The sequence below is a fragment of the Heterocephalus glaber genome, unplaced genomic scaffold (assembly GCF_053883595.1).
Source record: "Heterocephalus glaber isolate CG9 unplaced genomic scaffold, H.glaber_assembly_v1.0 deba00000676, whole genome shotgun sequence".
Taxonomy (NCBI): Eukaryota; Metazoa; Chordata; class Mammalia; order Rodentia; family Bathyergidae; genus Heterocephalus; species Heterocephalus glaber.
In genome coordinates, this window is record NW_028258156.1 from 29,413,712 (window position 1) to 29,485,800 (window position 72,089).

Consider the following 72,089-nt stretch of genomic DNA (forward strand, 5'->3'; position numbering starts at 1 on the left):
TGCAAGCACAGTGGAAATCAGTATGGAGATCCCTCAAAGAGCTAGGACTGGAAGTCCCATTTGACCCTGCTATTCCCCTGCTGGGTATCTTCCCCAGAGAATTAAAAGAATCGTACCACAGTGATATATGTACACCCATGATCATAGCCGCACAATTTGTAATAGCTAAAACTTGGAAACAGCCCAAATGCCTATCAACTGGAGAATGGATAAAGAAAATGTGTTTTTTTTTAAATAAAATGGAGTACTACTCAGCCATAAAAATGAGAAATTAGAGACATTTATAGCTAAATGGATGCACATTGAAGCAATACTCTTAAGTGAAAGAAATAGGACAACATGTGTAAATACCGAATAGTTTCTCTAGTGTGAGAAACTGAAAGTGTAAATAAGGACTACAATGTATAATAGATAATATGAAATAGGAAGAAAAGGGGCAAAGCGGAATGGGAAGTGGGAGGAGTAGGGGAAAAGATAGAAGGGAATGGAATTAATATGAGAAAATGAAAAAATGGAAACAAAATCTTTGTAAATAGGGAGGGATGGAGGGGTTGAAGGGAGGGCAGGGGAAGGGGGAAAAATAAGAACCAAGGGAGATTATGTAAAGGTGCAAATTTCCAACGATGAATGTCATTATATTGTATACCTAAAATGTACCAATGATTAGAATGAATAATCAATAATGCAAAACAGGAAGAAAAGGTTCAAAGGGGTAGGGGTAGTAGGAGGTGCAGGAGAAAGGAAAGAACGGAAAGGAAAAATGATGAGAAATGGAAAGAAAGGATACAAAGTCTTTGTAAATAGGGAAGGGTGGAGGGGTTGAAGGGAGGGCTGAGAATGGGGAAAAAAATAAGAACCAAGATGCATCATGTAAAGGTACGAGTTCCCAGTGAGAAATGTAAATGTGTTGCACACCTAAAATGTATCAATAAAAGAATTTAAGTAATAATAAAAAATAAAATAAAATAATAAATTTAACAAAATTTGTAAAAGAATTGTAAATTGAAAACTACACAACAGGGATGAACGAAGATATAAATAAATGGAAAGACATCCTATGTTCATGGATTGGAGGATTTAATGTGGCTAAATGTTTATATTACCAAATGTTATCTGTGAGCTCAATTCTACCCCTCTCAAATTCACAATGACATTTTTTTACAAAAGTGAGAAATATCCTAAAAATCATATGGAACCACAAATGGCACAGATAGTAGAAGCAATCTTAAGGAAGAAAAACAAAGCTGGAGCTGTATACTTTTTTATTTCAAAATACATTACAAAGCCACAGAAGTTCACAAAGTATAATTTCAGCACAAAGATAGAAAAAAATAGGCCAATGAACCTGAACTGACAACCCAGAAAAAAACCTCAGGCAGATACAGTTAATTCTGTTTTCATTAGGGTGCCTCATATGAGCCGGGGAAGATGGGCTCTTCATGAAATATTATCAGGCAATTGGATACCTACCTGTAAATGAAGGAAACAGATGCATAACAGCATACACAAAAATTTTCACAAAATCGGGAGAGGATTTAAATGCAAAACTTAAAACTCCTACAGAAAAATATAGGGGAAAAGCTCCTTGACATTGATCTTGATAACCATTTCTTGGATATAGCATCAAAGGTCCAAACCATAAAAGCAAAAGTAGATGAGCGGAACTACCTTGAACATAAAAGCTTCTACACAGCAAAGGAAACAATCAACAGAGTGAAAAGTCAACCTACAAAATAGGAGAAAAATCAAGCAGTTAATCTCCAAAGTAGAAGAAGAGCTCCTACAAATAAATGGAAAAAGCAAAAGCTCCTAATTTCCAGATTTTAAAATTGAATAAATATTTCTCAAAATAAGACATGTTTTACTGTTTTTGGTAAAGTCAATTGAAAACATTGTCACTGGGCAGGAATTGGCAAGGGGCCTTGATGATTATTGACTTTGCATGAATATTCTCTTCCAGAGACTAAGGTAGAGCTCCACACAGCTATAAAAACTCATGGTTGGAGAGGGGTTTCCTAAATGTCTGCTGACACCACACACATCTATGCATCCACTGAGGCCATCTTACTATCCTGAGAAAGGAAGAAAGAAGTAAAGTGGAGGAATTCAGCAGCCTGATTTCTTAAGAGAGTCTTGTCTGTCAACAGAAAAAGCCAGCTCGGGCCCAGGGGTACAGAGCTCGGGGAAAATTCAGGTCTCAACCCTGCCACATCTGTCCTATCAGGTCACGGCCTTGATGCCAAAGAAATGAAACTTGGAATCAAGACATCTAGAATAATGTATTAGATAAACTTGAAACTTGGTCTCCTCTGAACCTTCTGAGCCCAGAGAAGTGGCTTACTCCTCCCTGTCATTGACTGTTCTTCCCATTACTTGAGGGCCAGGCCTTGACATTTATTTTGCAGGTAACCAGGACCAACCTCTACTTTCTCTCCTGGCTATGAGACCAGCAATTAGGGCCAAGTCATGACTGTTTCTTCTGTGTCTGATTCTGCTATGGGGGAAGAAGGACCATGAGCCAAAGAAGTTGCAGGCCCAAGCTGGCAGGTCCCAGCAAGAGTTGCAGGAGTGTACACAGGAGTAAGTCCTGGGGTGTTGATCCTGAAGGATCTAGAGCTCAGTACAGTAGAGGCAATGAACACATTGACACAAGCTGCAAGAGGTCATGTTAATATGCTCCTCAGAACTTGGACGCATGAAAAGGCCTTGTGAAGTGAAGCGAGAACTGGAGGAAGTCCCTAGCAGATGGTCAGGAACAGAGGGAGGGGTTCACAGAAATGTCACTGTAGAGTAGATACACTACAGAAAAACAGAAGACTGACCTCCCTCTCTGTTCCACAGGAGGGCGCCCAAGCCCCTGCACTTGCTGCATCAATAAAGAATTTTCTGATGAGGGGCATCACCTTTGAGAATCTCAGGGGTAACTGCTTCCTGTAAGCCAGGATGGATAGGACTTGTTCCTGAAAGTTGGCACACCCTGGGATAATAGGGTACTGAAAAGGGAAGCCATGCGCTTAAAGAGTCAGCAACAAGAAGCACCATAAAGAGCTGCATGCTCCGACTGGCAAGGGAAGAGGCGGGAGCCAGAGTCGTGGAAATTGTTCCTGGACACACTGTTCCCTGTGGAAGATTGGTGGACAGCCAGTTAGAGCATTTCATAACTTACACAACCACGAGAATTAAGAGATTCATGATCTGGAGGCTTAAGGCAGTCACTCCAATGGTCATGATCTCATACCCAGTACCCTGGGCTGAGGTGACATGCAGACCCAGAGCTCATTAACTCATTATGAAAGAGAAATGGTAGGTGCTTCAGCCATGGTTCCCCTAGTAGACCTTTTCCCAAGGGCCCCTCAGGCCACTTTCTCCTGTAAGTAGTCAATGTAAGAAGGGAGTAGCAGTCGTTTTGATAACCATTAGCCTCAGGTTCCATCTGAAATTGCTCCTTGGGGTTCGAGGCATTACTGTGGCCTCAGACTTAGAGTTTGTGGAGGCCCAAGTAAAATAAACGGTTCCTAGTCCAAACCCCGCTTCCTTTTGGCCCACTCTACTCATGCTCCATCCAATGAACACCTCGAGGGTGCCTACAATCAGAATAAACATCGATGTTAGCAGGAAACACAAATTATTTTCTCAGCTGGTGACAAAGGTCAAATGTAAGTCTTTGGAACTAGGTCCTCCATGGAAAAGACTAAATCAGACACAATACCACGATCAGTTTAGATGGGGCATGAGAGGGATTATTGTTACCCTTAATGATGTACCCTTCAGTGATGCTGAGGCCCCCCCAGTCCCATTTAAATCATAAATCTTTCCTCTACAAAGATTAGATGACTCCAAGCTGTTGAGAAAAAGCTACCTCAACTCAACCAAGAAGTAGCCCCATCTCCACTGCTGAGATGAAGTAACTCTACTAGAGCAGATCAGCTCTACCTTAGATAAACACTGTATTTTGGGGGGAGTGTGTTATTTTTCACCATATGAGAAATGGCCTTTCATTCAAAAATAGACAATAATATATACTTATGACCTTGTTAGGTTGAGGTTATTTCGCCTGCTGTCACAATATAGCTGACAGGGACTATGACTCTGCACCTAACATCGCATTGTTCCATTACATTTATGCCATCATATCAATTATATGTGGGAGCTACAAGTGACAGGAGACCTGAGGGCCTGGATATCAGTGCACAAAGAGGGAGAGAGATGACCCTAGAGAGACTCAGGGGCTGCTCACCTTAGTATTTTTTAAGTTCCTATAGATTGGAACATGTGATATTTCCTCTAAAGTAGATGGAAATTGTTCCACTTTTTACTTCACATCCACTGAAAGAGAACACCTGGAAACAGTGCACTGACCTGTTTGTTCACTAAGTGACAAAAGCTCAAAGATATGAATGGGACTGGGAGCAAGAAAGGGCTCTCAGCAGGTCCAGGGTGCAGTCTAGCAGTCCTGGCCGGGCCACGTGACCCACAGGACCTTTGACACTAGGACACAGTGGTGAGACTTCGGAGAGAGTCGATGGGAAACCCCAGCGCTGAAGGGTGGTGTGAACCCATGGTGCCGGTGGGAAAATCCATGCCCTCTGCTCCGCAGCTCTGTTCCATTCAGAAAGAAACACATATAAAATAGCTCCCGTGATGCTAGAAATAAAGATCTGAACATCGAACGGCGTATTGAGTGGCAGTGTGGCCACAGCTACCCCTCATGAGCCGCCTTCGCTCAGACAAACAAGCCAGAGCTACAGACTCAGGGATTCCGTGCAAAGCAGGAGCACACGTGGGCTCAGACCGGAGCAGGACCAGAGGCAGCTGCACTGCTGTGTGGCCCAGACCCGGGCCTCGTGCTGACATCACTCAGCACTGCAGGGCGTCCCCTGCCGCTGAGAGGAGGGAGGTCAGGTCTGCTTGACCAGTGCGGCCTCCGTGCGTGGACCCAGCGGGACACTGCTTCTGCTGCCGCAGCTTCTGTGTGCAGTTCCCTTGCTCACTGTCCGGCCCGGCGGGGAAGCTCCGGACACCGCAGGTGGACTTCTCCCCCACCCTGTTCTCTCCGCCTTCAACAATGCCTTCCCAAGCGCTTCCGTGAAACCTCAGCAAGCAAACGTTTGCCTGAGACTTGCATGCTCGGGAAACTGGATCCAAGGCACTATCTGACTTAGAGTGTTACTTCAGTAACTCCTGCGCATGTGCCGAATCGCTCTGGGTTTCCGGTAGTGCTATTATTGATAAGATAGCAGTGACTCTGCAACAGAGCTCTAAAGCCGTTGAAGCAGGTTAGGGTGCTAGGGTGAAGTGTGCACACGGACAGTCTCAAAGCACGAGTTTGTCAGTGCAGAGGTCTGGAATTATTTAGTATTTAGATATCTGACCCTGTCTTTTGAAAAAGAAAACAAAATTTAGTTTCAGAGTCATCTAAGAACTTTATCTTTTTTCATGACATTTAAGTTTTTATTTTCAAAATTATTTTATATGAATGATCGCTATTTTAAATACCTTAATTTAATATCAGTTATTAAAATACAATCACAGTCTGAACACAGAATCCTCAGTTTATACTTTATTGGTGATTAGCATAACAGTGTAAATTTTTAACTGAAAACAAATCTAACTCTATAGCATATAAATCTTATCATACTACAACAGTGCAATTCAAACCTATCAAATATGTGAGAGGTTATACAAAAATATCCAAGCTCTGTTGGAAATATTGATTTTATTCTAATGTTAGAAGTTGTGTTTTAAGAGACCTTTTCAAAGAAAGCGAGTGACATAAAGAGAGGGTGACCTTTACGTGGGTTAAATCCAATGTCTTCTATCCGGATCACTTTCCTTTCTTAATTGTCCAACAGCTCAGCATCGTCTGTCTCATTGCTGAACGGATATCGCATTACTGTCACTAACGGAAAGGAAAAGCATCCTTTGTTAAAATAGTCATAAAATCTTGTCTGTTAAAATTTGAAAATATAAAATCGACCACTAAAGGTAATAGAAATGGAAATATTTTATTATGTTCATATTTTGTGAAATAATTTTATAGTTAATCATCGATTCAGCAGCTGTATATGTTTCAAAAATATAATTGATGACATTAAAAATATTCACTGATAATTAACAATGTCTCGTTATTTATAATAAATAAAGAATCAAGGTGGTGTTTGAATTAATACATTTTTTTCCCTTAAACACATTACAATAAATTCTATTGACTCTTGTCTATGCTTCCATTGTAAAATGAATTTCTTCGGCTCTCCTAGTAAGCTTTCCAAGTTACCCTGTGTTCTTCAATGTCGGCTTATCTTTTCAGGAACTCTTCTCAACTGGGGCTGACTCTGTTTCTCAAGGCCTGAAGAAACTCACATGGAGGAGTAGAAAAGGGGAGAGAAATCCCCCAGATGCTGCAGAGCGTGCTCATGGGAGGTTCGCTCACAGTGCACCTGGACAACACAGCGAATCTTTTAAAATACCTGAGTCCTGAGCATTCACACTTTGTCCCCCGAGTGCCACCTTGGAGAGAGCAGGTCTGCAGATTGGTTGTCAACCCTGGGCTTTGCACCCCGCCTCCACCTTACAGCTACAAACTTCAGCCATGCTACTCGACCTGCCTCTGCCTCACATGAAAATGGGACTGGTAAATACAGCGCTAGGCTTCTAGGATGGGTGGAAACCCTAAACGCATTTATAGACGTGTCCTTGCTCCATAAAAATTGCCCAAGAATGTGCCAGGTTTTGTCCGATGCAAAAGAAGGAACTCTTGCCTTCTTGTCTGCAATGCACATCCAGCTGCTGGCCTGTAAGACTCGGGAGGTTTGCCTGACAGAGATTCTTTTCTTTTTGTTTGCTTCTTGGTACTGAGGCTTGAAGTCAGGGCCTTTACATTTTTCAGCTGCGACAGGGTCTCCCTAAGTGGCCCAGGCTGCCTTTGAGCTTGCCATCCTTCCAAAAGCCTCAGCTTCACGAAGTGCTGGGATTACAGCTATGGGCCACAGTACCCAGGTGACGGTGACACTCAACAAAGAAACTAATTAAGAAGCTCAGTATTAGGGTATGGAGGGGAAAAACCGAGGCATTTAATATGGAAGATGCTCTCCTGGAACTGGTGGGACTCACATGCTCACCGTAAGCACCACACAGGGTTGGGGGGGCCCAGTCCTCCCAGGGAATGTGCTCTGCATTTCACATCAGGAATCACTCTTACTCATTTCCTTTGACATGATAGTTAAATGACACATTTTTTATTCATTAAGTTTATTGGTACATTTTAGGTATACAGTACAGTTACATTCATCATTGGGGATTTGTACCTTTACATGATGCATCTTGGTTCTTATTTTTTTTCCCCCATTCCCTGCCCTCCCTTCAACCCCTCCACCCCTCCCTATTTACAAAGACTGTGTTTCTATTTTTTCCTTTTCTCCTATTTTTTTCCTTTCTCTTCTTTCCTTTCCCCTACTTCTCCCATTGCCCCTGCTCCTTTAGACCTTTCCTTCCTATTACACAATATCAATTATACCTTTTAGTCCTCATTTACACTTTCAGTTTCTCACACTAGAGAAACTATTCAGTATTTACACAGGTGTGTCCTGTTTATTTCACTTAAGAGGATGGCCTCAACAGAAAGCTTGGTATAGTTAATATACTTTTACTTGTTCTACATTTTGTCAATATAAAAGTCACAATTATTCACAAAGACATGAAATGACAGAAGACAGCAGGAAGATGGAAGGGAGAGACAAGTGAGTTGTTTCCTAACTAAAGAAAACAGTGCGTGGAGTTGGGCCCTCATTAGCTAAGAACTGACTCTTCTTTAGAGGCCACAAAACTACTAGGTATAAACTTTTCTGTTGGGTACACACACATGTGCATGCACGCACACGCACACACAACCATAGATCCTTAATGGGATAGCGGTATTCTAGATTGAACATACATTGAAAAAAAAAATGATTGGGACAGAAACAGTCCTGTGACTGTTCTTGCAGTTGCACCAGGGGATCATGGAGAGTTCTGAGAGAGAAACCCTGAGGACCAGACCAAGAAGGGGTTGGTATTAGTGGTGTAGTGACTTCATGCAGCAGAGGCAATGAGAGAGTACATTGAAAAACTGGTGAAAGCATGTGAGCTTTTGGTGCCCAAGAATATCCATTTCATAAAGCTCTGTTTTAAATATGAAGCTCAACACAACATGCCTCAATTTTAGCAACACGCAGGAAGCCGGTGGAAGAACGATTTCACCTTGATGGTGAGAATGCCCCTGTTCCTGTGGCCCAGAGCCGATGATCTGGCCCCTAGAGGGGTGACCGGCAAGGCTGGGGTCACATGTGGCCCAGAGTGCATGACGTGACCCACTGTGTTTGTTCTCATTTTAAAAATCTGCATTTTGTCTACATTTTTGGTGCACATGATAAAATAGTGCGTACTTCACAGACAGGCACCAAATGTCTTAAAAGCACAAAGATGTGCTGGGATTGTTGCTGAAAATGTATTTTCTAGTAAAGCTATGCAGTGGGAGAAGTGAAATGCCATACTGCACTGCTGTTGTCCCTGGTGTGTAGGGTATCTGCGTCACCCTGCTGTACGTAGATTGTGATTTGTAACTTTTAGGACAGAAAGATGCTTGTCGCTGGAGACCAACACAGATGTGTAGTGAGGTGACAGACAGTTTTCTGTCTTATAAGTCTTTGCTGTTATCTTATGCTTAGCATTCTAGCAGTTTACTCAGGCACTTCAGAGAAAACAATGTTATGTTCTTAGATTCAGTTCAAGGTAAGCTTTCTGTACTGTGATCACACTTTGTGTTATATTAATCATGTGTTATATTTTTTTCAGTAAGTTTATTGGTACATTTTAGGTATACAATATGATGACATTATATTAATCTAGAAAGGACAGCAATTCAGATTGGCATTTTCCAACTGCTCTTACTTTTCACAAAAACCTAAAGTAACTGCTGAAACACACATTTCCAAGTCCTGCCTTTCAAAGTGGTAGGGTAGCGTCCATGAATGTACAAACTGCAAAGCACTTTAGACAATTCTTATGATTAAGAAAATGGAAAACATCCACTCCAGGGTGCTCCTGAACTTTTTACTGCGTTTTTGACAGAGACATTGTCATCCTGACAGCTTTTCCCTCGCACACATAATGCTGATCTAGATTGGCAGCATATGAAATTAACATCAAACTGTAATTGTGTATGTTAGATTTGTAGTGTACCATAATTACTGGGTAGTATTATGGTTTGTAGGTGTTTATTTTGGCTTTATTTACAATCATTCCAAACCCAGGCAACATAATGTTCCTCTCCACCTACACACGGCCTTTTGATGTTGGACTCCTAGGACAGTCCCACGAGGAACCAGCAACCCCTCTTCTGTGGGCCCTCTCCTCTCCTGCTGCTGATCTGTGGGTCCCGCTTCACTTCTTCTCTGCCCTGACCTGCCCTCACTGTTCCTCCTGAGGGTCCACCCAAGCCACTCATGACTGATCCCCCACACTTGAGGACATCACAAGGTCAGTCCCTCTGCGTATTGGCATGTTTCTGGGTTCTAGCTGCACCCTGGGGTCACCAGAGGGGAAGGCTTTGCTTTCAGAGCATTGAACCCTGGTCAACGAGGGCGTCTGTGAGTCAGAAATAAATGCCAACTTCTCTTAACAGGAGTAACACTCACACCTGTTATCCCAGCACTCTGGGAAGCTGAGGCAGGAGATTTCAAGTTAAATCCAACCCTTGGCAACTAAGGGACTTAGTGAGGCCTTGTCTCCAAGTAAAACAATCAGTAAAGGATGGGGTGGGCCGCTCAGTGGGAAGGCCCTTGGTTCAGGCCCCAGTGGGACACCTCCCATTTACAGACAAGAGCACTGAGGCTCAGACAGACAGCTGACTTCCCCAAGACTGCACGGAAACTAAGTGATTCACTGAAGACTCCAGCTTTATCTCCTATTTCCAAACCCCAGTGCTTCCCTCCATACCTTCAATGTCTGAGCAGTGTCTTGTCTGTACTTCACTCCATCTATTGTTCCGGTAAAAATGCCCAGTAGTTCATCTCTCTCACACACATGAGAGAGAGAGAGAGAGAGAGAGAGAGAGAGAGAGAGACAAGAGAGGAGAGAGATACACAGATACCCTGTTCTAGAACAAAAATATTTTGTAACTGTCACTCGACGCCATTTGTGCTGTTCTGCTCCTCCTATCTCTTTCTTCCTTCCCTCTAGAACATCTTTGGAAGGCCAGCTTACAAGTAATTACTCATTTCATTAAGACATTAATCCCACATCCCCTGAAATTTACTTCTTAAAGCTTACCAGCAATCTCTCCAACAGCAAATCCTGTCTGAAGCAAACATGATTTAAGTGCCCAAGGTTTTCCTGGCACTGGGGATAAATGCTTAATTAATATCTCACATTATCTTCCAAGAACCTCATAATAAAAAAGACAAAGCAAGAGACTAAGGACATTATCTGTCCTGATAAGTGTCTCAGGGGCACCATAGGACTTGTCCATTGCAGGAAGTTTATCCAGGGGCAGAGCTGGCTGAGCCATCTTACTTTGCAAATAGTTGATGAAGGGAAATAGGCATCAGAAAGGACACAAAATGAAATGGTAGTAAAATCAAAATATATGCAATGAGGTCTTTTGCAGAAGAAGGAAGGTATAGCACAATGTGACTAAAACTGAGCTTTATTCTCAGAATTAATGGGATACAGTTGGGTTGGATACAGATGAGAAGAGTGAAGAACATCCCCATTTTCATGAGCTAAGGATATGGGATTTGGGCAGTGTGGACTTAGTTCCAACTCTTTATTTGCTAATAGGAGAATCTGGAACATTTTATGTCTCTCTTCCATGGTTTCATGAGGACTGAACACTAGCATGGCTTTTGCTCACAGGTGCGGAACTGAAACGCTCATGCGGTGTGGACCACACATAGTTTGTGCTATTGTATTGTGGCAGAGAAGACTGCTGTAGGATTTAAGAAACAGGTAGGAAACAGTACGGGCAGTTAGAGGACTTGCCTCATCCTGTGAAAGTGATTAATTAAGGCTATTCAGGAGGTAATGGAGATGAATGGGAGACAACAGAATATATTTTAAACTACTCAAAGGGCAGGGTTTGTGAATTTTCAGTATCGCAAGAATTCATGAATCATTGTGATCAAGAGTAATTAAACAATCATTTTTAATAGTAGAACAACTTACATTGCTCTTGAACTTCTAAGAAATAAGCATTTATAATTTGTTTAATTAAGCATCTTTCTCATAATCGAAACTTGACAGTATGCTAATCACAGTGCTAATTGTGAACCCTTTTCCATTTTTTAAAATACTTCATAAACATATGAATATTGATACAATATTCCACTTCTTACCAGGATCGATTCCACAGCCATCATAAACTACTGATGGCTGGAAGAAATAAATCTGCAATTATTATTTTATTCCACATTTGTATCTGTAGATGCTGATATTATCAATGACCTTATAAATCCTAAGAGGATTACTACTTCACAGTTTACAGCCCCAGTGCATTAGTCATCTGTACTTTGAGAAATCTGACAATTGTATAAAATAGTTTTCTTGTTTACTGTGACTCATGTGTTACTGGTAAGTGATTATTTGCAACATACTGAAAGCTTCCTCACCGTTTCAGAGCAATCTGCTTGTTTATGTTAAAGCTTTACTGGGGCCATATCCAAGACACTGCTCCCTGTGACACAAAACTTCCTGGCAGCTTGAAGGAGGCACCTTCTGTTGATTTCATAACAAAGGCTTGGAGGAGTCAGAACTAGCCAGGCCCCAGGTCATTAGAGACCCGAGAAAGCCCCATGTGGATGGGATATCCAGTGCGCCCAGACCCCTCTCTGAGTTGAGTAGATACTAGAAGGGAAGAAATTGTGTACAACAAGCCTAGGTAGCTCTTTTAATGGGTACTACAGAAATGGGACAGTGGCTGAAAGGGCAAATAGGATCAAGGAAAGTACTTTGAGAGCTGAATACACTATTTTAAGTCATAATAGATAATAAAAATCATGCACAAGAAAGATATATTTATATAGAGAGAGTTTTTTTTTCCATCAGAAGGCCAGCGAGTTGGTACCCTAGCAAGAACTGGAGAGGTGGACATAGGTTGGAGAAGGTCACTTCTGGCCCTGGGTGGATGGGCTACCAGGCAGGCTATGCGCAGGTTAGTGGAGTTCATTTTAAGAGGCTGGGAGAGTTTTTAAATCTGATTATTATCTGCTTGTAAAATGTGCAGGGATATCCCAGTTGAGCATGAGAAGTGGTGGATGTGTTAGCGATTTGAGAAAAGCAAGGCAGCTGTGAATGTTCATCATTGTGTGTGGTAAAGGGAATTTGATTAGGAATCTGTAGTCTACTGTGACTGCTTGGAAACATGACCTCGAGTTTGAAGTGAGTCCAAAACACATAATTGTGTTCTTTTCATCAGGAACACACAGCAGTCACAGAAAGGGTGGTAGATGGAGTCAACCAGGTCTGAGGCTTTTTTCCTCAGGGAGTTTGAAGGAGACAGTGAGGCAGAAGCATGAAATGTTTGTGGGTAGACCAGCAGGCTGGATGATGGAGGCCAAGCCAGTTGAGAAGTGATGTGGCACATGGGAGAGGTGAGGGAGCAAGGAAAATAATGGCATCAGCATGGAAGATTTGGGATCAATTAACCAATGTCTAAATATCTTTGACTAAGTCGGGCCATAACAGAAAGCATGACATATATTTTAACTCATTTTTCCATTATCATGATTAATAATAATAGTCTTGCGGTGGCCATAGGTTTGGTATCTGGAATAGGGAAGAAAAAGAATAGGAAGAAAGGAGTAAGCCGGACTAGTCAACCTGATGTTGATTGATCACTTTCGTGGAGGTTCAATAGGCCATGAAAGACTCCAAGAAACATGCTAGGAAAAATCTTGGGAACCTAAAAGTAAAGTCATTGATGAATTCAAGAACCATAAGAATAGTTAGTGCTTGTTAAAGTGTGGCACACACCTCAAAGTGTAGTAATTTGTGGAAGAAGAAAATGCACATTCGACAAGGAAGAAATGAGGGAAAAGCACTCATCCTCCCTCTCTAGGCTTTGAGATGGAGGGTGTGTGTGGAGGGGGGATTCTACACAGCAAGCTCTTCAAGAAAAGGAAAACAAATCCATTAGTGCAAGAAGGTGAAAGAGCCTGCTGAGCATGTGTGCGCATGTGTGGAAAATGCAGGGCTGAAATGTTCTCAGATGCAGCTAACTTGGACTACGGGGTGGCAGTGTGAACATCTAAAGTAAGAGAAACACAAAAGACAGAAGGAACTCTGGACCCAGTGAAAGGAAAGTTAATGAAAAATCTTGAAATTTGTATACCATGCTTAATGCCAAAACATGGAACCTTTTCCCCACTGTTTCCCATCTACAAAAATAGACACCTTCACAGGATCTTGCCCCGGTTCCAACCCATCCACCAGGCTGCCTCCACCTGGGTTAGCTCACAAGGTCATAGCTGTTCTCTGAATTTCCAGTGTGCCCATTGTACACATCGTGTACTCTGATAAGAATCAATAAACTGCCATGCATTATTCCCGTCAATATTTTACTTATATAATCTCCCAGCTGGGAGGTGAGTTCTTGAAGAGTGAAGACTATTTCATCCTTCTGTAAATTCTCCCAAGTAATTTGTAGGGTGAACTCTACTGTAAAGTTTTTCATAAATATCTGTTACATTAATCTTATTATTTAAAAATAACTGTTAATTACCATCCATTTACTGGAAAAGATTTTACCTATCCAGAGTCGAATGTAGTTTTTTATATAAATTAATTGTGCAATAACATGATCTTCTACATAGAAGACCCAAAAAATTCCACCAAAATATTCCCAGAATTAGTAACTAAATTTAGTAGTGTGGCAAGATACAAAGTCAACACACAAAAATCAATAGCATTCCTGTGCACCAATAATAAACTTACAGAGAAAAACATTAAGGAAATAATATCACTCACAATAGCATCAGGAAAAATGAAATACTTAGGAATTAACTAATCAAGGAAGTGAAAGACCTTTACATTACTCTGAAATGTCTTGAATGTTTAGTTAAATAAATCAGGCAAAACAAGTTTAAATATCATAAGGTTTATCTTATATGTGAAACTCAAAGTATGAATAAAAGCTAAAATACAGTAGATAACAGGAAGTCGCAAGATAGATCTTTTGCAAATGGGAAGGACACGGAGAGATGGCAGGAGGGCAAAAGGCGGGGAGGGGAGGGGGGTAAAGAAGAGGTTTTAGATGCCTTGTGTACAATACCACCTCCCACGAGGGGTGTGGCCACTGTGTGCTGCAAACATGCACTAAGAAAAATGTAAATAGATGAAACATTTTAAGATGTATTATTAGTACAAAAAGCCAAGAGTTAATTCTTCAATTCAGGACAATATACACTTAGGGGTTAGTGTTTTAATTATAATTTTTAAAATATATGTGAATAGCAATCTCAATGAAATCATCTTGACCAGTGTGGCCAGGCAGCAGATATTTGTCCCTGAGTGGCGTAAAGGTCATCACAGGCCTCTGTAGAGAAGACCACACTAGATTATGCAGGAAAGTTTGCTCTACTTAAATTGTTTTTTCAGAATTCAAAAGAAAGGAAAGAAAGAGTAAAGGAAATTGGCAAATAAACTGTGTCATCCATACACATCATCAACTTAGATCTCTACGGGGCAGAGGCACTGCTGTTTTCATTACTGATGTCCCCACGCCCAGTGCCTTTAAACTGGGTGCCAGCTCTTTAGCCTTCAATTTTCACTTCCACCTTCAAACGCACTGCGTAAATCCTCTCATTTCTACTCATAAGTCACCATGCACAATAACTTATATGCAAACGGTTTTTATTGTCTGGGCCTGAATGATTGTATTAGTAACTGTAATGTGGTTTTACTAACCGCTCTCACCTGATGATTTCCAGGCAGCAAGCTGAGTTTTGTGCTTGGCTTGGGGTCCTTACCCAGTGAATTTCCATGGCTACAAAAAAGAATTAAAGAAATATTAAAAAAGATACAGCTAGTACTTATATGCATAATTAATAAATGATGTGATAGTTTACCTTTATAAATCAATAATGTTATATTTAAATAATCCTTAATGTGGCTCTTAACAGATGCCTATGTAAGTCATAATCATTTATGTTCTTAAATTCAGATTAGTAGATGTGTTTATTATTAGTAATTGGTGATATTATCTTTTCTTCTCGATAGAAATGGAGCTGTAAGTTAAAACCATACCCATTTCATTTTATGCTCTCATTCCATCATTAAATAAGCAACTCAACTTAGTAACAGTGGTAATGCTATCCAGGGGCAGCTCCAGGACTGGACCACAGCACTCATTTGGAAATTTGATTTTGCTTTCTTCTCTGTCCTCCTATCTAGAATTTTAGGTGGTCAATTAACACTGATAAATTAGATAAAACTTTACAATTTGATTAATAAATTTAAAATCAATGTTTTATATCTCTAAATTTGAAACACATTAAAGCATATAGGTCTCAAAAAGCCTAAAGTTTCTTTCTGCAAAACATCAGATCTGTTTTTACCGTGGTCCCAAACCTGGCTCCTTGGCAGCGAGATTAGAATGACTCCGCTGTTGGTCGCAGTGAGGGAATAATCTTGAACAGGCGGGCACACTGTACAGGAAAGAATAACAATAACAGACAGGACATTCACAAGGAAACTAAGTGCTTCCTTTTTCAGAAATGATCAAAATTAGTTCCATGCTTTGACCTTAATCAAATAGCATTAAGCTTACAATTAACACCACTATGCAAAAAAATAAAAATGAGTAAGACAGCATCTAAGAATAATGCCCATTAGTAAGTATTTTGTTTGATTATTGGAATGAAAATAATATCCTTAAATCACTTACCTAGAATTTCTGTAAGAAAAAAATCAGTTTCCAATTTGGGGAAAGTAGGAAAAAATAGAAAACAATGTCTTGGATATTAAAAATATATCAGATTTCTCTGCCATCTCTACATTCAAGAAAAATATGCATGCTGTGTGGTTGCCACTGGATACCTGGGAAGAAGTGTCTAGCTTAACAGACATGGCAACACAGCACTCTATTCCCATCATGCACCTTGTGGCATGCACACTCACAGGCCTTCTCCCACCGTATCCTAGGGTTCACCCCAGAAACTCATCATAGACTTTTAAATCCATCTATTATACTTTCTTAATTCACTGTCTTCTTTGCTTTTTTAAAAAACTAATTTATTCAAGAAAATGATATTATGAATCTAAATATTGTTCTAAACTATATGTTGCCTTCAAAAGACATTTTTACACGCACTTCACTGTGTCCATTCCATAGCGAGGTTGTCCTACATACATTTTACTTTCATGCAAATACAATACTCTGCTACCTTTGGATTTTACTACATTACCTCATGGACTCTACACTGTCTTCCAAGATAAGAGGTAATCTTACGTTAGAGAGTAAATATGGTACAGGTCCCATTAACTGTTTCCATTTTTATGCTTCTCAAAAGGAAAATAAATCACCCTTGCACGTAGCTAAACTACATTTTGTGTCTTTCCTTCTCTTCCACCCTCCCCAGAAGCCAGCTTCAGTGATACTTTGTCTGTGAAACTCGCCTTGCATAGTCGCTCCGGGCAAGAGTGAAGGAGCAGAGACAGGGTTTAAGCCTCCTAACCCCCAGCCTGCTCCTTCCTGGCCGGGGTTCCACTCCTCCTGCCAAGTCCCTCTGCAGTAACCACTGAGCTCCTCAGAACTCATACTGACGGCTCTCACTTCCCCCTGTGTCACCTGTCGCACTGTCTGAGCCATAAGGGCCCAGAGATAAGTCTAGATAATCCAGTCCTCCATTGATATTAAATATAATCACATGCCTTGACCTTGTTTATGCATACAACAGCTAAATTCCATTTCTGTATTTTCTGTAGGAATATTGAAATCTCATTTCTTCTCCTTCCTTTCTTTTTTTCCCAAACAGTTCTTAGCTGGAACCACTTGACTGAGCAGTTCGTGAACTAACAATGCTTTTGAACCAGAAGATCTTGCTTAACATCTTGAATCTAACTCTGAAACACTGACACTGTTCTCTCTCGGCTTTGTTGTGATGCCAGGGAGGATAACATCTATGCGACACTGAAAGTAATAGGTGGATTTCCACAGCCTTTCCTCTTCGCTTTCATCCTGTTCTTTTCAAGACATCCTTGATGGACTTTATGAGCTATGGACAAAATCAAATGAAAACGGCAAAGAAAATCTTACTCTTTGAAGAGGCACCACGAGAGAGCATACAGGCACATCAGGAGAAGAGCTCCAGTCAGGGTCAGCACCGCGGGGAACCAGCTATCCGGGCTCCAATAATACAAGATCTTCCTTTCCACAGAAGTAGTCATCTGAGAAACACAGTTCTTATTTACTCAGTGTTAAGGCAGCTATTAAAACACGAAGCACAGTACATGCTGAGTTCATCATCCGGGTCACTGCTTCTTGTTTCTATGTATTCGATATGATTATCACCTGATACTTATTTTAAATATTAAAAAATCTGCATGTAGCAAATTACAAGGCAAAATAAAGTAACCTTCTCCCAATAAAAACACGTTTTTCTTTAGAAATAAATAAAAGTCTTTGTTCCTAGCACTGTCACTGGCCAGATCCTCCTATCTGCTCACTTGGTGAACATTTGTCCCCTGCCTGGCTTTTCCTTCACCTTTACCTTCTGGAATCAGAGATCTCTAGTAACATCTACATATTTCATTGTATCGACTTCCTTCCATTCTGGATTTCTTTCCCTACTGGGAAATAAACTCTTACTGAAAAGTGACCATATCTTGCTCTTTTGGGGGCTTTCCACAGTTTTGGGCCCGGACAAGACATTAATGAGCATTGGCGAAGTGACAGACTGAATGAGTCAGCAAGTGTTTTACAGGGCAAAATATTATTTCACAAATGAATCAGATCACCTTGGGCCTTCTTGCTTCCTGGCATGAAAACACAATTTTTTTTCTCCAAGTTCCATATCTCTCTTACTACCTAAAGCGGGACCATTTAAGAAAGTAGAAACAGGAAGTTTGCTATAGATTCTGAGTATATCCAGGACTCGGGAAGAGGATATGCCAGCAGATGGCAGCATCTGACAGAGTAAGTTTGGTGACGCTCGGAATCCAGGGCGCCATTTCTTCAGGTAACACAATCCAGGAGGTGAGTTTCACAGCAACACACACACACACACACACACACACACACACACACGTGGGGGGGGCAGAACTTTGCAAAAAACGAAAAAAGGGATTGATGATGGCAGTAGAAACAGCACTACTTATATAACTGGGGGGGGTTCGGGTTACTCTTGGATTTTGCTAGTCTTTGAGATTAAATAAATCTGACTAAACATTCTGATTTATAGTACAATGGAACGGGCATGTCTAGACAAAGAGAGATCAAGAAACCAGACTAGGCTGAGTTTGTTGAAATGCTGTGTTCTTACTTTCCTAAATACACAATGCTACACTTTATTTCCAAAGAATAAAATAAATGGATGACAATTTGTCCCTTAATCACTTACCTCTATTTTCAGCTCATTAGCAAATAATACCCCTGCGAGTACCTGTTAGAGAAGAATGTGACTACGAACATGAGACCCAGCCTACACCAGTCTTCCTCCCTCCCTTCCTTCCTCCCTCTGTCTTCCTCCCTCCCTTCCTTCCTTTTCTTTTTTTTCTTGCAAAAATATTTATTCAACAATTTCTGTATTCCAGGAATCACCATATAAGAGATACATAGACTCTTAAAGCCAAAAGGGACCTGGCCATCGTTCATTCATCATTCATCTTGAGCCAGGCCTGGTGCTGAGCCTCCTGGCTTAGTTATTTCCATGTTCCCAACCCCGTCTCAGCAGAGGGACATTCCCCACCACCTGTGCACAAAGAAGCCACTGAGGCACAGGAGCGCTGTGTGTCCGCCTGAGGGGCGGAGTTGTGGGTCCAAAGACCACGTTCCTTTCTGGACTCCGCTGGACTGCTCACCTCCAATGAGATTAGAGTTGTAAGAAAAAACCCCAATCTAAGTCAAGGGGCCAAGGGGCCATTTTATTAATCACCATAGCCCAGATGCAGTAGAAATTGTCAGTTTTCATCCATGAAAGTCCACCTTTACAGAACCAATTAAAGACATTTAAAAACTGTTTGGAGGTTAAATGAAAGAATCATCCTCACCTCTTACAGCTCACTTGCCTGACAAACAAGGGTATGCTTTCCAGTTTCTTTTTTTTTCCTTCTCTTCATCTTACACACACAAAAATATATCTAATACTTTTATTTTCAAAAAGGAAGCATCTTTCTACAAAGCATCTTTCTAAAAACTTTTTCAAAGTCTAAGACAAGTTTGGATATTCCATTGTTTCAGTAATGATGTAGAAAGAGCAGTCTTTCTACATGGATTAAATATAAATTAATGACTTGTATTTACATAGCATGCTTATTACAAGAGCTTTCATGTATCTGGTTTCATTTGATCCTTCTAACATCTTTGGTACAATACACAGAGCCATTCTAATCCTTCTAGTAATCCATGTACACAGAGTAAATATTTAAACGTGTATTGTGTGCGGCTTGGCACTTTATGCTTTTCAGTTGGTGATTCCAAACGGTTTTAACTGAATTTGAGAGTTAGCACTTCACACTCTCAGTCCTTTGCTTTCCTAGCTTACCCAATTTCACTTTATGTTTTAATTCTTTTTCAACGTTCTGGTTCCCCCAGAAGGACACAACCACGAGGACGAGAGCAGTCGCTTCTGTCCCACCCCTGCAGTCACAGCTAGGCTGCACTCACCACTTCTGGTCTTATCTTGTGTAGTTTATCCTTGCTCTGCTGGCCTACTCTTAAATCCAAAACTCTAAATTTGTATTGTCTTTAAAGCAAAATCCAAAATTCATAGCTTCAACTCCAGATCTTTATCAATCTCCTGAATACTTATTTTTCTTTTGTTGTACTGGGGATCAAACTCGGGACCTTGTGCTTGCGAGGCAGGCAGCGGAACCACTGAGCTAAATCCCGGCCCTTATTTTTCTTTCTTTTATTATTAGTACATGTTCACAGCACACAAGTCTTCCATTGAAGCTGGCTCATGTACAGAACACATCTTAATTCCTGTCTTCATCCTATTCCCTCTCCTCTGGCCTCTCTTCCTCCGTATCTTGATCTCTTTCCCATTCGAGAAAGAAAGAACTCTCTCTCTACTTCCTATTATCTATCTTCTATTTTGCTCTTTATTTATACTTTGAGTTTTTCTTACAAACCATCCAATATTCAAGCTTGTGTGTCTGATTTATTTCATTTAACATTATGGTCTCGAGGTGCATCCATTTTCCCACAAATAGTTCAAGTTTGTCTTTCTTTATGGCAGAGTATATGCCACTGTGTGTAAACACCACATATTCCTTATCCTTTTATCTGCTGATGGACAGAGAGGCCACTTCCAAGGTTTAGCTGTGACGAGCTGTGCTGCTGTAAAATATGGGTGTGCCTGGGTCCCTGTGGGGTGAGAGCTCAGCTCTTTCAGGAGTACACCTCCAGGAGGAGCAGGACACCTGCCTTTGCGCTCTGCCTCTGGCTAACTGCACACACTGGCTTTGCACACATTTGGTTGCTCTTCTTTTACAAATCAATCATGTTTTCTCACATCCATGTTCCTCAGTTTGCACCGATAAATGCCTTGGCTTCGCTCTGCAAATTAAAAGCCTACATAAGATTCAAATTTCTCTTTCTGGAGTTTCTTGCTCTTCAAGCCAGAATGTGCTGCATTGCCTGGCTTTCCCTGCTATACTCTTCCTTCCTCTACGGTACTTGTCAAAATAGCTTGCGATTTGCTTTATTGGAAATGAATCTCTATGTATTGTGGCTTACACATCTGTGCACGATTCAACCTCTTTATTCTTCACTCTCCCTTCCCAGCACACTGCCCTCCTGCTCGGAGGAGTCGTCAAATGTCGAGCATTTCTCTGTCTCTTTCAGTTTTCCTGGATCAGCCAGTTCCTGAGTTTGTGACCTTGCAAAAATTATTTCAACCCCCGGTACATCAGTTTTCTCCTGTGTAACAAGGACAACAATATTTAAAACTTTGAATCTGGTTAAATCATGTGATGGATTCATTTAATGTGAAAATTTAATGTATAAATAGATTTACAAGTATAAATTTCATGAGTAGGCAGGAAAAATTGTTCAAATATCAAGTTGAATGATTTTCTCCTAAAAACAACTATTATAATTTGCTTGAATCCTTATACCCTAAACTGTCTGTAAGTCATTGTAGGCCTTGGGTATAGGAGGGTGCAGCATAAAAAATTTGTAAATTCATTTTTAAATGTCTGTTGAAATTTTTTCCTACTGCTCACAGGGTTGCCTAAGCAGACAGCATAAAGCACCAGGGGCAGGGAAATCAATGCCCAGGACTGACAGACACTGGGCTGTGTATGTCAGTGACATTTATCTCCCCTTAGGTAAATCACCAGTGAAACAAGAATTTCCCATCTGTTATTTGGGCACTAAGCTTCTTACAGCTGAGTGCAGTTAATTTGGTTTGATTCATAACCTTAATTACTTAGCTTGTTATATTTTACACGAAAAACAATAATAACAATCTTCCCTGTCAATAAGCCTTTCGTGAGTGGGTATCAGTCACAACAGCTGTCCGAAGCTACGATCCAGGAGAGCACACTTCATATTCCTGCAATGTGTACTCAAGTTGTTCCACTTAACTCTCTTTGAAGAGAAATATTTTTTAATGGTTGTCAATATAAGACTGTTATTCAAGTTTATATTCAGAAATATATATCTATATTTCAAGTTAAATATAGATCAGACTTCTATAGAAGAATGTTACTTTTTAGTAGTAAGACACTAACTTAGATATGCTGGTTTTGCACATCTGCTGAGAAAATCACTATAAAATAAATTGTAGAAAATATTAGTATCTTGGAGAAAACACTATAACTTTTTTTGTCTTTGGTGGGAACTATAAAGGAGAACTTAGCCATTTCACCAAACACTCATGATGAATGTTTTCGACCTATTTCTGTGCTGTCAATCAATTAGTAAACATTGATGAAATAACTAAGCTATGCTATTAAGTATTATTTGCTCCCATGTGCTGGGCACTGCACCGAGGGACTTATGAAATAGCTGTAAATAATCTCCTCAGGCAGATTGGAAACCGAGGCTCATCTGTGGGAAATGACCTGGTCCAGGTGTGCAGTGACAGAGCAGGAGGGCTGGGTCTCAGGTCACCTCCGCTGTGGCCCACAGGACTTCTCCAGGATGAGCCACACTGCCCTCTTCCTGCTGTGCTGCTTGGGTCCTGAGATTGCTTATGATGTAAGAACTCTCCACAGAGCCTGTGTGAAGTCAGATGATTACCATTGCCTTCATTTTCAACTTCCTTTTGAGACTCTTCCCATTAATTAGCAGGCCCGATCATATGATCATATTATGAATGAGTGAATAGGATGAGCATTTTAGAAATTCATCTTGAAATAGTTTTCAGAGCATTATATTTTTTAAGTTCGCTGCTTTTTCCTCTGCTTTATTATCCTGAGAGCCTCTATGAGTACTCACGTCCTAGGTGCCACTGCAGTAAATGTATGTTATTGAGAATAAAGGAACAAAAATTTTAAAGTAATTAATTGCCAAACTGTCACCATTCCAGAATGAAAGACATAATAAAGCAAACAAACTAATATAAAACAAAACAATTTCTGAAGTTTCTTTGATCTGTAATTTTTCTCACTTTGATTATCCGCATCATTACCCTTGAAGACCATGAGACTACCTTAGTATTTCATAAGATGTTAAGTTCAATGTTAGCTTCTAGTTTACAAATAACTTCTTAAAATAAATCAACTACATACTAACAACACATTTCCAAACAATTCTATCTTAAAATTACATAGTGTTAAATTTAATATCAATCTACTGAAAAGTACAAATATGTAACAAATTATATGAAAAAAATTCAGAATTCACAACATGGAGTAAGCATTGCTCTATACTTTTCTTCTTGTCTAGATATTTTTGGTGTCACTAAATTTTGATTCGATGTTCTTCTTACATGTGGAAACCATATATAGCAGAGATTTATAAATATTTTAAGCTGGAGATGATCCCACAGCTTGAGGACTTTTATGTAGGAATTTCAGTATATGTGACCAAGAACAACCTCATTTGTTGACTGGGAGAGGAGGGTGATTTATTTATAAGGACATGATTTCCAAAGCACGTAAAGCCATCAAACAAGAGACAAGTGTAAATAATCTTCTCTTTTCTCTTAGGTAGGAGTCTACTTTCCCTAAAAAGAAACTCTAGCTGTTCTGTTGAGTTGCTCAGGAAAACTTACTTGCTTACTTTTCAGAAAATAGCATAATCAAGTAGAATCAGAAAAGTGAATTATAGACCAATTACCCAGCATGCAAATTCCTTATGAAATGACAAGCAAATACATGTCTTGCTGATTTCCATTAATGTTGCCCATATTTTCCTTATCTTGATATCTTGTTGCCCATATTTTTTCCAGTAGCACCTTCCATAACGCTTCTTAGCTATTGTGTATCTATTTCCTACTGGGAGTTGGATGAACTAAAGATCACAAAAAATGAGTGAATGTAAAATGTGATTCTCATACTTACTCATGGACTTTATTTTTTATACAGTGGCTAAATATGTCACAATACCCTTAGGTGTGAATCCTTACATAGTTGCTTACCACGTCAGTTCTCAGCATTGCAGAAAGTGAAATGTCTGGGGGCCACCAAGAGGCTGTACTCCCGACCCACAGCTAATGAAAGAAGGGTGACCTAGCTGGTTAGTTCCCATGTCTACAGTGACAGAAGAACTTAGACGGTTTGTCGATAAAGGTTGAACAGCAGAATTAGGGAAGATACGCAAAAAAGATTCCCACCCCCTCCGAGGTCCCTGAGTGCGTTAACTGTTCCTCATGGAGGAACACACATTGCAGTTCCTCACATCTGTCCTGCATCTGATAGAGTCAATAAAAACGGCCTTGCAGGGCTTTGTTATTCTCCTTCCTGCACTCTCCACCTTCCGACCAACCCTAAACGTACTCATTAGGATCAGCGACACATTGCAGCCATCTTCTTACCAATTTTTGTAGAAATAACTTGCGATAATGGCTATAGATTTGTTCTAATTCTGCTACTACATTTAAGATGTTATAACTTACTAGGTTTTCTTTTAGTCCCTCCTAAAAATAATGTAAATCAATGCTGGGAGACTGAGAAATATATTTTTCTTAAAAGAATTACAAGAATTACTGGTAGTCATGTTTAGAAAATACAGAGGGAGTGAAATCGCAGAACAACATAGCCTCTGGAAATAGATCTGAGCTGTTGCTTAATTTAGTCAAATCAATCTCTATTTAGCACAATGGTACCTAGTTAATAAGGTTGCTACTAACTAGAAAAATACCTTATGTGGGTTTATAGCATTCATAAGACAATCAATTTGTGACCACTATTGTCATTATTTCTATGTTGCTGTTTCAGTCTTCACACAAGGAAAAAGACAGCAAAGGAAATTAGGGCAAGAGTTAGATATTGAGGGCCAGGGATTTAGCTCAGTGGTTCCACTGCCTGCCCTGCAAGTGCAAGGACCCGAGTTCCATCCCCAGTACCAAAAACGATAAAAGAGTTAGACATTGAGTGATCCCCAAAATACCACCACGACCTCCACTCCTCGGCAGACAAGACAAAACAGCCATTCAGGTCAGCTCACACCAAATGTATTTCTCCAATCTCTGCTGTAGTTTTAAGAAAAGTAAGTATTAGGCTCAGATTAACAGAAAGTGCCAGGGAGGTCTTCCCAGCATTAAAAATGACCATGATGTTGGATTATTTTTTGAAATGAAGGGTAGGAGTATAAAATACATGCTACTTCCTCTTCTGGTGGTTTAATATTTGCTTATTGTATATAAGCATTTGCTAATCCTACTCACTTTTAAATGTCTTCTACCTTCCTGACCTACTAAAAATAAGACCAAGATGGACAGGTCCAGTAGTGTGCCAGGAAATCAGTTCTTCAAAGACACCCCCCATAAAAGCCTGCAATGTGGTATTTGTCAGTTCCTATAGTATAAATATGTCCACCATGCATATTTTAATCTGCCAAAGATTTGACATCCTGAATGTAAAATTTCTGAATATTTAACAATATGGTTCCATTAGCTGGAGTGAGCCAGCTTCAGCATAGCATTGCTCCAAATTATCAGCTGAGATCAAGATTCCAGGAATATTTGTTTCCAAATTATCTTATGAGGCATCCAATTGGTCTCTGAGAGCTCAAAGGCAGCCTTACAGTTGGATGAGCAGGGTAGTGGGGAAAACATATGAGGTCACAAAGATATCAGTCCTCAGCATCACAGAGCAACCTCGCTATTCTTAGGATTTTACTTTACTGTTCATTTTAAGGAAAAGAAACTGAAAAATTGCAATTCTCTCCCTCTCTCTCTCTGTCTCTGTCTCTCTCTCTCTCTCTCTCTGCAACTAGCACGTTTCCTACTTCCTCACTGATAGGGTAAAACTCTTCATTATTCCAATATGCATTATGAAATATGGATGTGGTCTCAGATTGCACTAATGAAAAGATTGGTTGAAGTTACTTATAGACTCTCCTTTCAACTCTTTATGCTGAAATCAGAGTGAAAGCCATCATTATAAACTGGGGTGATTTAAAGTCTCTACCATCTTCCACATTGCTACAATGCACATTAGTTCTGGACTCTTTATTATGGCTTAAATCTGCTGCACACAGTTACTTTTAGGAATTTTGATTCATAATTCCTTGGGGATTATTTTTTCAGGAAACAGTGTCTAGCCAGTTACCTCATTGTCTCTTTAGACAATCTGGACTTGAATTGGAAGAATTTATTCATTTCATGAAAGATGGCTTAGTTTCACTCTTCTCTGCTTGCCCCGAGATGGACCTCTGAATAAGCAGGTATGAGTTCAGAAACTAAGGTTAATCAGGAAAGGATTCGCAGTGGTACTGTTTATTCAGATTTGCTTAACTTTGGGTGCAATTATTTTTAGCTTACTTAACTAAGTTGTTCTATACTTGAAATAAAATGATTTCTTCCTATTTTCTTTCTTAAGCCCTAGGTACCATTTCACTTTTCCTCATGTCTATAAGAGCAGGGCATGTGTCAATGTATTTGAGGAATTTCTCTATAGCTATGTGTCAGTGGCTTATCTTGTTCTGTTTACTTTATACAAATGGGAATATACATTGCTCATGGAAACATTTTTTTACAAACTCAAATACAGTGATAAAGCCATGTTTTAAACTAGAGTTGCATAATTAGAGCTGCATGGATGGCTTTTACAAGCCTCTAAAATGGAATATAAAATTATACACACACACAGTGTGTGTGTGTGTGTGCATTGATCTGGAGAAAGGAGCTATAGCTTTCATCAGTCTCAGCATCGATTCAGAAACCCCACCTCTCCCAATTAAGAGCTATCACATACCTTTCTTGCAATGTATGGCATTGGTCTTTGACTTACCACACACCATACTTGGCATTGTAAACCATGCAGACAGCTCTAAGGGTGCCACTGTTCATGTGAGAGGATAAACAAGAGGCTTGGTTTGGAAAATGAGGAAAGAGGCGTTGAGAAGTCTCAACCCAGTTTTTTATTTGGGAATTAAAAGGTTGCTTTTATTTTAAATTACTTAGGAAGCAGCCGCTGTGGCCCAGAGTGTTCAGGTGTTGAGGATGGGGCAGTCACTAAGTGATGTACTGTAGGAAGGTGACCAGTGCCCACCATGTAGATGCAGAGTGAGTCTGACAAAGGTGACAGTGTGGAGTGGAGGAGAGGTTTCAGGACAGCAGAACGGCTCTGGGACTCAGGACCTCTGAGCCAGGACTCGGGAAGTGAGGGGATGAATGACCAGTATTTATATTACCCTTGGCCTAGTGGTATGCGCGTCCTGGGCTTTGGGGCTGCTTCTAATTTGCGTGTCTGATTTAATGTTACTCTCATTATTTTTTCACAATGCAACTGGGGAGCCGCTTTTCATCACTCATGAAGCCGAGTTTTCCGACCAGCGCAGCTGGCAGGCAGAGTTTCATTTTCTGCTACATTATTACTGGTAACTTCCTTTTTCAAACTTCCCCTGCTGCTCTGGACACATTTCATCTTCATCGGAATCGCCATCCGCAGAAGTGGACACGCGTTTCTTCTATTCCAAGAATGTCGACTCCCTGAAACGCAGAGACCGCTCATTCCTCTCTTCTCCAACAGCTGCTCTACGAGAGAGAGTTTAATATCAGTCTTATAAAAGACCAGCCAACACTGCCAGTTGCTTTCTATAGAATTTATTCAGGTTTTCGCAAATCTTATAAAGCCTTTAAAATTGTAAATGGATTTAGATATGAATAAAAAAATGTTTTCTAAAAATACTTTTGTACCTGCTAGACATTTGGTGATTTAAGGAGGATAGAGTATGATTGTGGCAAACCCAAGTTTGTGTTTGTGTCGCTTGTGATGTAATTAGTAAGCATAATGCTTAAATATATATAGCACAGAATCAGATCAGTGAATAGAGATCTTTCACATTCACCACGTTCCTTCCTGAAAATCCTTTGACCTTTGTCATTGTTTATCAGTTGGTTCCTTAAATCTTCAGAAGTTATTAACTTTTAGATTTGAATTCCTATTAAAGCTGAAGCTATAAGTCTAGCTATATGGACTACACACTGATGCTAGTAAAGAGAAATTAAAACTCATACTTTATTATGTGAATTATGTTACTTTCCCTCCATTACTTCTTCTGCTCCATCCATTTACCTGTTACTCTTCGAACCTTCATGGGGACTGAGGTGAACACTCTCTTAGCACAGGCTAGAGGCATTTCCATTTTACAAATGAAAGCCACTTTACTAATATTTAATGACTATGATCCACCACCGTGGAGAACACAAGTTTACTGCCAGTCAGTAGGTCTCATCTACATGTGCTCTGTGAATTATAAACAATGAATACCGGCTCTGGTAAAGAACTCAATTTCAATTCGTGTGAAAACCAGAAAAAAGAAAAATCACAAGACATAGTCCTCATTCACATACCAAGTCATCTCAAGCACACATTCTGCACAAGTATATAATCTCAGATATGTGCATACACACTTACATATATATTTTTATATAGATACTAAAATATAAGTTTGATGAAATAAAATATTTTTACCTTCTTTGTTACCATGGATATATTTTAATATTTTCTACTCAATTACACTCTTCCTATTTTCAATAGAATTTTAAGATAAAGTTGTTAATGGTGGTAATGATGTTTAAATTGATTTTGTACATTTCTGACATCTTGTAACACACAGTAAAATCTAGTGCCCTCTATGAAAATATACATATGCCATAAAGAAAGGAATGTGCAATGGAAGAAAGGAAGAGGGAAAGAAGAAAACTGCCTACGGGAGTGCTGGGGAAGCTTTGAGCACAGGAAGGGTTCGGGCGTATGCCAGTCGACATTCTCTCTGATTACCTGGCTGAAATGAGCGAGGGCGTTGAAAAGAGGAAAGTCTGGGATCACATCTAAATATTTTCTTCACTTACTTCTGTCCATTAGATGATTAGAATGGACAGTGAACATTTGGGGTTGAAAATCCACTACTTGTTCCTGTGCGCTGTTTATACATACACGCATGCTATGTGTCTATACACACAGAGAGACACTGAGAAGCACAACACTCAGCGCTGGCTTCGGCAGCACAGACACTAAAAGTGCAACATTCACATCTACAGAGAAAGGAGAAAGAGAAACAGATACACAGAAATTCACAGTGTTGAATGTTTTATGCTGTCATAGAATTTGCAAAAATAGTTGAGTCCTTACTCTCAAAACACTGAATGGGTGTATCAGGACACCGCATGACGACCGCTGAGCTGCCGGCAAACAGGAAGCTGGCGCTCCGGGGCTGGAGACAGGGAGGGGCGAGCAGGACTGTGACCGTGCCCGTGCTGAGAGAACCGGAACCCGCACCCCGCTGGCGAGGACGCACAGGGAGCGCTCTGTGATGCGCAGTGTCTGACATAGCGAATGTTGATTGCATGGCCATTTTAGTACAAGAATGAACTTAAGATAGCACGGTGCAGGCCAAAATTAACCTCTTCAATACATACAATTATAGGAGATCTGGTCCGGGATTTAGCTCAGTGGTTCAGCCACCTGCCTCACAACCAAAAGCTCCCAAGTTTGATCTCTGGTACCAAAAAACAAAACAAAACAAAAAAACATATTACTATAGGATAAATTTTCTTTCAGTGTATTAAAATGGTTAAAATGGAAAATTACTTTCTCCCAACATTTTAATTCCTACAGAAGCCCTTTGCATGAAGGTGGCATGTTTTTCGCACTGGCCTTGTTACTTCTTTGACACTCATGACTCATGATTAGAAAACACTGGCAGTTATATGGCTAAGGTCTGTGCGCACAGTGATTTCTAAGACGTATTACGTGTAGCATGAGGTCAGTCTGATAAATCCCTTTCTGCAAACACACACACATTGCAGCCAGCTCTTGAAGGTTGAAAGAAAGCTAAGCTACACATATTTTAGGAGATGAGAAAATGCTGTCAACATGAAGAATATAATTTTTTTAAAACTCTGATAAGAGTTTACCAGGGAGATTTATATTAAACTGGGAATATTGTGTATTACAATTCAAATGACAAACATGCTGATGCAATTACAACTATTGGTAGAGAGACTCCTGGGAATTCTGCAGAAACATCAGAGTAAATCCATTGCCTATCTTTGTTCCAATTAAATTAACATTTGATTTAAATAGTTTGTTTTTAACTAGAAAAGAGGACCTGAAAAAAGTAATGCTTTTTGTATCACATTGACCCTAATTGCCAGTGAATAAATTTCTGATATTGAGCAAGACATTTAATTTCTAAGCCTAAACTACTTTAAAATGGCAATAACACAAATGCATCAGATTATAGTAAATATTGAGTTTGATTTGAGTAGTGGAGAGCTCATTTCCTGAAATATGGATAGTAAACATTTCATTTTAATTTTCAAATTAGAATACAGTAATACCTATTTTGACATTAGTGAGACAAATAATATCTATTATCAAATTGGTCCTGTTTGGATTTTTAATTTAGATTAAGAGTCTTAGTAATATGTAATAAATAATGTTTCAAATGTTTGGTTTTGTGTCTCTTTTCCCTGAATGATAGATAAAACATATAAACCATAAAAGATATGGAAAGAAGACATTTGCCACAAAAAGAAAACAAAATATTCAGACACAGTGGTGACTAGCACCTGCAGACCACACCTGAATATAAATAACCTTTAATTATAAATATTATAAACTTTTTTGAAACTCCTTTCTAATGTAATTTTGACTACACTCTTTGTTCCAATTTTCCTAACAATGGAGAATTGTATGCTCCCAAAAGCAAAGTATGCAATCATTATTCTATCATTGTAACATAACTTGATGGATTGTTTTGTTATTTCTTATTATGTGATGAGTAAACTCTTTTCTTATCATAATTCATCCTGTGCTCCACTGTTAGAAGACGTAAGTCACTGAAATGTATAAGGTGATCAGATAGAGTGAATGTTTAAATAGCACTACAGTAAGAGACCAAATGCCAAGAGATAAATGCTTTCCGAGGGAGGAGGAGTATTTTAGGAGAGGAATTAATTAGCAATGTATCATTTACTGGGCTTTTCAAAAACTTTTAAATATTCACTGTAGTTTTCATGACACTGATGGTCCCCAATACTTGCAGCTGCGGTATCACGATGATAGGTAATTTGCGTAAATAGATTGCCACTGGGAAGCCAGAAGTTGGCTGTATATCACCATGATTGCATTCTATGTTTATGATAGTCCCCTGCATGCCTAAGTACATCTTCATCAATAACTTAGTGAGAAGCATATTTTGTGTTAAGTTTTTGTATTATTCCAATATGGTTCTTACTGGCAGGATGAGTCAGACTACTTTTTAATATATATATATATATTATTAGTGCCAAAATATAGGGTTTCAAAGTGCTACTTTGATCATGTCCATCCCATTCTCCTCCCTCTCACCTCCCTACAGACTCATCCCTCCCTCCTGTCTAGTCATGGTCTCCCTTCCTCAACTCCACTTAATAAAATCAACTTCTTGCGCGGGGATTTAGCTCAGTGGTTCTGCCGCCTGCCTCACAAGCATAAGGCCTGGAGTTCAATCGCTGGTACCGAAAGAAAAAAAGCCTCTTCTTTACGAACTGCCACTGACCTCCGAAATAGGAAATGTCCGGTTGGGCAATTTAGAGGTAGACTTGCAGCACTGAGGCAGTGACTGTTATCTGTCGCATGTCAAAGCCCACATGGTGCGGAGGCCAGCGTCGTGACCTGCCCCTCCTTGGTCCGGTGACACATCTTCCTGACACGTCTTCCTGTTCGCATCACTCGCATCCACCTCTCCTCCCGTTTTTACGAGATGTCCTTCTTACGCTTCAGCGTTGCAGCTGGCTCTGACAGTATCTTACTGCAATGCAGGAGGTAGCTCTTAGACAAACTAAGTGATGGAACAAAAGTAAGCAAGACAAATGCCATGCCTGTCTTTTACATAGTGATTGTTGAGAGAAATAAGAGTCACGAAAATGTGAAAAAGCTAACTGCATTCATCGTTACAGAAAATAAAAATCCTCTCAGACTAGTCCAAAAGTAGATGCAAAAAAAAAAACCCAGCCCAAAAATAAATCGAATTGTTTGTGCTCCATTCCAAGGGTCCTTTGTGGATCTGAACCCCCAGGCCCTCCTTATTTGCTTTAGACAGGGCTCCTCCCTTCCCCATTGAAATACAAAGATCAGCTATGAAGTTTACTCCTGGCTATGAGCTGACTGTGGTCTGACGAAGCTCACATAGAACCGCCTTATCAAATAAACTTTATTAGCTTTCATCATCATTGTAGAATGAAGACACGGCATTCAAGGCCTTATCTGATGGCAGATCAGAGCGCTCAGGAGGAAGCACGTGGAGAGGAGAGGGGAGCAGAGAAGGGCTGGCGATCAGGAGAGGACAGGGCACTGCAACTTGGTGGGACCTTCCCCTGAGTGCACGGTAAACCAAATCCACTGCCCCACATGCCCACTAAGCCTAGCAAGTATGACTTGGCACCAAGAACAGCAAAGTACAGCTTCTCTTCCTCATGGTTTTTGAAATTTATTTTGGAAATCAGTCTGCTTTTGTGGGTTTTTCAAGGAGAGAGGACACGAACATCAGGTTCTCAGATTTGGAGCACCTCCTTCTGATGCATAATCCTTGGTTCTGGAGTCCTGTAATCCCAGCACCCTGGGAGGCTGAGGCAGGAGGATGTGAAGTTCGGGCACAGCCTGGGCAACTTAGTAACTTAACCAGACCCTGCCTTAATATTAAAAAATATTAATGAATGGACTGGGAATGTAGCTCAGTGCAAAGACCTAGGTTTCATCTCTAGGACCGTGGAGGTGGGGAACAGAGAAGGCCCCTGACCCTTCTCTCTTTTTCGGAACATCCTGAATATTAGTGCAAACCTTCCTTTATCACCCCCAAACTGCCAGAAAGGATATTTGTGATATTCTTTATTACCATACCATTTAAAATTTTGTGTGTGTGGTTTAACCTTTCTTATCTCAAAATCTGTTACTAGTTCAGCCCCCACTTATACAATTTGGAGGCATTATTTGGTTTTAAGTAAACAAATTTTTAAATCAGAAGCAATCATATTGTTGAATCACTTGATGGTGCTTCAACATGCCACTACAGGCCAGCAGTTGTGACAAGTAGGTGAAGCAAGGCCAGCTTCTGATCCTAGGGACTGCAGAGCCTGCACCCGAGCAATACTGCAGAGCTCCAGGTAAGACCTGACCGGCCTGAGATGCTTCACCAGTACTGGCATGTCGGCCAGATACAGGGAGAATTATCTCGCTCTGGAGATTGATTCCAGGGAACTGGGATGTGCAATTGCACGGAAGACCCAGGTAGGTTCTTTCTCCAGGCTGGGCTGTCAGAAGGCAGCTGGAGCTCTTGGGAGAGTTCACACACATGTCCTGACCCACAGGGTCTTCCTTCTCAGGACCCTCTCGTTTTGCTCCTAAATTATCTCAACTGGTTGAACAGACCCTCTCCAATTACGTGGGGAACTTCCTTGATGACAAGTCAGCAGGTGTGAAGTGAATCGATTCTGTCATAAACTTTCCAGGAAGACCCAGATCAATAATTGATAAACTATCTCCATAAAATCACACAGTCAAGAAAATCTGAAAACATCCCCTACGATAAGTGTTATCGTGATGTATATCTTAAATGTTTTGCTTCAAAAAATTGTCAAATCATCCTATTTTTAAATATTGTTTCCATTTCAAACAAAAGAAAACAAAACAAAATTGTTTTCCATCAGAAGAGGTTGCCCATTACTGAGAGATTTTCTAGGACATGACACTTGCCAGGACTGTCCTGGCCAAAACACAGAGTTGGTTCCCCTTCTGTCCCAATGGCACAAGCACTGTATGTCTTCAGACTGTGCCCTTCCTGGGCCAGCCCGAGTCCCAGGAAGTGAAGTGGAGCAGGGGCAGCTGACCAGGCTTGGGGAGGGGCTGCCAGTGTTACCTGCTCAAGGTGTCTTGGGGACACATCTACAACAACAGCCAAGATGTCAGTGAATGTGGACACCGAACGAACATGTTGGAGGTCAGAGACGCTCTGTGAAATGTTTACCAGAAAACTCTTGGGTATAGAGTTAGGGGAAAACCCACACCTGATCTAGTATATATTTATCTTTAGATGGGTTTACTACTGGAGTATTTGTGCTAGAACTGTGTACGGTGTTCTTGTCTTAGAAAGTCATTAAATCCATCATTAAAAGAAATTAAGTCTGGTGTGAGAGACAAAGGATGAAGACCAAGAGTGATACTGTGAAAACTCGGACAGCAAATGGAGTTGACAGGGAATATTGTCTAGTTGGATAACAGAGGTCTTCCGCAGTGCTTGCTCATAATGGCACAAGGATTTTCTTTGTTTCTTATCAAAGCACCTTAGGATGTGGGCTGATAACATAGCATCCAATCAGCTTAATAAAATACATTTTACAGAATACCAAAAATACGTTAAGAACACAAGATCTCCTGGTGACCTGAATACATGCAACTCAAAGACTATTTCCACTTGATAAAAGTTGAGGCGCTGGAGCTGATCATCTCATTTCTGGAGACAGACATACCACAGCTCTGCAGAATTGTCCAGAATTCCTGACATTCAGCTTTTGTGACTATAAAATAGTTTTAGTAACATTAAGTGACAGCTATGTTGTGATGTCTAGAGAGCATAACATGAATAATGAAGATGGCTATGTCTAGTTTTTCACCTTAGAACAGAAACCTGAACTTCCTTTCCACATAATTTTATTTGTCTTTGCTTTTTGTGTTTCTGTAGAGCCAAAGTCCTGCAATACCTGGAATTTTAACTGATTCAAGCGCTGATTGCATCACTGTATCGGCTGGCACTTTCATGAAGTCTGCATAATCTCAAGTCAGTTGCTAGAGAGTGTGCTTTATGCTCTGGAAAAAGTTCTTACTTTCATGACATATTCATTAAAGAAAATAAAATATAAACAAAGCTATAAGAACAATATAGGCCTAGACACACTACTATATAACTACTTACAAATATCAAATTAATAAATATTATATTTAGAACTTCATAGTATTTCAGAGCTTTTGGCAAATTTATTATGTAAAATTTTAAAGATACAAATGGAAAACTGCCAAAGTGAGTTCATTTATCAAGCCCTTGGGCATTGGAAATGACTGAACATTTGAAAGTGAAATTTGCTCTCATAGCTCTTTACCTGCTTTACCAATGAAAGTTTCCATTATTAAAACATTCATAATGGAATTAATTGTGAATTAGATTGGACTGATGATAATTTTCTTTCTTAAGGATTTTTCTGTATTCACCAGTTATGTGTGACCATCAAGAGACTCAATATATTCTCAGATATAGTTTTTGTGTAACATAATGACTTCACCCCATATTCCATGCCAAATTATTATTCAGTATCACAGCAAACTCTCAAGGCTAACAGCACTGGGCCTCAGAGCCATCCATAAAACATTTTTTGAGAATTCTCTTCATTTAGCATTAGAATGGAGACATATGGGATGCATTTGGATTCACTTTGCTTTTTGTAAAACTTCTACAACTTTGACAATTGTTGAAGGCATATATCATTCTTATAATTAAGATCTGTTTATTGTTCCCAGTTGAATGAATGATTGATACAATAATTGTATCTTGTAGAAATCAAGTGTTTTACATCATCCCAGTTTTATAATTGCATTTTATTACTTATAATACTTTGCAGAAAGTTAATATGTTTAGGCAAATATATCATTAATGAGATTAGAAATTAAATCACTTGGGATATTGTATACTATAAAGTAAATTCATGAAAAAATGCCAATAAATTAAATAAGTAATTATATAACTCCTACGAGTTCCCATTATGTGCTTGATGATGCAAATGTGAAGAAATATATGAAATATTATTTGGTCTCATTACTTTCTCAGATAGTTGGTGTAGACTGGGGAAATAGTAAGAACAATTATCAACATGATAATGTGTCTCCTAGGGTCTACATGAAATTCCTGTGAACTCTGCATGTTGTGGTAGAAAATGTGCTTTGTGAAGAAGCATGAGTCAGCTTGAGGGATGGATATTTTCTCAAGGACGGATGAAAAATTAATGCCACTTAACACAAGGGAAATTGTAAGAGTGAAAGGCAAAGATGTGATACTAAGATGGGTTGAGGTGACAGCACACCTGGTTTTCTCTTGAAGTTTTATTCTATTAGCAATAAGCATTGTAACCTGGCAAGACAGGCTTAGATTCACTTAATTTTGTAGAAAATAGGGAGGAAGTAGTTGAAGAAATACTAAAAAGTATCTTTAATTGATTAGATTATTTAGAGGACTTAGACTACAGGATGAATTAGATAGGGTGGAATTAGAAGTCCATAGAACTAGATGTAGATATAGGCTTCAGTTCATTAAAGTCCTTAAGCAGGTGCAGGCCAGATTACAATCACAAATTGAAAAGTTTATTAATTGTATATCATGAATAATATTTATAAATTGAGAAATAAAGTAAATAAAATCTGTGTATTGAAGTAGTACTCTAACGTTTAATATTCAAAAGTGTATTGACTATTGTTAAATATATTTTAAAAAGATCATTTAAAAATTTGTGCTTAGAATCTTATGTAAATGTAATATCAACTTAAACTAGAGCTAGAAATAGTTTTTTTAATAATACTACTCTCTAGTAATAGAAATCTTGCTTTTTAAGGAAATCTAAATGAAACAAATATTAAAATTATGTTAAAATGTATCTTTTATCTTTTCATGGCACCAGCCAATTTAAAATAATAATGCTCAAAGGGAAACTGAATGGGTCATGTTATATCTAAGAGGTTAGTGGAGGTAAATCAGTAACCTCAGTTAGGTTAGATTTCCTACAGGTAGTAGATATTCACTGTATTTGGTTAACATAGCTTGCTAAGTATTTATCTCTAAAAACAAAAATCATTATGGTGATTTAAAGTGTTCAGATTTTATATGTAAACTCATAATAATGTCATATGAAAATTTTAGATTACAGTACATGATCTAAACATTATTTTTATACAAAGAAGATGCTTTTAATTTTTAAAAAAGATAAATTGTGTCTTTACATTGTTTTAAGACAACATAACATGCCATGATGTAAAAGAGCTGAAACACGTTAAGATAGTGTCATCTCCAGTGTTCCCTTCTTTGAAGGTTTTCATGTTTTCTGGACCATTAAATCCTTTTCCTCCATGGGACAGGAAGTAAACATTTTTTGCTTCCTGATGTATAGTCTGATAGAGTGTACTGTCTGGGTACTTATAATGAAAATTATTTTAACTTTTTATGAGGGATTGAACTCACATCGTTCAAAATAACAATGTTTTACCCTAAATAACAAACACATGGTTTTAGAATAATTATATGAATGTATAAACTGATGTCTCAGAAATAAGTGTTTCTTTTTACCCTTGTTTTATATTCTGTTTAATAGTAATCTATGTCCCAAAGAAAGTGACACCAAATGGCATATTTTGACATAAACTTTTTGCTAAACCAAATGGTGAAATCCAGTTAAGAATGACAATTCTTGCAAATGAATGGAAAAAATTGCCACATTCCTTATTTGAAGCTGAAATATCTTTGGAGGGAATTGGGTTTATCCTAACAAGATTTTATTACTGTCCTAATGAGAGTCCATCTGCATAATTTCCAAACATATTCAGCATTCCTCTTCACTATACTGGGCAGAGAAAAATCCTGTACATGAATAAAATAATAAACACAAAAGAAAGACAAAAGACAAGGCATTAATTATTCTAAATTTAGATTCTGGAAGCTGTCTTATATTTCAAATGGATTTTTTTCTGTTTTTTTGTAATGAACTATCAAAAATGTTATCTGTCAGGACTCATGGAACCATATAAAAACATGCAACTTAACACTGGTCACAAACTCTCAAAGAAAAAAGACTGCGGGTGGACTAGACTCACAATACACATCATTCAAAGTATATAGCAAAGTTCTGAATAGATAATAATAAACCCTATTAATGCTAATCTCACACAAGGAAAAAAGAAATACTGGCATATAATAGTGTTTTCTTTTGTGACCAGTGAGCTGTCTCCGGTTTATGTTATCCTTATATTTCTGCAAATGGTCAATTTTATCTTTCTATTTTAGTTTTAGTAAAATTTTTACCAGTACATAAATGAAATCTAAGACGTGTTTATGGGATAATATGGGTTATGGATAACTTTCACAGCCTACTGATATTTATTTCCCTGGAATTTTTTTTAAATTAATATTTGAAGAATTGAGTTAAACCTACTCATTGGAAATAGAATATTAAGTTGACCTCATAACTTTTTAGGGACCACTTTTTTTGCTTTGAAATTTAAGATGGAAAATAGTAGAGCATCTTTGTATGCTGATGGAAAAGATCCTAAGTACTTACTGACATCAGTCTTGAAGATATCTCCCTTCTCTCCTGAAAACAGTGTGTGTTTTATGTGTGTTCCACATACTTGATCTTGTTTAAAAGCTGATGCTAGAAGATACTGACGCAGCATAATCTGCACTGTACATTGTACTGTACATTTGCTTGTGTCTTGTTTACATGGCTTTGTTTTGTTTTGCTCATAATTTACCTTTTTTTTTAGCTTGTAAACATCTAGGAGAGAGACCATTCATTTACATAAAAAATAACATTTGTAGGCAGCAGTCAGATGTATCTTTATATATTCAAGATTATTTTGATACCCAGCCATGGGGAACTAGATACAATATAAAAGAACTCAGGTCAGTTGAAGCACCAAGCATAAGGGCATTATGGGTGGATCTGTACACCATCAATATTGTTCAAAACCATTCAAAACCATAAACATCAAGAGCCAGAAAGGAATGACTTAAACACCAGGGAAAGAAAAAGAGATTTAAATAATCCCATTTTTCTTCTGCATAATATTGCTTACAGTAGACAAAACCGAAATGAACGTTGTAGTGACTTCAGTATAAAACATCTTTTATGGAAATTGTTTTCCCTTCCACTCTGTGGAAACATCAAATTCCAAATAAAACTGAAAGTGTAAATAAGGATCAAAATGTATAATAGATAATGTAAAATAGGAAGAAAAGGACCAAAGGGGAAGGAGAAGTGGGAGAGGTAGGGGAAGGGAGAGAAGAATGGAATGAGAAAATGCAAAAATGGAAACAAAGACTATAAATCAGGAGGGGTGGAGGGATTGAAAGGAGAGCAGGACACGGGGGAAAATAAGAATCAAGGTATATTATGTAAAGGTACAAATCTCCAATGATGAATGTCACTATAATGTATACCTAAAATGTACCAATAAAATTTTTTAAAAACACACACACACAAAAAAATTCCAAATAAAAACTAAATGTGGGAGTGAACATTTGTTGAAGCCTAAGGACAGTAAACTCTGAGTTTTCAATCTCAGAGAAGAGAAATCCAATCATATTCCCACATGTAAAGGCTGAAGCTTATCAATAACAACTACAGACCCTTAATAGTAAGAGTCTATAATTATATGAAGAGAACCTAAAAGAAAATATTAAAACAAAATAGGAGATAAAGGGAAAAAATCAGAAAATAGACTCTGAATTTTGGTCATAAGTATATGAGAAAAAGATTTGACTAAAAATACTATTTAAATGGATCGCTGAGGAGACTCATGTGGATTACCATTTTCATTGCAATGTTGGCCACCACAAAACAGTTGTGCTGTGTCTAAATGATAAAGGAATCATAGTACTGATCTGAAAAGTACATTACAATAATCTATTCATATTACATATTAAAATACTGAGCTTACCATTGCTAATATAAATTAAATACTCATAATAATTTTATACAACAATATAGATAATGTATAAAATATTCATCCCTCGAAGGCAGACATGAATGGTTAGTTCCACCATGTATTTTTTGTGTACAGAAAACAGCTGCCCCATTTCAAAATTTACTCAAAAACTAAAGGGTCCTCTCCCTAAGTTAATAACTGCAAAAGAAGATGAAAGAAATTCATTCCCATGTTCTACATCACAGCTACTTTCTAATAAAGCTTATGAAACCCAAGGGTAAAACAAACTGTTAAAACACTAAGGGTTTTATAATATGAGTTCTTGACAATTAGATTTTAAAAATTCTCACTGAAGTGCTAAATATTGTTTCATTCAAAAGAAAAAATCTAGCAGTGTTTATGATCTCTTACAGAAAAGACTGTGGCAGCCTTCCGTCTACATAGATGTGTAACCTAAAGAAATCTTTACCAACAGCTAATGAGGTGGAAATGGATCCATTCAGTGGCAAGGGGAGAGAAAAGTTCCACTGAATACTTTCATTAATTAGTAGAATGGATTTACGTCAATGTGTGAAAACATAAAACAAGTGTGTGCTTAATGTTATTGTACACCTGAAAATAAAGTAAAAGTACTTACAGTATTGAGAGCACAACAATATACAATCTATAATTGAAATGCTCTTACACATTCCTTGTAATATTTTATAAGATGTACACTAGCTATGCTATCATTAAGTGTGTCACCTGAGCTACATTAATTATGCTATGTAAAAAGTGTACTTGCATGCAATTTTGTGTGGTATATAAAAGAGAGATGGAGAGAAATCACATTTGTTTTGGGCACACAGGCGTATTTATTTGCTTAACTGTCTTGAATTCAGAGTTAGAGGAAAACATAGGAGTTACAGCAGCTGTGGAGCACACCTGGCGTGATAGCTTCAGCGCTGACACAGGTGCCCCTGCTCATGTGGTGGGCACGTGTGGGGGAAGCTGTGCTTCAGGTCCGACCCAAAGGGACATTTGTGTCTGAGTCAACATTCAACACGCCACGTAACCAACTCACTCTTCGTAATGCCTCTGTTTGACACACAGTAGCTCTTTCATTGGCTTTCACAGGACACATTTTCACACTTACATGTTCTGTGACACGCAAGTAATGTCAAAACAGCCTTGACTATTCCATTCTTGAGTTAAATGGTTTTAAAAATGTCTGTGAAATATTTACCAGAAATTGTAACCAAAAGTTCTGTAGCTTGTGTTTACGCATTCAGATGTGTCAATATTATAGAAATGTTGAAAAAGAACCTCATTTAAATTGGATTATGTGTGTGACACTGCTGGTTTCTTACTTTCTGCTCTCAGCACCTGTTTGCAGAGCATACGAGCCGCACTCCTCCTGCGGAGCCGGAGCGTGAGCACAGCTCGCCTGTCTCCACCCCTCCCCCTCTGTCTCTTAGTCTCCTTCCCATTTGAGCGAGATCTCTTTCCCTATGTCCTAGTATTTGTCTTTATTTTGCTCTTTATGTATAGTATGGGATCCTCATCTAAGAGACACCATGCGATACATAACCCTGTGTGTCTCATTTGCTTCCCTTCACGTCATGGTGTCAAGGTGCACCCATTTTCCCATAAATGACTTGGGTTTATCTTTCTTTGCAGCAATGTAGCACTCCATTAAGTGTGAGTACCACAGATACTTTGCCCATTCATCCGTTGGTTATAGGCTACTTTCAAAAATTAGGCATTATGGATTTTGCTGCTGAAAGCAGAGATGTGATGCATCATTGTAAGGTGACATCCTTACATTTCCAGAAGACACCTAGAGCTGCTTCTAACTGAACGGGATCTTAAGTAACAGTCCTAAGAAGATCACTTGCAAGGCATTTTCATGTGCCACATGCCTTCAATGTGTGTCCAATTTATTTATATTTCATTTAATCTACAAATTGGTATCAAATGTAAATGCTCAGATTTAACAAATCGTTCTGCACTCATCACCCCTCCTTTGGCTTGCATGTATTCAACTGACGAAAGCACAGATCTTTGCCTCTTGTGAAGCCTGGTGAGGACCTGCCTCTCTTCGATGACACTGAGCAGGTTTTGCGGTCCCTTCCTCGCCTGTGGACACTCAGCGTCCAGGGCCTTGGGGCGCTGGACAAGGCAGCGCGGTTGTACTCCTCCGGGGAGGCTGCTTAGCACACAGAGAGGGTTTGGTGGGCAGCCCAGGCCCGGGTCGCTGCGGCATTCAGGGCTGGAAGCCCTACTGCTCCATCTCTCCAAAGCTCTCATCATCACCACTCCTCAGCCCGGCTGGCTGCTGCTGGGACACCGATGTGGGTCATCTCTCACAGGACGTGTGCCGGGCCCTTTACCTTTCCATTGAAAATCAAAACGGTTTTTGGACAGTTAGATTCTAAAGCGTGCATAGCAGTGCCTGGGAAAGAATATGTTCAATGGAGCCAGAGTGGTGGTGGTATTCAAGTTGGGTACACGGTTTCTTTCCACAGTACTGGATGCTCTGAAGACACACAGTAAAACTTCGGAGTGAACCATTTTAAAAGTAAAATTCACTTGAATGTGGGATTTTATTGAATATTTAAAAATCACTGCCTAAAATAAATGTTCCCAAATAAATGAAAAGTAATTCTGATTCATTTTCTGTAAAATTAGAATTGTGTCCATGCCAAAACATAGACAACGAATAATTCAGTCATAGTTTAAATATAACAAGTATTAGCATACTTATTATAACTATAATATCTAATGTTTTTCTCTAAATTCAAAAGGATTACTTTTGCTATGGAATATTAGGATTATAGCAACAACTTACAGAGTTTTACTATGAGTAAAATGTTAATAAATTCAAACATGGTTTATAGTGCACATCATGAAGTAATAGCAAATCTTTGACATTCTATTTTACAAAATACCAACGTAATATTCCCTTTACTTTATTTTCAATTTTATAGGAATATGACTTTTATTATTCTTCACCTAGATGGTTTAAGTAAATTAATATTTTTTTGGTTTTATTCCATGAAATTATTTTCAGTGTTTGAAAAAATGAAAACATATCACAACCTCATAAAATCTCAATAAGGAAACAAATACAGTTGTCTTTCACATAGCAGTTTAAAGCTGAGAATAAAGCACAACAATTGCTTAAATTTTATCCTCAAAGGAGTTTGACTTTAAAACATTTTTCCCATGCCTAGGTAGTCTGAAACTTGAAATGCTTCTCTAACAGGAATGACTGCGTCTGGAAGTCATCTTTAATGTTGGTCAAAGCCAAAAGTCAGTGGAATGCAGCATGTGGTTAAAATATTATAACTTTAGCTGTGTGGTTAGGTATTCAAATGTCCTTTGGCAATTGATGTCTTTCTTTTCATATGTAATTTCACAATGCTACTGCTAATACTACACAGATATTTCCAAAATATTGATATTTTCAAATCTGTCATCGGATGTCATTACTTTTTGAGACTTCAACTAACTCTATTATATGTGATGAGAGGAACTCTTTATTTTATATTTTATATTTGTGAATTAAATCTCTTGAATATCCAAAAATTATATGGAATTATTTTTTTCATTAAGTTTATTGGCACATTTTAGATATTCAATACAGTTATGTCCATCATTGGGATCTTGTACCTTTACGTGATGTAACTTGGTTCTTATTTTTTCCCCATTCCCCTGACCTCCCTTCACCCCTCCACCCCTCCCTATTTACAAAGACTTTGTTTCCATTTTTTCCTTTTCTCATATTTTTTCTTTTCCCTTCCTCTTTTCCCCTACCCCTCCCACTTCCCCTACCCCTTTAGACCTTTTCTTTCTATTTCACAATGTCAATTATACATTTTGATCCTTATTTAAACTTTTAGGTTTTCACACCAGAGAAACTATTTGGTATTTACACATGTGTGTGGAATTCTTTAAGGAATTGTGGGTAAATGAGTCCGAAAGTAGGCTTATTCTATGTTATGAACTCTACTGCTGGATATCAGAAAAATATTTAAGCCACTAGATCTTGAGGAAATAAAATGCAGAGAGATTCTGTGTGAGCCCACATTTTTAATATGGGAAAAATTCAAGATTGCCCCAGAGAGTGAGTGGGAAGGAAGAGACAGATGACATGTAATATTGAGAATGAAATTTATACTACAACTTTGAAAACCTAAGTTCTTTGTCTTTTATTTCATTTCCTTTTGTGACTCCACTGTATTATCATGAGTTCTCATGTATCTTTTTAACTTTTTGATTTTTCTACCATATATCTTTACATAAATGTTTATACATAAATATAACTTACTCATGTATGTATCTGTGTATCTTTTATCATCTTTCATTTTATCTATCCTTTACCTAAGCTGTACATAAAACAGAAATGGAAATTAATATAGAAGGATCCCCAATATAAATAATCACAAGAATTGTTTTATAGTTCTGAGGTGAAAATTAAACTTTCAATTTTTATCTATGGCCTTCTGACTAAAAACTACCAATTTTTTGGAATTTTTCATTTTTCCCCATCTCATGGAGGACCCTTGACTTTTATTACATTCCTTTCTCTGCTTTCCAAACAAATTAGTCACAATAGCAATCTTGGGGCTTCTCTTTCTTCCAGTCTTAGTGTTTTCTCACCAGGGCTGAGCTATTCCAAGCAGGGCCTCATAGCCATGCATTGCAAAGTTCTCATCCAGGCCAAGCAGCACTCTTTCTTGTGATTCCTCATTATGAAACCCTGAGCAGTACTCAGAACCCTTGTAGATTAATGCAGCTCTTCATGGTGCACTACTCTGTAGCACACCCAGCAAACAACTGCATTCTTCATAAACTGAGTTTTTGGTTCAGGAGCTGTTACTAATCTTCTAGTTCTAATCTGTCGTTAAATGGGAAAGATGGTGTTTCAAGATCTTGGCTATATTCTTATGGCACAATTTTTCTCACCTAGCTACCATACTCCTGCACACTTAGAGGCTGATAATTTGATCTTATCAGGGATGAGACAGATTTATTATTTCTTCTTTTCCAAAGTTTTAAGTGTCTCCTAACAATTTTCCATTTTTTAAAATCCTGGGGTAATAAAAATTGGCTTGATGAAATTCATTATTTTATAAAGTAGTTACTCAAATACCATAAACAACATTCCTATAGAAATATGTAAAAAAATTTTCATAAAGATTAAGTAAAGTAGGGCCCTTGTATTTTAACTGTACTTCTAGATTTTAATTACTTTTTTATGTTATTAATCATCCATTTTCCCAATTTGTTTGCAAATTTTACAATACTCCATTAATAAGGTCCACATCTCAAAATAGTAAAATAAATAACTTAAAGGGGAAAACGTAAGTATTACTTTTTCAAAATTTATGGGGATCATTGTATTTTGACTACATTGCTATGTTAGTTACTGATTGAAATATTGTGCAATTGTTCTATCTACAAATTGAAAACCACTTCTCTAACAAGAAAGAAACATGCCATTTTTAAAGTAATAATTAATTTAGTATTATTCTAAAATACTCAATATATGCTAACCTATGTTCAGTTGAATCAATGCCTTAACATCCTATGTTAATATATTACCTACATTTCTTCCACATACAGATTTTAAATATGTGCTTACAGTTGATTAGTCCTTCCTGAAGGACTTTTATGTTAGAGGCAGTTATACTTTCATTTTTCCCATAAAGATCATAGTAAGTTAAATTTCATTCTAATAGATTATTTCATATTTTCCCCTTTAAAATAGAGGAGTACCAATTTGATATGCAGTATCCTGCTGTATTTCGATAAAAAATATTTTTAACCAATGTCTGGATTTGGTAATGGGTTAATGTCACAATTTTTAATTCCATACTTGATATATGTGTTACTTTCTAATAGAGTCTACAATTGATTGCTTTAGAAAAGCAATATCATTTTATAAAGGATTGTAATTTCATATACTCAGTGTTTGGTGTACATGTTTTATGAGTTGCTCTAATAAAATAAAAATCCTGCATATGATTGTGTTTTGGTTTTGCTAAGTAAACATATTCTAAGAAAACTTGTTCTATTTAAAAAATATATATATAAATGTTAGATATGTTTGTATATGTTATATATATATATATTTATATATCAGAGGAGTGAAAGAGACTTCCATTTCTGTCAGTATGAAAGCTTAAACACAATAACCCTCCCCTCTCTAAGATGAACGAAAATACTACTCAGGGTGCTTTTAAAGAACACAAGTGGATGGGCAGGAAGAGTCCTCGGACCCTCACAATCAAGAACAGCACCCATCATAAGCAGGGCGAGCATCTGAGCTCTCCGGGGCTGCTGCTTGTGTTCCTGGTTGAGGCTCTCGCTGCCTGCCCAGCGTGTGTACACTAGGCTTGCGTTGCAAGTTAGGAGCCAGTGGCAGCAAACAAACAGAGAGCACCTGGAGCTTGCTTCTGAAGGCCTGGGTCCTCTTGGGAAAGATCCACTGGGACACCACCTTCCTCATCATATTTCCTCCCTGTAGGGGAAGAGATGAGGATCATCAGTCTCAAATACTTACAGTGCTCCAGACAAAACAGCGTGCCTGGAGAACTGATAGACTTAGGCCCGTGTTCACAGAGGATATCAGTCTCAGTTGATGGTGCCAGGAGTCCGGAATCCTTAAGGCACTAATTGTGTAAACCACTCCCATTCCACTAATTTCCTCAGGCACTGGGAAGAAGCCTGAAAGCCTGAGCAGTTCTCTGGAAGAACCAATTTTTTTTTTTTTTTTTTGCAGTACCAAGGATGGAACTCAGGACCTTGTGCTTGCAAGGCAGGCACGATGCCACTGAGCTAAATCCCCGCCCCAAGAACCAATTTTTAAGTTAGGCCTCAATACTCCAATAGATGAAGGTCTACACTTAAAGTAATTTTAAAGGAATCAAAAATATCATTGACCTTAAAAAACCATAGAAACAGAAATACATGTGTGTGTTTTTGTGTTCATATATATGAACATATATACAATATAAGCATATATACAGTATATGTGCATATAAAACCCCTGAAGGAGAAAACATAATGATATTAAGAATTCAGGGGCTGGGGATGTAGCTCAGTGGTTCCGCTGCCTGCCTCACAAGTGCAAAGTCCTGAGTTCGATCCCCAGTACCAAAAAAAAAAAAAAAGAATTCAGCATCCATGATTATCAGGGAATCAGCCGGGGTTTCTCTTGAGTCCTATCTTCTCCCTTTATTTTCAAAGTCAGCAACAGAATCTTCCTCATGTTCAGTCACTTTTTTCAAGCTTCTTCTCTCTGTTTCTAGAAGAATTTATTATCCTCTTTGTAAATTTTTTATAACTTATTCTTTAAATGATATGTAAAATATACAAATTATGCATGCTAATGCTGTGTCATGGAAAGCTTTAATATTTGCATAAATCGTGATATTCAAGTCAAGTGAATATCTACTTTTCCAGTGTTTGCTCTTTCATATTGATGAAAATTTTCAAGATCTTTTCTTTCAACTTTTCAAAATAGACTGTACCTAGGGCCAGGGATTTAGCTCAGTGGTTCCAGTGTCTGCCTTGCAAGCCCAAAGTCCCGAGTTCGATTCCTGGTAACCAAAAACAAAAATAAAATAGACTGTACAGCGGCGCATAGAAAGCCCCCTTCCCACCTAACTGTAACCTGATGCCATAGAGCTCCCTGCCCCTCCTGTCCTCCTGACCTCTCCAGCCCTTGGTAAACAGCATTGCCCGGTCAGTGGCTGCGACATCCACTCTTTCAGGGTCCACATATGAATGGAATAATTCAGGATTCGTTCTTCTGTGCCTGGCTTAATCCCTTTAACATAATGAGCTCAATTTCTGTTTATGTGGCTCAAAGACAAGATTTCCTTCTCTCTATGACTGAACAGTCTTCATCATATGTACACACTACGTTTGTTTCATTTATCCAACAGTCCACAGACTTTCGGGTTGCTTCTTGACTACCGTGAATAGCAGCACAATGCACACAGGCTGTAGATGTCTCTTTACCACACTAATTTCATTTCCTTTGGATATTTACCCAGGCATGGCATTTCTGGGTTATATGGAAGTTCTATTTTTTAGTGTTTTTTGAGGAACCTCTGTGCTGTTTTCTAGAATACTCATACTAATTTACATCTTCACCAAAAATTTAGAAGTATTCCCTTTTTTAGTGTGTATTATTTTTAGTCTTCTTTGATAGTAGGCATTCTTCCTGGAGTGTGGTAATGTTTTATTGAGGTTCTGGTTTACAGTCTCCTCACTAGTGATGTCCAGTGTTTCTCTGTATACCCCTTGGCCATTTATATGTCTTTTTCTGAGAAATGTCTAGTTAGGACAATTGCTCATTACTTAACTGGAGTTTTTGTCTGTTCTTATTATTGGGGTTTTGGAGTTCTTTACAGGCCGTGGATACAAATTATTTGGCAGATATATAGTGTTCAAATATTTTCTTCCACTCTGTAGTGCTTTGTTGTGCTCTGTTGATTGTTTCTTTTGCTGTGCAGAAGATTTTTAGTTGGATGTAATCCATTTGTCTATTTTTTGCTTTTGTTTCTTGTGCTGCTTGGTTTTCTACAAAATATCCTTGCGCATTCTAATTTATTAAAGCATTTTCCCTATATATTCTTCCAGTAGTTTCATGGTTTCTCAATTTAAATTTAATCCTGTAGTTAATTTTGATTTGATTTTTGTAACTGGAGAAAAGTGAGTGTCTAAAAATTTTAGACTTCAAGCCAAGAGATAGCTGTCATATAATGACAAAGTTTCAATTCACTAGAGAAATATCAACGTTTTAATGTTTTAAATATCTATTAAGCCAGGCTAGAAAGAAATAAATTTAAAAAGTAACAATGATAAATACTGTGCAAAGAGTGGTACCTCAGTGGTAGATTTCAATGTAGTCAGTAAAGAATTTTAAAATCCAGTAAAAATGTAGAGTGATTTAAATAGCTACTGAAAAAGTCAGTGTATGCATATAATTCATAGAGTTGATTTTGTTTCAATGCATGTCAGTGTGAAATCCATCAGTGATAAAACTGTGATAGCAATCAGCAAACATAATTTCATGTTGCATAAATTATTTTGGATGATTACACTTTGCCTATCCATTAACATCCACAATCTAGGACAACTGCGATTTTCATCCTATTTGAAAGACAGCGTGTTAGCCAGTCATGGCACTAAATGGTAGAAGACATAAAACTAATGGATGAGAAGGAAAGAGTGATCTCCTCCTCACAGCAATGGCAGTGGTGAAGTATGGCTTGGCTACTTTCTCCCTTCCCTGTGGACACTCACACATACCGGGTTCACACTACAGCAGGGCAATCCTGTGCTTAAGAGACCCGACTCTGGTTTCCAAAGGGATTCGCCGGTGTACCTGTTTTCCAAGGCCTTCCACTATTAAAAAAATTGAAAACGTAGCCTAGAAAAAAGAAACATTAGTGCTCATTCAGAAAATTTGACGAAAAATGAGACTCAGAAAATTGTTCTAAAAAATTGCTTCCTTTGTTTCTATACCCCAGTGATTTTATTTGGTTCATTTTCCCATGAGTTTGCAGTTCTGGTGGCCATAATTTTAATCTGATTAACAGAAGGGGGAGAAAGATTGTGTGGCCTGTGTCATACAACACTAATAAGCTTCGCTAACATGACATCAACCAACAGCATGAGACAACCTGCAGCACTGACTGGATCCAGGGCCCGGGGACACTGAGCTCATCGGCTGCATGAAGCTTGAAGAAGCCTACCTTAGCCACATGGCTTCTGTTTAGTTTTCTGCACAGATCTCTCCATTTGGCTAAAGTCCTTAATCCAGGTATATAGCAGGACGTACTGACGACTGAACAAGTATCATCTTGGCCCACACAGAATTCCAGGCCAATTCTACCATTAAAAACAGCCCTGCTTGGGCTGGGGATTTAGCTCAGTGGTTTTGCTGCCTGCTGCACAAGCACAAGGACCCGAGTTCGATCCTCGGTACCAAAAAAAAACCAAAAACCAAAAAACAGCCCTGCTCCACGAGTTGAAGCTGACCTGAATGTTTTCCACATCTAAGGTAGCATCACTGATCCCATAAACTAAGACCAAATTTCACCCTCTGTATTCCAAATGGATCACTGTGATAACTACCCACAGGTTATATAAAAATAATGAGTCGGTTATCCCAACAGGGAGTTCTCCCTGGTAAACTGTTGGCTTCAGCCACCTGGGGTCAAGCAGTCTGTGGATGGTATTGCATTAGGAACCTGATCTTTTATGATCTATCTTTATTGTGGAAATCATTACGTTTTTCAGGAGGGAAACGAGATGATGCCTGGCTTCAATAGTTTGTCTGACAGACATACTTTAGAATTCTCAGCTCAGATCAAATAATTGCAATTTAGACATTAATCAGGATAACAAATGAGCCAATTGCATTTCAGAAGGCTCTTGGTGAAGCATCAAAATGTTGGAATATGATTGAATCTCGACCCTTGGTTATCATTTGTGCTGCATGTTAAACCTCAAAAGTTATCTTCGGAAAGCACTTGTGTGATTGCGTTAAGAGCTCAAGTGGACAATTTATTTCCATGAAACTTAATTGTTCCCTGGAAGAATGAGTAGTGAATCTGTTTATTAGCTCTATGGGAGATATTTTCTTGAAAGCAAATGACCTGAGTCTGTCAAGGGAAATAAATGCCGCTGATTGTTAGCCATGACAAAATTTGAACTTCTGAGTACAATGCAATTTGAGAACCTTGTTTTGCCACTGAAAATCTATTAATATTTACACATTTTTCTGATGAGGTTGGTGGAGATATTAAACAATATGATAATGTGATATTGTTTAAGAAAATGAGTCACCATTTGCAAGATGTGCATAACTCCATCAACTAATATTTTCCAACAAGGCATCACTTTCTTCTTTTTGCAAAATGCTCTCATTGGCTCCTTAAAGAAGAGAGGACAGAGCCAAAGGTAACACCAGTCAAGATCCGGTGTCTGCTCTCTGGGGAATTTTACAGTGTTCTCTATCAGAGAGGGTGATGTTCAGTCCTCTGAAAACCCTGCTCAGGGCTTTCTTTAACCAGAGAACACTGTGTCACTAGCAGTTTAGGTCCCTCCTCTCGTGGCTGACCCAACAAACTACTGAGGCCATTGCTTCTGCGGAAAGAGGCTTCCTTCCAAGCCAGCTCTGAGGAGATGGGGCTCCATCCTGCCACGAATCACCATCCCACTGTGCCAGAGTGTGAGGGGGCCTTTAACAGGAGGAGCCCAAGGCAGCGGAGTACAGGGAGACAATGACACCCCTCTCCGAGGCGGCTTCATGCCTCCTGCCATCTCTCCCTCCCTCTGTGCAAATGGAACTGGATGTGGCCCCCTGTTCCAGCAACTGCCCATTCTGTCTGCTCATGCTGGCTGAGGAGAGAAGGGCTGTCTGTTTACACCTGAAGACTCACAAAGTCTGGAGAAGCCTTTTGCTTTAAAAATAAAAGTTCCAATGTTTAAAGTTCCATTTTGCCCATGCAGTTGCAGTTGAATTCGAAAGGCAAGTTCTGCTGCCCTCAGTACCTCATATACACTGGTAAGCGGAGAGAGGAAAGGGTAGCAAATCCTCCGTGGGAGTGGCAGAGTCTGAGCAGCAGGCAGTCCTCCAGAACAGGGGCTGCCCAGGCAGGGCTTCCAGGTCCCCAGCGGGAAAGAGGAGCGAGTTTGCACGAGCTCTCTGCTCCACGACCAGCAGCTTCTTTGTTCTCATCCTATTCTGGTGATTTTTCCTTTCCCATTGTCCTCTTAGCCACATGAGATGCGTCTTTGTGGAGCCATACTTTCCTTGGACTGGGACCATTTTTCTCAGGCTGATTCTCAGCAAGTTGAGCTAGGGCCTGGGATTTAGCTCAGTGGCACCACACCTGCCTGACAAGCACAAGGTCCTGAGTTTGAGCCCTGGTACAAAAGAAAAAAGAAAAAGAAAAATTGAGTTAAACTTTCTGTCACAGTTTCTTATGGTCTCATTTAATGGTTTGATTGACAGTAGATTTCCATGGAATATTGAGTAGATTTATCTAATTTTCCTCAGTTTCATAATTGTAGCGTTTATTCTTTTCATAGTATAATTCTCTAATCAGCAACGTTTGCCTCTCTGTTTCAGATTCCATCTATCAGAATTTGAGAACACATTTTAGTTTAGTTTCTACACTGCCTGTACTCCAAGGCATTTGGTCCTACTGGGAACCACCACAGAGGACTCAATTTTCACAGTGGTGAGCGGAGTTCTTCTGGTAGCTGGGGAAACTGAGGAGTTGTGGATAACTTTAGACATGCTTCTGCTGGAATATAACTGTCATTTTCCTTTTGAACTTCTTTAGTTCCAAGGTGTATAAACCTCTTAGCTCTGATCACTGCAGGGTTATTCAATCTAGTCCTGATGGGGATGTGATTCCCTTAACCAGATGGCTGTCAAATCAGAGAATGTGCTGCTTGATTACAAAGCATAAACAAACAAATAAATAAATAAATAAATAAATAAATAAAAGCATCAGTTGTGTGCATATTTACACAGTGTAGGGTAGAAGTGTTGAAATATTAAACTATATTTAAAGAGCCCTCGACCCCTGCATGTGAATGTATCTACATGAGCCTTCAGGAATATATTTCTGTTTCCCACCTGTGGATGGCATTCTGATATCACAGAAGAATTGACCTGAGGAAAATTGCTAAGAAAACTTAAAAGTTCAGGTCCAATATGATACAAACAGCTTATTTTTGGTATCGGTGTTATCCTCCCTTGGGGATCCACCATCCTTACCACTTCTCACCTATTGGTGCCTCTTAGCTAATACTCCAGCAAAGAGAACATACATATTTCAAATTCTCTTCAGCAGAATGAACTGATCCTATTTTCCAGCTTTGTTTTCTTCTGGATTATAAACAGAACATTCATAATTAATTTACCCATACTAATGGGTGAATGGATGCTAATAACTAAATACGAGTTTTTTTAGACTGATCTAACTGCATTTTAGCAGAGTTTTCCAATTTCCTGGGATTCCTAATGCCACAACCCAAGGTACTGAGATAAAAGCAGCAGTAATTACAGTCTTCAGGTTAATGGAATAAATAACTTCAGAAAATTAGACCTGAGCACTATCTAAATTCTCTGATGCAGGGACATATCTACTTCATCTTTATGGTGTTTATTAGGTAAATTTATTCTCCTAGCAATTTATCAGCTTCAGTACACACAATGACAGACATTACCTTTACACAAAGAGATTAAATTACCTATGCAATGTACCTTCTATTTTCTTTAACCGTAACTATGTAAAATAATCGATGAATGGTCAACTTTTACTTTCTACTCTTTTTAAGAATATATGCACAAATATTTGTAATATACAAAAATGGTATATGGAGATAAAAACATAATGTTAGGGTGTGTGTATGTGAGAGAGAGAGAGAGACAGACAGACAGACAGACAGACAGAGGTGCTAGGTTAAAGGTGAGCATACAACAAAGGTGTCTCCTCTCCAGGCTCTGAGTAGAAGAAGCCATTTCTGTATGAGGCAAGTGTCCTGAGATTTCATTTTTCTTTCTTCCTCCCTTGCTGTCATTGTCCTGGAGATCAGTGCAGTGACACTGCTGGCAGCTCTGGTGAAGCCGCCCTTGGCTCACTTGATTCATGACTTCTCTTCTCTGAAAGGCTGTGCATCATTAACAGATCCCAGAAATACGGTCTGAGAGCTTTTGTATTCATATTTAAATATAAGTACTGTATTTATTCATATTTGAATAAGTCCTATATTTAGTACTTATTTCTACAAATTTGTTTCATTCAGGAAGATAGGCAGAGAAAAGAGAAGCCAAAATAAAAGCATCTTCTCTTGAATCTCAAGATAACTTCAGAAAATTTTGGGAAATTTTTATTTCAAATTCATTTATATAAAGAATATCAAGGCCTTGTTATGTTCTAAGAACAAAATACACAGTTCCAGCAAGCATGTACGGTGAGTTTGCTGTTGCTGCGTCTGCAGGGAAGGAGTCCAAGGAGAGAAGCATGATTCTGGCTGGTTTCCCAGTCAGCCGCGGGCAGTGGCTCCATTGGTTTGGGCCTACAGTGAGGCCAAACCTGGAGGCCTCCGGGCATGGCCAGCAAACCCATGCAGCAGAGGCAGAGACAGGAGACCAAGGCACAGAGGCAGGGGCAGGAGACGAGACCCAGTCCCTGAGGTCATGCTATGTTTCCACAGTGCTTCATGCGTTAAGTGTCCATTCCCTCTCTGTAAGGCCACCTGGCTATGATCTCATCAACAGATCCATCCATAGGCAGAGTGAGGGCCCTCAGATCCCCCTCTGCTGAAAACCCCAGCTCTGAACATAGGACACCTTTGCAGCACGTTTTATCTAAACCATAGCATTGCATAGCCAATATGGTGTGAGTGACCAACTTTCTGGGTTTGCCCAACCTTGGCCTGGTTTTGAGAATAAAAGTCCCACATCCTGGGGAAACTCTTGGCCCCAAGCAAACCCCACATATGGCTGAATGTGTAGCCACAGCTAAAAGAACCTTATTGCACAAAACACTGTTGATTTTTAAGGGCCTGTTTCAGACCGTTAAATACTTTATAGTTCCTGAGAATTGACAGCCGATCAGCTGAGTTGGCCCAGGGACATATACTGCTGCTTGAATGCTCTGTTGTTCCATAACAAACTGCCCCCACGTGCTATCCCAGTGCAGCATGCTCTCTGTGCCCAGTTTCTAAGGCTGGGAATCTGGGCCTGACTGAGGGCCGTGGGCTCAGTATCAGCTCCCGCCTTGCACAGGGTGGAGGCTGACTTCCGTGCCTCACTGAACTCCTCCAGTGCAGCAGCTGCTCCTTCAGAGTCCGCGAGAGGCAGGGGGAGTCTGCTCGGAAGACAGCAGGCACCATCTTACAGAGTTAGGCCCAAGAAGGGTTTGCTGTACTCTCTGTACTACAGGAAAGTCACTGGCTTACTGTGTACTCTGAGGGGGGATTGTAGGAGGACCTGAGGAGTGGCCAGGGAGGCCGGAAGAAGGCCATCATAAAGTCTGTGTGCCACCATCGACCCCAGAGAGTATCCTAGAGAGGGTGCACGTGCATGTGTGTGTGTGTGTGTGTGTGTGTGTGTGCGCGTGTGCGTGCAGGGATGGAGAGAGACAGAGAGAGTGGGGCGCAGAGGGAAGAAAGAGAAAATTCCTCACACAGTTCCTTCGCATCATCATCCTCTCTCCCAAAGTTAATCACAAATTTCTGGATTCTGTCACTAGATGCCTGCCACCACTTTTTGATCCCTATTTGAATTAAAGCATAGAGTAAGTACTTTCTTCTCTTGGTACCTCCTTTTATTCTAAATTTTGTCTCTGAGATTTATACATTTTGCATTAGCATCTTATTCTTTTCCATTGTATCTAATATTTACTGAAACATATTGATAGATCATGATTACCAAGTAGTCTACTGTCTCAATTAAATAGTAAACATCATGAAAATCAGAGCGTTATAAGACTGTGTTTCTCGATTTCATTTGCTAACCTTTTTTCTCTCTCCTGTCCTCTTCCTCTATCTGCTCTTTCATGTCCTCAGGCACTCTGGCATTTGCTTAATGGAGATGTTCATATAAAGTCATTCCACCAGGTGTTCCCCATTTATCGTTATCAACTTTATAGGATTTACAGTTTCTAAAATTAAAAATGGAATCTTTGGGATTGTTTCTGTGTTTTAACAGATGACCTTCTTGGTGGGAGCAATTTGGTGATGGGTGAGATACTTTTCTGTACACAACAAAATCATTTCATCTCGTGTAAAGATACTTTCAAAATTCTTATCATGTATTAGTTACATTTGAGAAGTAATTGTGTTCACAGCATAGCAAATGGAGCTGTGGTTTGAAATGAAAGATCCTTAAACACACACTCCAAAGCCTGGTGTTCAACCCTGAGTAGCCTGCGGAAGTGGCCTTAGAATAAAACAGCAGCGATGCACACAGGCATGTTTGGAAACAAGCTTTGCCTGAATCATGGAGAATACAGAAGGAGGAAAAGTAAGTGAACTCCAAATTCAAGCTATTTGAGGCTTCTTCTAATAATTGTAAACTGATTATTAAATTCCTCCAAAGCTTACTAGCACGTTAAAGGTATAACAGGAACTTCAAAATGAATCCTTTAAAAAATACTATGCTTCAAGTTGTTCCATTTAGGATTCATAATTCTGAGAAAGCCTATTTTGATCAGGTGTAGCATTTCTTATTCATGTGTGGGAGCCATATCCACTTCTAATTTAAGACCCAGGTGCTCATGTGTGCTGATTTTTCAGACAACCGAACTGCACATTCGGCAACAGGTGTGGTAACATTCTTGTTTACGCCCTCGGATTTTCATGTGTTGAAATCCTTGCTTCATTCCCAGTCCTGGATCTCTCTCCTATCTGCCCAGCAATCTCAAGCAGCAGGAGGTGCTGAGGAGGAGACGCAGGTTCTCCCTTCCTGTCATGTGCCATCAAGACATTTCAACAGTTTCACAATCCAGCTCTTTTCAAATAAACAAAAAATGGAAGAGGTTCATGCATAATAGATCCCTGCTGGGCTCGCCCGTGTTTTCATGACTAATTTCTTTCCCTAACCACAGGCCCACAGCCTCTGACCCGAAGGCAGCAGGCTTCTTTATAAAAACACGAGCTCACTGTTACGGTTGGGCTTTGCTCATCCACACCCTCCCCGAAGACTTGTTAACCATCCAAATATTCGCATCTTGGGGAAAATACACTTGTAAGATTTTGGGTGAACCATGAAAATGAATCTCCCTATTGCAAAATCAAGAAATAAAATAATAATAAAAGAATAAGTTGTTATTCTAAGAACTGACTTAACACCTTTACTCTTTTCTTTATAGCAACAATAGGTCCAGTGAGGACACCGATGTATTATCTAGTCGTTTTCTTATGACTGAGTAGAATGACAGATCTTTGCTACAATTTCTGGTTTTTATTTGAGTCCAACAGAGGAATTTGAAGTAAGAACTAGAATTTGGTTCTCCCTCACCCCCTTACCTCTGTTATGCCTGCATGACAAACCTTAACTCCACATCTTTGTGTCTGAATCACTTGTCCGACATTTTCTACTTTCTCCATTTTCATTCACTCTTCTAGGTCTTATGCTTGGCTCTTGGACTGGATCTCACAGGAAATCTCTCCCTTTGTTACAGACGAAATCCACTTATAGCCACATGTAGCAGTGGGGTCTCAGTCAAACAAGAATCACTTCCATGGAGATTCTCACCCTGGCTCCTCAGCCCCATAACAGCAGAAGCTGTGTCAGGTTCCTCTGCTGAAATCTCTCATCTGTCTCCTGATTCCTCTCTCTGCATGCTTCAAACCCATCATCTCCTTTCCATTCTCAGTGCGAGATTATTCTGGGGTGTCCAATGACTATGCAGGTAGGTAGCAGAATTGCTTTAAGGTACAGATGGGAGAAGTAAGGATACAAAATTGAAAGTGTCCATGTAGGGAGAACAGGCAGGCAAGCACAGGTGGCTTTGTTGTATCAGCCCCTCGTCCTGCCCGCTCAGCACTCAGACACACAGAGAGGAACTTGGGGTTGTGCCTGGCTCGGCCCCCATGCTGGCTGACCCACCACTCCCCCAGGCACCTCAGGAGCACATGCTGTTTGGCGTTCCTCTGCTCTTCTCGCTGTTTGAATGGAAGCCTGGGAGTTTGTTCATGAACTCAGCCTGCCGCTACTGTCCTGTCTGCCACCTGAGGCCTGGGAGAAGACCCTGCAGGAGCCCCACGGGTCCTGGTTCCCCAGGGCAGTCTCACAGTCAGGGTTCAGGCTCCCAGGCAGCCACAGCTTCAGTGGCAAGGACTGAATGCCGAAGAGTTTTCTCCTTACAGTTCCTGTGGGTACATGGCTCACCTGAGCCACACATCTGGGGAGAAGAGGGGTCTGGGGACACTGCCCTCGTGAAGTCCAGGGGTCATCCAACAATGTGGGGAGGTGTTAAATAGCAGGTTAAAACAAGCAGGGACAAGTGCTAGGAGGCTATGAGGAAGAGGGACAGTGAGTCACTGTGGCAGAGTCTCACGGTCCGGCAGGATGAGAGGGTCAGCAGGGCCAGTGCAGCAGCAGCTGCCCGTGTCAGAGAGAAGGCGCAGTTGTGCAAGGCAGATGCGTGCCAGCCACACTGAAGAATGGGGTGGGGGGGATAGAACAACTGGAAACTGAATCACGGCTGACTAAATCCTCCATTTGTAATTAGAAGCCCAAATTACATTCGACGTGGATGCTGAGGAACTGTAAAATAAAGCATTCTCTCTACCCACCCTCTGCTAAGTGCAGTAGAGCTGGACAAGGGTTATCCAAGCCTTTGGCTTAATGGCCATGTCTGTGTGATTCTCTAATCGTCTGAAATAAGGACATGGGCATGATAATCATAAGGCTGCTTACACTGAAACTAAAGGGAAGGGCCCAGCCAGAAGTAATTCCCCCACTGTATACCGATTGTTTGCACACCTCCATTTCAGCACTTAAGAACACTGCAGCTGCCATTCTTCCTTTTATTTGGTTGACTATTTCTTCCTCCCTGCCATGGAAAGACACTTGCCAGGGTGGGTGCCATGTGACTCATCTTGTGGAAGACTGCTTCCAATCCACAGCAGAGTACAGATTCTGCAGTTTCTGCCTCTGTTGAACTGTACATATTTCTGTGTGGTTCCATCACATCGTTGGCTTTTTAAACTTTCTGAGTGATGGACTCACGACAGAATTATCTGGTTTATCTTTTCTTTCCCTCTTTTATATTTTATTTCTTCTGAATTAACTTCTCAAATTCTTGATTTAAAATTTGCATTGTCCCATTCTATCTCTGTGTGCTTTTTTCTGTTGATTCATCATTTACATGAGTGGAGTAAGACAGAGCTTTCAAAATCTATCAGCTGAGCTACCCCAATGTGGCCCTGATAGTGTGGCTGGCTCTGAACTCGGTTTTCCAATATTTAATCCTTTTTATTATTGACACCCATTTTTGTGGTAGATAATACATTATCTAACTTGAAGATTAGAAAATTAAGCCAAGATTAGTTATGCATCCAAGATTATACAGCTATTAAATCTTGCAAGAGTGTGGACAAGGGTGGTGAGGGATCCTTCACGTTTCTGCTGTACATTCAGGGAAGCCATGGTGCCCTGTTAACTACTGAGGCTGATCCAGCTTTTCCTCCAGAGTGGAAGAAACAGCACAGTCACTTTAATTGATATTGCAATTTAGTCTGTTGGTAAGACGAATGCTACAAATGTAAGAAAATTACATTTTAGACATCATGTCCTAAGTCACATTTAACCATTGGTACATAAATCACATACTCTCCTAGCAACCTTCTATTTCTCTGTTACAGTTTCACTTAGTGAAAACAATGCCAGATTATAATGATCCTTAACTGCAATAATCTCAGTTTTAAAGTTTTTCTAGTATTGTGACCTTAAAAAATATATATTCTCGATGTCTCATTTCCTCATTATTTAAATGGAGAAAGTGAAACTTTGCCTGATTTTCAGTTTTCTAATGGGTACAAAACAAGGTCTACAGTGTGAAAGCCCCAGGGAAGTTAGTTATTACTGAACTGTAAAACATTATAGTTTTAAATTGATCCTCCCTGGGGACTTAAAAAATTCTACCGTGTTATATTAGCTTCTGGTATTTCCAGTTTCCAGTGTAATTGCCGCATGAAGCTTTGGGTTGATTTTCTTCCCCAGTTCTGTGACTTTTTGCTGGCTACTTTATGTTTGAAGGGTTAGAGATCTCAGAGAAATCTTTCATGCCTTAGTGACTCCCAACTCCTACTGAGAAAAAGAACTTCCAGCTATGAAATACCTCCGGAGACCATTTCATTTCCTTCAGGATTTACTGACCTGAAACTTCTTCCCTTTCTGTCCTCTAGTAGGATCAAGTCCACCCCAACCATTCCATTGCAGCGTGAGGCAGCTTTAGAGGGTTTTCTATTCCTTCAGACTGCAATTTTCTGAATTCTAAGGGTAGTTACAAATGTCACCAGTTCTCAGATGGTGTTAACACGTAGCATGTCATGATTAGCTGTGAAGAAGGAAGGAGGCAATTTATTACTCATCACAATCTACTAATGTTTGGAAATCATTTGCTTTTTTTCTAAGAAAATGAGCAACTATTTTATTTCTTCTGCTGAGTAGGAGAAAGATGTTCTTAAATATACAAATTATTGCATCTTTATATGTGTGTTGTGATGGAAATATAATAAACATCATTGGCTTAGGACAAATAATTTCAAAATGCTACTATGAAAAACTAATAATTCAAATATTTCAAAGATATCTGTTGAAGTTTTCTGTAATGTCTATTTCTGGGGCACCTTGAACAACTAGAACAATGAAGTATCATAGGTGGGGCCTGGATATGGACAGAGACGAACTGAGAAGCAGGACCAGCAGATATCACCTGGTGCCTCCCTCGTGCCTAAGCCAATCCCAGGAGGTTAGACCATAAATACAGAGCAGGAAGCAGAGAGCAGACTCACGGGACTTAATTTTGGTTTCTTTTAATAGCAAAGTCCCTCGAAGAAGTGACTGCACTGGCTCCTTTCCATTGTCTACTCATCCTGTTCTAAGGAGAGTTCTGTTCTCCACTCCATGATCCTTCCTCAGACTGTTTAGGGGAGACTAAGGAATTCTACTTTGGTAAGTCCTAGGGTCAATTCTCTGACCTCATCTGTGTTTATAAATGACATATGGTGACTGTTTGAACATCTTTGTAATCTGGCTTTCAACACACACCTCTACCATGGCCTGTCTCCTGCCTGGACCTCCCCTTGGCCCCTCCTCCCAATCTTGAATGGTTAATATGCCTCAGGGTTCCACCCATTCTGAAACCACATTCTGTTCTCACTTCTTCCATTCACCACCGCACCTCCTCTTTTGGTTTTGAGTGTTATCTGGGGCTGGGGCTGGAGCTCAGTAGTAGAGCACACAAAGGCCGATACATCTCAGATCTTTCATAGTTAAACTCCTCCCTGCATTCTGGACTCAGACACCCAACTGCTGACTTTGTGGTTCCATGTAACTGATAGACATCTCAAATTTACCAAATCCACAAAAAAACCAAACTGTCCATCCCCCGAACGTTTTCCTCCCATACTTCTTCTTCATCTTAATAAATGGCGATGCTATTCTCTGATTGCTCAAGCCAAGAACATTGGTATCGGTTTCACTTTCAAGCATCAGACTTCACATCGGCCTCAGATATCTTAGAATTATGTCCTTTAGGGTCCAATAAAAGGGCTGGCAAAAACTGGTACTGGATGAGCATTCACTGAATAAATGAAAACGCGGTGCACCGGTCCTAGGAAAATTGAAAAGATGAGTGTTGCTGCTAAGATCTAGAAAGTTTGTTAGACTGGGTAAGTAACCAATATAGGTAAGGTGCATAATAAATGGTTTAATAATGTCGTGACTAAAGCAATTGCTATTTGCTGGTTAGAGTTCCCGGATAGAGCTTCTCACCATATTTCTATATACAAATCGTCACAAAGTCTGAATGTTTGCTTTGCTTGATGTTCGTATCTTTTTTTTTTTGGTTCCGGGGATTGAACTCCAGTCCTTCTGCTTGCGAGGCAGGCAGCGGAACCACTGAGCTAAATCCCCAGCCCGATGTTCGTATCTTAAAATATGTGTGTGTTTCATTATTTATTTGCATCACTGTCTGGCACCATTTCCGTTAGTGCTGGAATCACTGAGGGCACTGCTGTTACACTGCAGCCCGCGCTCACGATCAGATCAATCCCTGCTCACCATCCTGGTCATTTCTATTGACTGTCATCCTTTTGCCATCTAACTTCAAGCTCAGCCTGTGACAGCCTGCCCTATCCCTGTGCTCAGAACTCCCCTCCTACCCGCTAGACACCGCAGGAGGGTGTAATGGCCAAGGCGGTACTCAGAGTCAGCGCTGAGGAGACAGAGGCCCTGACTTGCCACAGATGAGGTGTGCAGGAGACTTTTATAGAAAGGAAGCCATGAGAGAAGGAATGCAATGGGAAAACAGACAACTGTAGGCCTGGTTCATCCCTCCCAGCCCTGTCTCACTCCCTCCTTCCTGGTGGAAAGGAAAGAGATCTTTGATCCCCTGGCCAGAATGGGGCAGAGGAAACTTGGCCAAGTGCCTTGTCCCAGAAGAAAAATATCTGTTAAAGTTTCATTTTTCCCTGCAGGTACAAGCCCACTGACATAACTTACCAGATACAAATGTAAGAATTTGTAGATAATTATAAAAGTCATTACCACATCAATGGCAGCACAGAGGTGTTTGTCTATTGTCATGCAGAAAGACAGAAAGAAGGTAGGAAAAAGAATCAGAGACAGGATAGAGACAACAAAGAGACAGGCAGTGATACATTTCCACATTTGCTATGGAGAAGGAAAGAATAAAAGTAGCTACATCAGAAAAGGAATGTTGCTGGTTCTTATTTCAGTTCTGCTCTGCCAGCCATCCTCTCACTATTATACAAAACTACATCTGCAGATGCAAACTCCCGACCGCTATCTGTCTTCCTAGACTAGATGCCATGTGATATCTGAAGTAGCATTTCAAAAAAATATGTCTTTGCAAAAAAAAAATGTATGTTATATTCATGCACAAATATGTCAACTTGAAATCCCATTAATACTAACATGAAATGACGAAAGATAAGAAAATGAAAATATTTGTGTGTCATTCTCAAAGCTGCTTAGAATTCGTGAGTTTATCCTTAGACCATTTATGTTTTTAAAATGCTTTCTACTAAAATAAGTCTTAAAATGTACTTTATGGAGTCTATATTGCCTGTGTTTTGCCCCATAGTATTCACTGCAAATATCTTCATGCAAAGTTTGTGTAGAGTTCCTGGATAGGGTTTCTCTCCATGTTTCTGGGACCAAATCATCACAAAATCTGAGTATTTGCTTTGCTTGATGCTTGCATTTCAAAGCAAATGAGCATGTGTTTTCATTACTCAGACAACATGCTTGTCGTAAAGTTCGGAACCCTTTCTGGGACACACTGTTACAAACGAAATTTCTGCCTGGCCCCAGGGAAATAGGTCCTGGGTACCAAGGTGAATTGCTGGATCAAAACTTAGGCATTCCATTCCTGCTCTTGCACTGGGTGCTTGCATTCTAGACCACTTAGTGAAATCAAGCTTGTGAAACAGGTAATTGGAGCAAACAGAAGTCAGCATCCAGAAGAACGCTCTTCTCTGAGCTCCATCCCTCTTGCACACAGAGGGGAACTTGCCAGCTGGGTCACAGGATGCTGGTGGGAGGTGATGCTTTACAGGGACCACCTTAGCACTTAGTGCATGACAGCTGTGGCTGGGAAATAGCTGACCCTGGAAATCTCAGGAGTACTGAGGCGAGAGCCATGCTAAAGTTTCAGGGACCACAGCTGCTGCAGGAACAGGACTGGGCAGAGCCCCACTGAGCTGCAGCAAAGGCAGTGTGGGGCCTCCTGGACAGTGGTCTGGCACAGAGGGGTTGGTGTAGACCCTTCCAGGCCCTGGGCCGGTGGAGTTGTTCGGGACAGGGATAGAGATCGAACAGCAGGAAGGCCGAGGTGTACAAAGCTTCCTGGGTTTTCAAGTCATCTGCTGAAATAGACTTTATTAGCCCCAGGAGGACTCCAGGAAGCAGAGCCACAGGGAAGCTTCTGAAGGACCCTACATGTGTCCACTAGAAAAAAATGACTTGACGCGTTTGTCCAGCCAGTGCCAGTGCACAACAGCACCAGGTGATCGCCAGCTGAAGTAAAACCTTCGTTTCCTTTGTCCACTTCTCTCCCTACTTAGAGGTAGGTTTGACAGGAAAAGAGAAAAGCCAAAGCCGCTCACCTCTTCCGGATGTCAGAGGACACCAGCTCTGGCAAAGTGGAGCAGCAGCGTTTTCATCATGGAGATCAGGGTCTCACAAACATCTGGGACTGGATTTCAAAGTTTCAGACTTAACACTCTCTAGTTCCAATTAAACTGGATCCTCAATTACAAAATGAAACAAAAGTGAACAGAAAAGTCTGGAGACCCTGCCCAAATTTCAGCCAGTGTTATAGCAAGAATTTTATCAATTGAATTCATTTTCAAGAGATAAGAGGAGATGAAAATAAAGTTACATCATAGTGACAATCTATGTCTATATATCAGGTTTCTATGAGTCTTACCTACCAGTACATACTTGTACTCCCTGAAGATATATTCCCTCTGTGTGTGACCTTCATAAAAATCTGCGAATGAGCTCACACCTAATAGATGGATGCTATTGTAACTCCAAAAATGCCCTGATTATTATTTTCAGGCTCATTTGTTTTTAAAATTTTACAAGATCCCAGTTGACTGATAAGGACTAGTCTTTACTCCCAGTAGATTTTGAATGTATTTATCCAAAATATTGAATTTAAAGGACTATGAATTCTGAAAGTTTCCATATGGATTTGATGCTTTTTAAAAGTTTAATTTGTCATTTAGGTATACTTTAAAATACTTTAAAGACAATTATTCTTTTCTGTATCAATTATAAGGCCATAAAAATGAACACTAGCTAGAAAATATTCTTTTCCTCCTTTTTTTAAATGAAATCTTCATTGAATGTTCTTATGGACAACTGAAAGAAAAAAACAAAATAAATAAGGATATGAAGTGAAACTTTGTCATTTAATGGTTATGTTACTTTAAATTTCAGTGTATTCACCATTAATATAATAGGAAAATAATATTAAACCTTTAGAACTGCAGAATCAGAGATTGTAAGATATATACTTTTGTGAATAAATGAATGTCATAGTTACTATTAGTTAAAAGTTAAAGGAAGAACGGTTTATTTGGCTCACAGTTTGTAGAGGTTTCAGTCCATAATTGTCTGGTTCCAAGGTAGGCTGGCTGCAAACAGGTGGTGGTAGGCAGAGGGTAGCAAAGCAAGCAAGGACAAGACAAGCCGCTTTCTGTCCCTTATGTTGTATCCAGGCTACCAGGATCAGGGCAGTGACAGATCAATCAGTGGGCTGACTTAGTGATCCCCACCCTTAATCCTAGCATTGAACACCGAGTCAATAACACACTCTAGGTTCAGCCTCCTCTGAAGAAGTCCCACCTATGACTGCATGGGGCTTTGGGGGGGCATCTAGACACAGCCGTAACAATGAATGATAGAAATATTTTTTAATTCCTTAAATTTCCATAGATAATAGGCAAAGTAGCAGGAACCAAGTATTCCGAAGGAAGCCAGGGAATATTAGCTGGCATTCTTACATTACAAGGCTTCTTCGGTGAGGTTTTCTTCTTTTTGCTCAGACTTATATTTAAGAAAGTCACGAGGTCATAACCAAGTCTTTGGTTCTCTTTGCTCTTGCTCTAATAAAACATCATTTTCAAACAGCTTTCTCTCTGCTTTCTCCATCTGTAGCCTCATAATATGAAACATCAACCCTAAAACTCACTTTGTGTTTATTCTGCTGCAGGGAAGAGGGAGGAGTGAAGTTGTTCCTCTTGGTTTCCTCACTCATGAGACAAAGTCCGGTGTTCTGGGACTTGCCCTGCACTGTCACCTGCATGGGTATGAAACCCTCTTTCACCCAATGCCAGCCCCACTGGGCTGGGGTTCATCTGCCTCTCGTGCCGGTGCCTCCTGGCCATGGCGGTTACTGAGTCTGAAGCTGAAGAGGAATAGTACTGTGGAGGTACAAAGGAGAAATGTGTTGGATTAACGACCTTCAGCAAACAAATGAGGACTTAATATTTAAACCCGAGTCATCTATTTACAATTACCTATATTCAAGGTTGAGAGGCAAACTGAAGTTAGTTTTGCTAGAATGGATTCCCCTAGGTGAATCAATAAAGCCATTAATGTTTCTAATTTACTGATTTAACAAGTATTTCTTAGTTAGCAACTCTATATGCTATTATTTAGTAAGCTTTATACAAAATTTGTGTTCCAGATTTTATATTTTTAATTAATAATTGAATATATTATAAGTTATCACACAATGACAAAATGCTTTCTAATTCAATAACTCATTATTTTGGCATATTTATTTGATTAGTGATCAAAATTAGCCTGGAATTTTAGGCTTATGCTACCTGAGATAATTCTTCATGTTTGGTGGAGAAGTTTGCAATGTCAGACCACAAGAATATCATGCCTTTCCCTAATAAAATGTGGCATGCACCATTATAATTACTTTACTTCTTTATTCAGCCCTTTGCATATTTTTAAGTCTCAAAGAAGACTTCAGTCGTGGACTTGTCGGCACTACTAAAACTGTTAAGACTTTGTTGGTTTTTAGAGATGAACTAAATGCATTCTGCATAGAGATGTGGATGAGTATTTGGGATCCAGAGGTAGAGTATTATGGTTTAGATCGAGAATTGTCACCTAAAGTTCCCCTATGCTCATAGGCAGGGATTTGGAGGATGACAGATTTGAGGTCCGGATACTAGACAGCTGACTTGCTACAGGAGGCAAGGCTTGGTTGGAGGAGGCAGGTCACTGGGGCATGACCCGGAAGCACATCTTCCTCCCTTTTCTGCTGGCTTCCTTGCCGCCATGACACCAGCAGCTTCTCCTCTGCTCCACCCTCTGCCATGCTGTTTCTACCTGGCCTATGGGCTGAAATTTCCAAAGTGTGAGGCAAAACAAACCTCTTCTTCAAATTGCAAGTGTCAGGTGTTGTGTCTCAGGGACAAGAAAGTGACTAACACATTTTCAGGTTACAGGGTTTAATGAATCTAGCTGTAGCCTCCCATAATCACCAACACATACAGGCATCCTTGGACTGTTGCTGTCTTGTACACATGGATTATGCAAAAGATGATGCAAGCCCACAAGTTCTCAACACTGTGGAACCTAGAGAGGTTGCTCTTATTTGCATCTGGTCTTGAAAGAAGCTATAATCTGTGATTTTACATTTTTGCTTTATGAGGTATCCCCATATGTTCGGCCTCTTCTACATTCTGCACCTTTGAGCTGATGCATTTACCCATGTTTCATTGACCTACAGTGAAAGAAGTTAGGGTTAGTATCTTCTTAGAGGATTCTTTTCAAGCCTCTGGAATCTTCCAGCCCTAAACTGTTTTCCATAAATATTTATTTAAGAATCTAGTAGCAGATCTTTCCCATTTTACTGATCTCTTGACTGCTTGCTTGATACATTGATTAGGTTATGTGGCTATGTTTGGGGTTAATCCTTTTGATACTCTATGTGGACATATGGCTCATAGATGGCTTGGTTTTGAAAAGAGGTGCAGAATATATGAAAAGGTTATTTTGGAAAAGTTACAATAGTATGACATAGTAACAATAGAAAGAGGGAGAAGGGTTTCATGGCTTGACATAAAAAGAAAAGATAATATTTGCTGAGATAGGAAAGAGTAGAATTATATTGGTGATAATATATCTTAACAGAAGGACGTACCAATCGATGTTTTCAATTATACAAAACTTTTCCATCTGGTATAATTCTGGCAAGAAAATAAATACTAAGGTGGAGTACTGATCCTCATTTTACAGAGTTAACAATAACGTTATAGTAGAGTGAAGAAAGTCCTTCTTGTGTGCTCATATAGTTTGCAATTGCATACAGCTGGGCTCTGTCTTTTCTGTGTATATTACTTAAGAATTCTATTTCTTTAAACTTTGATCGTGTGTTTTTCCTACATCTGGTTCTGCTTTACACTTGTAGCAGAGTACATAAAAGGTCAGGTTAACATTAATACCTGTCTGTAAAAAAGAGAAAGTGGATCTTCTATAAAATATATATATATATTACTTACTCATGATTAAATTGCTATGTATATTGTCTTAATAAATGTCTATCTTTATGATGTAAAGCATAAACTGGCTGAACTACTAGGTAACTTAGGAGTTACTTTAGCTCTGAATCTCATTTTTGGTTGACTTGTTTTGTTCAATCTACTACCATATATATTTAAAGACATGTACTTTTACTCTGCTACTTAGTACTGATTAGAAAGCAATATAAATAGAGGTTAAGACTTCAGGTTTTTCTCTGATCGATTATGTAAGCAACAAACTTCTCAGTAGCTCAGTTAACTTAGGTGAGAAGTACAGATAGGCGCAGCCTTTACCTCAGAGGGAGACTGAAAGGATTTATAGGAAGGACCCACGTCTGTGTGAAGAGCACGAAGCCAGCTCCTGGTCCATCTGCCAGCTCCAGAAACTCATGCAAGGTATTTGAGACAAGATAAGCCTGGAGATCGTTCGGGTAGGTGAAGTAATCCAGGCACTGAAAGGGAAACACTGGGTGCTCATGTGTGTGTGTGTGTGTGTGTGTGTGTGTGTGTGTGTGTGTGTATCTAAAAATGTGGGACTCGGGTTGAGACAGAGTGCTGGTTGCCAGGGGCTGAGGGGTGGAGGAAATGGGAGATGTTGATCAAAAGGTGTGGAGTTTCACAATGAATAAATCCTGGAGATCTAGTATACACCTTGGTTACTATAGCTAATGATACTGCATCGCATAATTGAAATTTGCTGAGAGTACAAAAATAATAAAGATAACTAGGTGAGGTGGTGGTGGATTAACTAGTTTGATGGTGGTAGTCATTCACAATGTAACCATGTGTCAAAGCAGCATGTGGTACAACTTTATAACATGCATATTTGTGTATTTATTGCCTGGACAGCGTCTTCTTCCTCCCCCAGGTTGGCAGCTTAGGAGCTTTGCGCTCACCCTGTGGTTTCCGTGGGTCAGGATCTCTGGCACTGCTGGCTCTGGCCCTGTTCCTCTCCTCAGTCTGCAGGGAGCTCTGTGGGTGCCCTTGAGCCCATCCAGGCCCAGAGCATCCACTTCCAGTTCCATGGCTGCCAGAGACCTCACACTCTCTTGGCTGGCTGGAGGTCCCAGTTTCCCCATGTCCTTCCGGAAGGACTTTGGAGCTTGTGGATGGCTTCTCTCTGGAAGAGGGAACTGAGCTGACCTAAGGGGAAGCTGTGATCTTACTTCCCAGAGGCCACCCCATCCCTCTGCCCCATGCTATGAGGGTCAGAGCTCCGCCTGCCGCCAGGCTTATGGGAAGGAACATCCACGTCGCATCACCAGGGATGAGATAGCAGAGAGTTTGTGTCTTGCTTTGAAATCTCAATAGAACCATTGCTTTTCCTTTGTCCTTAATGAGTCGTAATTCATAGCTTCAGATGAGGTAACTGTGGAAGACGATGACTCCAAAAGCTAACAACCTAAACAACTCTCTTCTACCTGTATAGTGCAATATTATTAGTTTATCACTAACACAAAAATCAGTTGTGATATTTTTTCCATTAGATGTAAATAATACTCTTTGATTCAGGCAATATTTTTAGCATTGAGAATTTATAATCTCAGCCTGTCAATGAAAAGATCTAATGTTTGTAGAACATATGATATTTATAACATTTTATGGAAATAAAAAGATCTAATCAAAACTTCTATATATTCTTGTAATTCTGTAATAATACTTCATATTTTAAAACTAGCTTGGATATATATAGTATTTCATATATTTGAAGAGGAATTAATATTTAGCAGAGTTTAATACTTTTAGAAACCCCAAAGCAATTGAAATATTCAAAATAAAATGAAGCAAAATAATTTTTATAATTAAACTGTACTCTAAAACAGTGGTGGCAAACCTACAGCATGAATGCCTTATCAGGCTGCTTGTATCTTGAAGCTCTAAAAGGTTAGCCATCTCTCCTCTAAAATATAAGTATTTACAGGATTATTTAAAGTTTATGTAATTTATTTCTCTCCACTGCCTTCAAATCAGATTGTTTCCCACACATATCATGAATCAGAGGAAACTTAAATTCAGTTAGCACATTTTTAACTGAGGACATTTTTGTACAGTGTCAGACAAGAGTGTGTCTAAGAGCTTCCCTCTGTGTCATTCAGCGTATTGCAGCTATTTTTCGGAACTCCCTATAGCGCTGCTGTTGTCTCCCCCCGCCACAGGGACTGGGCCAAGATGTCACTGTTGTTTTAACTATATACACCTGGCTCCTTTTCATCCCCTGTCTATTCCTTTCTGATGCAAACTATTAACAGGAGACACATGAGAAACTGAAATATTTATGCAGCTATCAAGAAAGGATGTCCCCAGGGGTATTGGCCAGAACCACAGACTAGGAAAGCTAGTACAAAACAGAATCAGAAAAAACGGAGAGGGAGTATGGAGCGGTGTTTCAGCAGGGTTAAAGGAAATGACAAACCCAAGACTAGATGTAGTCCTAGTCTCAGTTAAACAGTAAGGAAGGATACTTACACTGAGTTGAAAGTTTGGCTGGCAGAAACTCAGGAGCTGAGCCCTAGATCTGCTCAGAAGAGCAAATAGAAGCAGTCCCGGGCTTACACAGGTGCTACAGCAGCAAGACTGCTCCGTGCGGTGTGCAAAGTGCTGAATTAAACCAACTAATACGGTGTGCACACTTGTGTGTGTGTCAGAAAGTAAACTGGGTACTGTACTAAATGCATGAGTGGTTACTTTAAATGTTCAATACGTTAGTGATTTATATGTGCAGTCCACACACATATTTATATTATTTTGCAAGAATTCCCTAAGTGCTTTTCCGACCCACTTTGGAGGTTGTATTTGTCCTTCCTTTCTGCAATTCAAGCCCCATCATAGCTATTTCCCCTTACCACTCTGTCTACAAGCTTCTAGGCTCTTTTCTGGAATGTCAAGGAAACTAACAAAATATTTGCATATCACACTCCCATTCTAATGGAACGGTGCTGCTTTTCATCTCCACAGCTGTGCTAACAGGCAGTGGCCTCTGCCTATTCCTCCTCACCTTCAGGAGTCCACAGCACCTCAGCTGGCCCACTAGACACACAGGGATTTTCAGTGCTGTGCTCAATGCAGCTCATACTGGTTTGCAAGAACATGATTTTCAGACATTGACCAGATTGTGGATGAAACATGGTAGCTTGAGGTGAGCACTCCTATCCCCACCCCGAGTCCCCACCTGGGCCTTTGACAGTCAGGAGAATCTGCTGTCCAGTAAGTCAGTCTGAGATCTACTTTCACAAGTGGGTGTCCCCAAAACTTCATCAGGGGAACTTGGGTTGGAAAGCAAACTTCCTGCCTTTTTAGGAAGAGTGTTTAGTTTTGATTTGACTTTTTGGTTTGTTTGTAGTCTTGCTTGCATGAAATTCCACAGCCTGCCTGAACTTTTCCATTCTCTCCCTGTCCCTCATAGGATGCGTGTCTACAACTGGGGTAGCTATCCTGTGCCCTTATGTAACTGTGGTTGTGTTTGTTACTTCTCCTGTTACATCTTTTCCCTCATTTATTGTATCTGCCTACTTTTTTTAGACCTGTTTACTCTAACACAGCAAAAATTCAGATGTGAACAGAGATCCATCCAGTGACTATGGAGAGGAAACATCTGCATATTTAGGTAGCTGTGTGGGGATTTGATTCCTTCTTTGCGGATCTACTGTATCTCTTTCTCTACCCTGACTTTAGAAAGTTCATTTTTGTGAACTGTGGAGACTGAAACAACTGGGTCATTGAGCTCCAGAATTACGGTCTTTACTCCAACTGAATTATTGTGGGTCATTAATTGGGAACATGGACAAAAGGTTTGTTGGCACCACAACAAAACACCGACTGGGAAAAAGTCTGTCAGTATGGCGATGACATGTCCTCACACTAACTTCCTGGGATTTGAAAACCACCGGAAACAGCCGTTTGTTCTGAACTTCAATAGATAGGGCAATGATTACTACCTGAATCTCTACTTGAAATTACTGAATGGCTTACATGTATCAGCCTATAAAATATTTCCACAGCAGAATTTAATGTCCCCTATGAGCACGTTTATTCCCTCAATATTTTATTATTCATCTAATCCACGGTATAATTATAAATATTGTGAAACTACTCAAGTAATATAGAACTATATATTCAGAAGTTCTATTCACTTTTCCTTCATTGGAATTTCACACTTAAAGGAACTTATTATCAATGATTTAAATTACAAATGATCTAATTTCAATACCCTTTCATATTCATAAACTCGAGTGCTTTTCCTACATAGGTTTATTTTATGTATTACCGCACAATAATTTCATTTTTAAAATCTTTTTTAATTATTCATTTGACTACATATAACTTTCATCTTTGCTGGATTCATAGTGCTCTGTTTTAAAATGTTAGTGTACATATTAGAATTTATTTAATAATTTGCTTTTTGATGATGATAGACATTTTAACTTTTTAGTATTATAAAAGCAACTGAAGTGAAAACTTTTCAACTTAAATATATAGGGGAAGGGCTGCGGATTTAGCTTAGTGGTGCCGCCGCCTGCCTCACAAGCATAAGATCCCAAGTTCAATCCTCAGTACCAAAAAAAATAAAATAAAATAAATAAATATATATATATATTGGAAACCTACAATGTAAATTTTTATAAATGGGACTGAAGCATCAAAATGAATATTTGTACTACATTTTGTAAGATACTTCCAAATTGCCCATCAAAATGTATATACACATTTATACTCTTGTGAAC